This window comes from Acomys minous, assembly GCF_964271855.1.
Source record: "Acomys minous genome assembly, chromosome: 5".
Classification (NCBI taxonomy): domain Eukaryota; kingdom Metazoa; phylum Chordata; class Mammalia; order Rodentia; family Muridae; genus Acomys; species Acomys minous.
Window position 1 is genome coordinate 117,820,558 of NC_140494.1, and position 71,639 is coordinate 117,892,196.

General features: G+C 49.7%; 1 protein-coding gene across 2 annotated transcripts; it reads right to left on the reverse strand.

The window, feature by feature from the left end:
* Window positions 1-6,046: 6,046 nt before the first annotated feature.
* CD276 (CD276 molecule) lies at window positions 6,047-38,792 on the reverse strand. Of its 2 annotated transcripts, none has more exons than XM_084781602.1 (8): window positions 38,131-38,792; window positions 22,090-22,219; window positions 18,510-18,764; window positions 16,725-17,021; window positions 12,318-12,452; window positions 9,764-9,805; window positions 9,007-9,042; window positions 6,047-7,702 (listed from the first exon to the last, which is right to left on the reverse strand). In XM_084781602.1, exons 1-8 carry the CDS (start codon window positions 38,539-38,541, stop codon window positions 7,680-7,682), a joined length of 1,329 nt encoding a protein of 442 aa, XP_084637728.1. In that variant the 5' UTR covers window positions 38,542-38,792; the 3' UTR covers window positions 6,047-7,679. The 2 variants fall into 2 exon arrangements, with proteins under 2 accessions (XP_084637728.1, XP_084637727.1); XM_084781601.1 differs by having other exon boundaries at window positions 18,510-18,848.
* Between the last annotated feature and the right edge of the window lie 32,847 nt (window positions 38,793-71,639).

Below are 71,639 nucleotides of genomic sequence, written 5' to 3' on the forward strand. Positions count from 1 at the left end.
ATGCACACACACACACACACGCACACGCACACGCACACACACACGCACGCACACACACACACGAGTGCATTATTTCGTTAGCAGCAATTCCACTGCATTATCTTAGCAAATAAGGCTTTGCAAACATGTTGGCCTCTCCTCCTTACCCTCAACGGTAGGAGCCACACAGTACAAGGACTTTCATGGAGGGGCTATAGCAACATAGGGATCGGATGGAAAGAGGCTACACACCAGGACCTGGGAGCATGCTGACCTTGAACCATGGGCCTTGGCGGCAAGTCTGGAGCCTGAGGAGGCACTAGAGGCCAGAGGCCTGCAGGAGGTTGCAGGGGTGGGTGAGGACCAAGGGCGAAGCTAACTAAGTTCAGTCCCTCTGGCTAGTGTGGGTCTGTAGTTGGGACCCCAGGATACTCTGGGGTAGGAACATCTCTGAGACAAGGGACAAGAAGAGAGAGAAGGTTCATAGTCTGGTACAGGCTCACTGATTGACAGTTGCTTACAGGAGGGAGACAGATGGTTCCTCTCCACACTGAGCCCACAATGCTGGAGGGAAGAGGGAGCTAGAATCAGTCATGTGACTGCACATCTGGAGGCCTGCGGTGGCGGGGGGCGGGGAGGGGGGTTACGAGAGAGAAACACAGAGGGAGATGGTGCAAGTGGGAAGGAGACCCCTGTTTGGTATCAGAGAACTAAGGAGACTTGGCCGTCACACAACACCACATCCCTCTTCTCTCTGGGGCCTAGGTGATCTGACTGTTGTCAGGAATGTGAGGTTTCTGCTAACTCCCCTGGGTCCCACTTCCTCTGGTCTTCCTTATTTCAGTTTTCTGCACTTCTGGCTGCTGAAGAACCAAAAGCCCTTGGCCAGCTACAGAAGGGCCATTAGCCTTGGTGCCCCTTCTCAAAGCTCTCTGCTCAAGTCTCTCTCTCTCTCTCTCTCTCTCTCTCTCTCTCTCTCTCTCTCTCTCTCTCTCTGTCTCTCTGTCTGTCTCTCTCTCTGTCTCTCTCTGTCTCTCTCTGTCTCTCTCTCTCTCTCTGTCTCTCTCTCTCTCTCTCTCTCTCTCTCTCTCTCTCTCTCTCTCTCTCTCTCTCAATCTCAGAATTCTGTTTTGCATTAACTTGCAAACTCCGGTTTAGAGCCCCTGGAGAACACACATCAAATATTCAGCAATGACCTCAGCCAATTGCATCAGAACTTCTGGGGAGGGAGCCTGAACACCAGTATTATTAAAAACTCCCTAAGTGATTTTAATGTGCAGCCAGAGTCCACTGGGCTAAATGGAGCCTGGAGCCTTGTCACTGGGAGCATCGTGTGCAGGATCGAGGAGGTTGGTCCACTATGAATGGACACGGTATGATCTCAGCCAGGGCCTCAGTCTGGAAAGAACAGTAATGAAACATGCTCAGAGGAGAAGGGGGGCAAAAAAAATCACATTAGCTAAGAGAAGTTGGGAGGTGGGGGTGTTTTGCAGCATAGATGCTAGGAAAAGGTAGGAGGCAAAGGTCATAGATTTTCTATTTAAGGGTTGGGATCTGTCCACCCCATGAGACTCAGATTTTCCCCTGCCTCATTAGTAATCAAATGATGTCATCATAATAACCTGGAGCTGGTGGAGCCGAATGGCAGGTTATGAACGCCCTGGGATTCAGTGCAGGCAGAAGATTGCACTGCCCCAAGACATCAGGATCCAAGATGCCAATGAGTCTTCTCATCAATTATAGCCAAGAGTTCTGCACTCAGAGCTCAGCCGGGCCTGCTCAGACCACAGGTCTGCACTCTGCATCCACAGAGCCAGCGGGTGGATAGATGAATTTGTCCAGGATCAAGAGTACAGAAATCCACACAGCTTACAGGGAGATGCTGAACAGTCCAGAGGGATGAGAAAGTCCTGGCCACTGCTCAACTGGGGCTCTGTCCCTTAGAGTCCTTGAGAGCCCAGGCAGGGCATAGATTCTCAGCACTCTTCCTGCATTTTCTAGAATCTAATTTGCTAGTGACCCTCTTGCATGGGCCCAGCCAAAAAAAAAAAAAAAAAAAAAAAAAAGCAGCCCAAAACAGCTGGCAACTCCACCAGCATTTCAAATAAACTCAGGGATACAGCTTGATTGATAGAATTCAGCTTGTGTAGCGTGCATGGAGCACTGTTCTTTTTTCCCCCAAGACAGGGTTTCTTGTAGCCTTAGCTGGCCTGGACTGGCTTTGTAGACCAGGCTGACCTCGAACTCAAAGAGATACGCCTTCCTCTGCCTCCCCAAGTGCTGGGATTACAGGCATGTGCCATGTGCCACCACATCTGGCTGAGCCCTGGGTTCAATCCCCAGCACTGCACAAAGTGAGCATAGTGGTACACGCCATAATGCCAGCACCTGGGAGGTAGAGGCTAGATCAGAAGTGTGATGTAATTCTTGCTATATAGTGAACTTGAGGCCAGCCTGAAATGCAAATTGTTCTGCCCCCGTAACCCAAATATAATAAAATATGTCTAGAAATCCCACTTGTAGAACCTCATGGTGTGGAAACCTGTTATTAGCTGCATCCAAAGTTCAGGGACTGTCAAGACACTTCTAGACAGGCACTATGAGCTACCACCTCTCCTCTGAACAAGGAATGAAGGAAATTTTTGTTAGATGCGAGATATAAAACAGCATCACTGTAGTATTCAGCTACTCGGTTCAAGAAGCAGGACTAATCCACCCAGAAAGCAGCCAGATGGTTCCCCTGGGTGGGGCTGTTGCCTGGGGAAGGGACATAAGGGAACTTTGTGGGATTCCAACATTGTTCTAGATCTTGATCAAAGTAACAGTGACACTTGTGTAAAAAATTCATGAACCCACATACCGAAAAGCAGCAAAATCTAAATGCTAGCTGTGTCCAATATCAATGGAAAAGGTAGGTAAAGAGGAAGATGGCAGAGCCTTGGGAAACAAAGTCAGGAAATGTTGCCGAGAAACAGTCTCAGATGCACGCTGTCATTCCTATAACTACATCACCTGGAGAAACATCTGGAAGAGAAGCAAACCCTTCACCTGAATGGACAAGGACCATGAGAGATCAGCTCAGTTCTCCACCTCTGCGTTTGCATCTGTGCCTCCCAGCACTCCTCACATGAGGTACCCTAGCCTGGCTCCTGCTTCGCTACAGAGCCCTACGAGGAGTTCTGGCTTCTCAGGACAACATTGGCCTCATGGTACAGCTTAAATCTTGGCCTCACTGGCTTAGGAGATGGCTCATTGGGAAGGGCGCCCCACAAGAGTGAAGGGTGGAGTTCAAATCCCGAGAACCCTCATAAAGGGTGGCTTGCGTATAATCTCCCTGGAGCAAACTTCCTAGAAAGACTAGCTGAAATGGTGAGCTGAGGTTCTTCTCCAGTATGACCTTGCCTCAGTATATAAGGTCAAGAGTGATCAAGGTAGACAATAAATGTCAACCTTGGGTCTCCACGTGTGAGTGCTCAGAAGTGTATATACATGTATATACAAACACTATTTTAAAAAAACAAAAGAAAGAAAAGAAAAAGGACAGGCTTTGCAATTGGAGTGTTAGAAACTGCTCAACAGGATGGGTACAGGATGGTGGCACACACCTTTAATCCCAGCATTTGGGAGGTAGAGGCAGGTGGATCTCTGTGAGTTCAAGGCTAGTGTGGTCTACAAAGAGCATTCCAGGACAGCCAGGGACATTACACAGAAAAATCCTGTTTTGGAAAAAAAAATATTGCTCGGCTTGGAATCATCCAGGGTCTCTGCTCATGGGCTCACAGGTGTAGGCTCCCCATGCAGTACCCACATCCCGGAACTGAACAAGGCCAGGTGCTGCAGGTGTCCCACCCCGACTCTTCCTCCCACCCCTACCCCCAGCCATCATCCAACCCTACCTGCAGGCGGAACCATCTGTGACAAGCCATTAGGAGAGGCAGGGGGACTCAGGACCCTAACCATACCATCCCTTCTCTTCCTGTTCCCTCCCCATGAGTGACAGAGTGGCCAGGTCCACTAATTGGTCTTCATGGGCCAGGTTACAAATGGTGCTAGGGGCGAATTCCGGTCACACCTCCAACCAGGCAAATGAACCCTTGCTCTGTCCTCTCTTTAATATGAATGTGACACCTGCAGGCTACAGCTTGTCGCACTGTGAGAATTATTTCTCCATTAAAATGCAGGAATTGGAGCTTTGCCCAGGAAGGGCAGCTAAAAATACTGCTCTCCGAGGCACTTGTCATCAGGGGACTCGGTGGCCACTTTCCTCACCCGTCAGCTACCAGGCCTGTCCCGCACCTCCTGGGTCTCTTCTCCAGCACTGGATATTGTCATATCTGATCCTCACCTCAGCCTGACAGGAAAAAGACACCAGCTATCTCTCTTCTACAGATGGGAAAACAGGTGCAGGCTTGTGGCCCAGAGGGTCACTGCACGTTCTACAAAATCATCAAAACAGCAACAGTGTGGCACTGACTGCAGGCGGGAAAGCCTCGGCCTTCACAGGTGCCCGGCATCTTGCTGGATACTCACCAGGGACCTTTGAAGCCGTCCTCCAACCCTGGGCGGGGGACTGAGGTCCCAGGGAACAAGGTGCACTGAGGATCGGGGAGACAGAGCTTTTGGATTCCAAAATCCAGCCAGAGCATCAAGCAAGGCAAATCATTTTGTTTGTTAGTATTCTGAGTCACAGTCTCGTGTAGCCCAGGCTGGTCTCAAACTCATGAGTATGTAGGCCAGGTGACCTTGAACTCTGATCTTCCTGCCTCCAGCTCCTGAGTGCTAAGAATATAACCGTGCACTACCATGCCCTATTTACACAGTGCTATAGGTGAAAGCCAGGGAGGGCTTTGTGCACGTTAGGCAAAGCATTCTGCGAACTGAGCTACATTCCCAGCCCCAAACCATCCAGCTTCTAAGGAATGTCACACGCTTTTCATACAGGACTCTTGGCCACTCACTAATAAAGAACCCATCTTTAGTGTTCTGAGGTATGAGGTTCGTGGTCATGTGGGTTGTTGAGCCAGGGTAAAGCCCGGTAGCCTACCCACCTCCAGCATACCTCCACCCCCCCCCACACACACACACAAAGGCCCTCCCCACCTCCTCTAGCTCAACCTCTTTGTTCATGGCTTGTGAGTTCTGAGGCTATTCCCCAAGGAAAAGGGATGCAGAGCATCTTGTAGGCTCCCCCATGCCTGAGTCTGGTTCTCAGGAGATCTGTTTGTCTGCCACCCTCACTACCGGACTTCCTAAGTGGAAGGTCACCCGAAGTGATGCCCAAAGGTCAAATACCCTGCTCGGGGGTCAAAGAGCAGAGCCAACTCCTGGGCCTATTCCCCACTCCACTGGGTCAGCTAAGACTAGCAGGCACACTCTGGTACCTGCTTCCTCCTGCCTCTCTGCCTGTTTGGGATCTTTTGTCTGTCTGTCTGTTTTTCTCCTCAGCTAGACAGAAGCTCGAGAAGAGGGAGCATTTGAGAAAATGCCTTCATAAGATCAGGATATAGATGAACCTCAGGGCCATTTTATTTCTTAGTGGTTGATGTGGGAGGGGCCCAGGGTACTGTGGGCAGTGCCATCCCTGGGCCAGCAGTCCTGAGTTGTATAAGAAAGCAGGCTGAGCAAGCCACGAGGAGTGAACCTGTAAGCAGCACTCCCCCACTGTCTCTGTTCCAGTTGTGGCTCCAGGTTCCGGCACTGACCTCACTTCCTGAAGGGCTGTGCTAGGGGTAAACCCTGCCCTCCCCAGGTCACTTTGGTCATGGTGTTTTTATCACAGCAACGAGAAGCCTAACACGGTCCCATCATAAAGCAGGGATATTAACAGAGGCCCTAAACTAGGTTACACTCTGAGACAAAGAAATCAAGTCACATGCCCAACGATGGGAGGAAACCGCTAGCCAAGGAACCTGGTTCGGCTCAACCACTTTCCCAAGGAACCTGCACCCAGAGACCTAAGAGGCACAGAGCCATGGAGCCCTACCCCAGGCGGAAATGCCCAGGACAGTTTCCTTCTTTCTAGCACCAAGCCATTGTCATGGTTTCACAGACATCACAGGCGAGAAGCTATTGAAAGACAACATTTATTTCTCCCCAAATATACCCAGTTCACTGAGTCCCATGTTTATTTTATTTTAGTTTAGTTTTTTTTAGACGGTTTCTCGGTGTAGCCCCAGTTGTCCCAGAACTCACTCTGTAGACCAGGCTGGCCTCAAACTCACAGAGATCCACCTGCCTCTGCCTCCTGAGTGCTGGGATTAAAGGTGTGCGCCAGAGTCCTGTGTTTAAATTATCCTCATGCTCTCCAGAACTGGGTTGGGAGACGCGCCTTCAGGGGCTCATCAGAAGTTCTGTTCTGCCAGAAGCCAGGGCTGTCAGAGACAAGCCGGGTATATGCCCAGCTCCAGAATAGCACCGTGGTAAGGAACAGCTTCCCCAGGCTCCAGCTATTGAGAAGGTTCTAGCATGGCATAGGCTGCTGCCCCCATGCAGGTCTGCATGGCTGTGGCCACCTGTCTTCCAGTGTACATATGGAAAGACTCTGGAAAATACCCAGTTCTGCAGATATGACCCGGGGCTGTGCTTTCTCCAGGTTTCTGCCCCTATGCCGGGCCCTGGGTCAGGCTTAGTATAGGCTGAGGCTGAGGTACCCAGAAGCTGTGGGCATAGATGGGTACATTTCCCAGCTGGAGGTGAGGTCTAGAGGTAAGGGACTCTGTATTTCATGCAGGACCCTGGCATCCAGCACAGTGCTAACCCCTGTGGTTGCTCAAGAGATGTCAATTTACTACAAAGTAAAAGTAACAAAGATCCTAAACATGGGAAAGCATAGAGTTGAAGGCTGAACCCCTGAGGGGCAGGGAGAACCAGGGAGACCAGCGTCTGCTTCCTGCGGGGGGAGAATGGGCACAGCCCAGGGCAGCCAGAGGAGACCACACAAGGCAAGTCTGTACGCGTTCCAGCACGTACAGCTGCAGGTATGTGTGTACCTGTGTGTGCAGATGGGGAGAGTGCCCCCATCTCACTTAGTCAGAGAGGGAGACAGCCAAAGCCAGGGCCAGAGCGGGACAGGGGAGTCAGGACAAAGACTGGAGAGATGCTGAAGAGATGGGACCCCATACTAGTCAGAACAAAGGTCGGGGGAACAGTAACTAAGATATGTCAGGGCCACGGGAGAAACAAGCAAGAGGTAACTATGTAGCTGCCTTCAGAGAAGTAAGGCAGGGGTTCGTGCATTGGAGAATAATAGCAGTTTAGACGGTCTGCATGGCTTTGGAGGCGTGAGGAGGCGGTGTGTGTGTGTGTGTGTGTGTGTGTGTGTGTGTGTGTGTGTGTGTGTGTGGTTTGCACGTGTCCTTAAGAAATAAGGCCGAAGGAAGGTTCACGTGTGGGATCGCTTGAGAAACAAGGCCACTGGATGACTCTGGAGGAATGCTGAGGTGGAACGGTCTGTGTGTCACGTCCATAAGGAAGAAGGCCGCGGGACGGTTCATGTATCGTGTCATTGGAGAAATAAGGCTGCGGGATGACGGGAATTAAGTCCATCGGAGAAATAAGGCTGTGGGTGGCCTGCGTACCACATCCTTTGAAGCACGGGTAGATTTGCAGAGCAGGACCCCTTCCTTTGGGGCGGGGCTCACGTTGAGGCTCCACACAGCCACAGAGTGGGTCCCCAACCTGGAAAGGGCAGCATCTCCCAGTCAGGCTATTTCTTGTCCATCATCTGAAATTCATAGTAGGATGAAAGGAAAAGGGGGGTAGGAGGGATGCATTAGAGGCTAGGATATCTACTCCTGGGGTGTTACATCAGAAGTCACATATCCAGTTGGGAGTGTGCACCCTAATAATCATAGTGACCCTGGAGGCTAATATGTACACAGGACATGTAGAGCTAAGGAGTGTGACTCCTTACACGGCTACCCCAGAGGCCAGTGTGCACATAGGAGCCAGGTGGGAGAGTGAGTCTTCTCACCCTACACACTCCCTCCTGCTGGCCTACTTGGTCCATCTGACTCACCCTTCAAGGCCTGGCCCAATTCCGGCCTCTGGCAGGGTGCCCCTTCACACTCTTACGACCTGAAGAGTCACGCTGCAGGAAACCCTCTCCCTCTGACTTTGCCTCCCTATTGAAGAACATCCAAATCCGACACCCTTGGCCCTGCTCCACGTCCCAGCTTTGCACTAGCAGTTTAGAAGGCCTTGGACACGTGTGGCCCGGCTCTTCTCTTCTCCCTTGGGTTCTGTCTGTCCTCAGGGAAGGAGCTGTCATAGCTTGCCTCTGCGGTTATCTATCTTGGACACAGAGTAGGGGCCAGGATGCCTCCCTGGGGAGCAGGGAAGCCCAGTGCGTCACCTATAGAGAGCTACAACTCCCTTCGGACACCCAGCTGACATTTTTCATCAGTGTGGCTTCATTCTCCAGTGCTTACTGCTTGCCAACGACAGCGAGCAGACCTTTCGTCTCCTAATAAATGACTGCCAACTGCCGTACTGACCAGCCACCTCCTATGCACCAGAAACGTGAGTGCCCAAGATGAAAGCTACCTTCCTAGCCTCGGCCTGAGGAACAGGTCACATGACTAGGTTCTGCCCAATGGGATGTATCTAAAGTGGCAGGAGCTATTCTTGGCCAAGCCCTAGAAAGATGTTCTGTGCCCTCCTTCTCATCCCTTGCCTCTGGAGGGGGCATGGCAGCCACAGCCACTCCTTGGACCCAGGGATGGTGTGGCAGGGAACAGAATCCAGGCCCCAGGCTCCCTGCAGCTTTAAGACTATCAGACAGGAGAGGTAGAAATGCCTGGCGCGGGTGAGCCTGGGTAGGATATCTGGGTCCCATTGGAGCAGCTGGAACCCAGGCTCCTCGACCATCTCACCTGGAGGTGAGCGGACGCTGACACAGGTCAGCAACAGAAGGGTGATAGTGACCTCCCACCCCCCCCCCCACCCCCAGCTTTCTATACAGACACACAAAGACACACACATTCCATTTCAGGCAATACATACATACATACATACATACATCTTTACCTTCTTTGTTTTCAGAGTGTTTCAGAGGCCGCAGAGCTGGAAAAAAAAAGGGTTTGATAAGAGAAGACCCCTAGGGAGGCAGGCAGAGGGAGAAGGAAGGGTGGGGATGCAGAAAGGATGAGTGGGGATGGGCAGTGCCAGGGGAGATGTCCCAGAGCTGTCCCAAGCCTCATTTCACAAGTCCCACCTCCGCCCCCTCTGAATAAGTCCCATGTGTCTCCTTCTCTGAATCTCAGGTTTCTATTACTATAGAACGGGGACAAGGACCTGTCCCTAAACAAGCTGGCAATGCGGCAGCACACACAGCCCAGGCCACAAATGAGGACCGAGAGGGAGGGGGCTGGCATGGTTGCAGAGGTCCCCAGAGGCCCAGGATCATGTGGCCTGGAGGCTGACTGACTCTCCAGGGCACCCTCCCTCCCTCCGTCCCTCCCTCCTTCCACCGACATCTGCCTCTGAGAGTGAGAAATGAGGCCTGATCCCAGCCCCATCTCCATGCCGGCCACACAGGCACCAACAGGTGGAGAGTTAATTGGCATGATTTATAGCAGTCCCCAGGCTTCAGTCTCCTGCTCTTCCTTCTGTGGGGGTGGGGAGGGAGCTGTCGTCAACTGGAACAGTCCAACAGGGCTCCTGGGAAACCTGCCTTTCTCAGCCTGGTCACTCTTGGTCCTGCCGTTGTGGGGCACCAGGACCTCAGCACGTACCCTAAGAACCAATCTCAGCAACTGCTTTCTGTCTCCTGGACCACACTCACCTGTCTTGGCTCCTTCTCCATCCCCATCCTGGTCCTCAGCGCCTAGAAGAGGAACAACAGACTTCCTCAGTGCTTCCAGTCCTGCCCTTCCACTTCCTCAGTGCTTCCAGTCCTGCCCTTCCGCCCTTGCTGGCTGAACAGATTCCACTTCTGGTCTGAATGCTGGATTCAAGGCTGGAGCCTGAGACCAGAGCGGAGCCGAACCTAGCATATATTGGGAGGGCTGCAGCAGGAAGCCCAACTCTTACCTGGCCAGGGCCCACTCACCCCGCTTTCCACCCAGCCTGTAACTCCACACACCCACTCACTCAGAACCCAGTCAATATCACCACATCTGGACCGTGTGTGTGTGTGTGTGTGTGTGTGTGTGTGTGTGTGTGTGTGTGTGTGTGTGTGTGTTGTGGGTATGTGCATGTGTGTGTGCATGCAGATGAAAGTCAGATGATGACATCAAGTGTCTTCCTTAATTGACTCTCCACTTTATTGGAGACAGGGCTCCTCACCGAACATGGAGCTCACCGATTCAGCTAGAGTGGCTGGCCAGTGAACTTCAGGGATCTTTCTGTCTCCCTAACCCCCAGTGTGACAGAAACAAGCTGTCACACCAGGCTTTCCATGGGTGCTGGGGATCTAAACTCAAGTCCTCATCTTTGCACAGCAGCCGCTTGACCGACAGTCATCTCCCCAGTCCCTCTGTACGCCCACTTCAGTCTGTCCATCCATTCTCTACCAGCCCACTTAACCATCTATGACAAATCATCACTTACCCACAATCCCCAAACTCTCCTCACTTCTTCCTCATACCTAGCCACCTTCCAGCCTCCATTGCCTGTCTGCTCTCGTACCTCAGTTTACCCATGTGACACCCACCAAGGTGGACTCACCCATCTACCATCACCAATACCAACCAATCCCCACATCCACCAGATGACGTCATTGGGAGGCTCTGCACACTCCCCATGCCAAGGAAGGCACACAGTCTTTCCAGTGACACACAAACGAAATGTTCTGCTTGAGACCAGAGCGGAGCTGAACCTAGCATATAATGGGAGGGCTACAGTAGGAAGCCCAACATTTATCTGGCCAGGCTCACTTATCCAGACACACTCATGAGACTTACACGTTCAGTTTCACACTTGTGTCCACAGACACTCATTCCTTGTAGCCTTATACAAGGCTTCATGACACCTTCATGACACATCGCGCTCTTGTTAACACCCATTTGCCATGCTCACACGCCGACAGGCAGGTCCACACATAGGATGTTAGTTAGCCTTGAGGTCTAAGGCTGGGCCCCTCGGTGTATACCTGCTCCTCCCGTTCACTCTGTCACAGACACAGCAGCTGCCATGTTTGAATGTCTCTTCCCTCTCAGATGCACACTGAAATTAACTGCCACCAAACAGTGTCAAAAGGTGGGACTTCTAGGCTGGAAAGATGGCTCAGTAGTTAAAGAGCACTGTCTGCTCTTGCAGAGAACAAGGCAGTAGGAAGCCTCAGTATCCACAAGGCAACTAATAATCATCTGTAACTCCAGTTCCAGACACACATGCAGGCAAAACATCCATTCACAGAACTTTAATTTGAAACTAAAAATTTAAATTTAAATGTTAAATTTTAAAATAATTTTTTCTTTCTTTCTTCTTTTTTGTTTTTTTGTTTTTTTGTTTTGTTTTGTTTTTTGTTTTTGTTGTTTTGTTTTCTGAGACAGGGTTTCTCTGTGTAGTCCTAGCTGACCTGGACTCTCTTTAGAGACCAGGTTGGCCTCAAACTCACAGCGATCCACCTTCCTCTGCCTCCCAAGTGCTGGGATTAAAGGTGTGCGCCACTACGCCCAGCTTAATTTTTTTTTTTTCCTAAAGAGGTGACACTTCTAAGGGGTGGTTAGGCTCTGAGAGCTCCACCCTTGCAGAAGGGACTGACACTGTGGCCTTCTGCCCTTTGACTTTCCACCATCTAAAGATGAGCAAGGCCTCCTCAGATGCTGGTGCCCGGATGTGTCACCTTATTTGTTCTGTGCATGTGTCTGAGTGTGCGGTATTCGTGCGAGTGTGCATGCCTGTTTACATGTGTGTGGGTGCACTTGTATGTAGAGCCCGAGGCTGATGTCATCAGTCCTCCTTGGACACTCTCCATGTTATTCATTAAGGCAGGGTCTCTCGATTGAGCCCGGGGCTCACTGATGCGCCTAGTCTAACCGATCAGTTTGCTCTGGGGAAGCTCTGTTTCCTCCTTCTATGAGTTGAAATCGCAGAGAAGCCTGCCAAGCCCACAAGGCATCTCTGTGGATGCTGGAGCCCCGAACTCCAGCCTTCATTCTTCTGTGGCCAGTGTTTTCTCTGCCAGCCCTGCTGCTTAGGTACGGTTCTCCCAGTTTGAAAAGCACAAGCTTCTTTACATGACCCTGCCTCAGGTAGTCTCCTACAACTGCACTGAGTAAACTAAAACAGTGGCATGCCCCAGGACGTATGTACATCACACACATTCATGCACACGTGCACGTGCGCACACGCGCGCGCACACACACACACACACACAAGTCACTGTCACTCACCCGCATTCTCCTCCTCACAGCTCTGCTTGATCTTTCTCCAGCACACGAAGGCCAGGGCCACCAGCAGAACCACAAGACAGACCGAGAGCCCCACAGTCACCCACAGGGCCTCCGGGGGGAAGGTCATGGGCTGCCCTAGAACAGAAATAAAGAAGAATGAGACCGTTTTGTTCCAAGGTGTGAACAGGGACTCCCGGTCTCACTGCGCCCCGCCGAGATGAATGAAGCTCGCTCAGGACCCCATGGCCAAAGCTCCGTTCATCCCATCAAACCTTCCATTGTGGCTATGGTGACAGAGACGGGGCGTCAGAAGGGAGTGGGAGGAGCTAAGAAGCCAAGGGTGACTAACAACCGTGGGTAGGGCCTCATGGCCTCGGATAATCTTTCTGCCTTCTAAGAGTGGCTCAAGATCACTAAGCCGACTCAGCTTCTAGCCTCCCAGCTCTTCTGTCTAATGTCACCACAGGAAGTCCCATTTCAGTCAGTCTCTACAGAGGCCCTGTCTCCTTCCAGGCTCTACACTGTCACTGTCATTTTCCCTTCCTAGCAGGGGCTCCCAAATTCCCCCACCTATCTTAGGAGTCACCTCTCCAGAGGCCTCCCTGATGGTTGCACTCCTAACTGGTTTACATCATCCTGAAAGTCAGACATCAGCTAGCTACAGCCTGTGAGCCAGATTGTGGCCTGTTTTTTTTACAATCCATGAGCTAGTACTAGCTCTTATTTCTGTAAAGGGCCACAAAAAGAAAGGAAAAAAAAGAAAAGAAGGAAAGAACATAAAGAAAAGCTACAGTACTCTGGAGATGTAACTCAGTAGGCAGACGGACTGTCGAGAGCACATGAAGTTCTGGGTTCGATTCCCGGCACCGGATGAACTAGGCATAGTTTCCCACACCGCCTGTGATCCCAGAACTAAGGGGGCTGAGGTGGAAGGATAGAAAACTCAAGGCCATCTTCATTACATAATGAGTTCAAGGTCAACTGAGACCAAGAGCTGCCAGCAGAGAGACGGCATGCGGTCCACAACGTAGCTACTCTCTGTCTCTTCACAGAAAGTGTGCCTTAGTTCTAAACACAGACAAGGGCCTGGAGTGAGCGTCTAAGTCTCTCAGGGCTTCATGCAGATCTGGGGGAGCCTCACGGAGGGAACGGTCACGTGCAACCCCGAGGCTCCACCTGTTAGATACCTCAAGTCAAAGAGCGAGGGGAGGTTGAGGAGCTCAAGGTGGGCTTGAAGCCAGCAGCTGTTCTGAGCACACCCCCCACATGGCCCCAGCACAGACACCACCCTCAGCCTAGTGCCATACTGGGTCCAGGGCAGAGCCTTGGAGAAGGTAAAGGAACACACACACACACACACACACACACACACACACACGTGTTTGATTCCTTCCACTCTCTAGAGACAACATGCCGCCAGGGCGGCGGCAGCCTCTATGGAATACATAGGTAGCAGGCCCAGCACCCTGCATGCTGCAGAGGCCCAGGCTCAGGGAACTGGGATAATTTCTTGCAGTAGCTATGCTTTCCACGGGCACAGGGTGGAGGTGGGGCACACTGCCGCTCTGGACCCTGGAATCAGAAGAAGCCAGCATAGGAGCAGAAGGCCACCGCTGAGGTAGTGGCTAGAAGGTCAGTCTGGGGCACATGGAAGAGGCCTCTAGAAATTTCTAAGATGGGGCTCGTGCAGCAGCAGACAGGGCAGAGCAGCAGAAACATTCAAGGGACTCCACCCCGCCCTGAGGAACTACAGGCAGCTAATGCTTGCTAGGAGAGGGAGAGACATTTTCTTCAGGGATATGGTCACTTGACAAAGTGCCCAGGCTCCTGTAATCGGCCCCTCACTTGCGCTCCTATAAGCAGTACTAATGAAAGCCACCGTGTCACAAAAAAATAGAGACATTAAATGGGATGGGAACACCAAGATGGCTCCACTGGTGAAAGACTCTACAGCCTGAGTTCCAGCCCCAGAGCCCATGGTGGAAGGAGAACCAACTCCTGAAAGATGTCCTCTCGCCTGTATACACACACACACACACACACACACACACACACACACACACACACGGTTTTAAAATAATGAAAATAGGAGGGGACTATTCGGGCAGAGGAATGGGGACTAGCAGAAATGATATGGGGACATGAAAATGGTATTAGGGCTAAATATGATCAAAATGCATTATATACATATATAAAATATCACAATGAATCTATTTGATGTAAATTAATATAAGCTAATTAAAAAAACTCAAAAAGAAATACTCAAAAGGAAAGACTCCCTGTGTTCGCCCCGATGCTGTGCCTGAAACACGGTCAGACTTCCTTCATTCTCCCGGCAAAGGACACAGTCGGCTGGGGCTCAGCCTTCTAGCTCCAGCTTTTCCTCTAGAAAGCTCTCTCCACAGAGGCCTGGCACAGCACACACAACATCACTAACCCCCATCAGGTGGAGGGGGACCAGAGGACTGAGCATCGAAATCCCAGAACGCTGTACAAGGCAGATCTGCCCGAAGCAAACTGCAGGCCAAGGGCTCCAAGGTAAGCCAGCTCTCCTCTAATGAAACAGGAGGCCAGCCTGCGGGGAGGAGGGAAAAGTGGGCTAAGAGGCCAAGGCTGGATTCAGATCCTGGTTCATCTGCTTGCTGCAGCATGCGGCAAAAAGGGTTCCCGGTGTCCTCAGATAGAGTTTAGAGAAGCTGGGAACCGTCTAAGCTATAGCTGTGGCAAGCCATTGCCTTTGTCACTTGTCAAGTTTCAAAGTGGTGCCTGGCCCCGAAAACATCCGGAGCCCCTGCACTAGCCTGCAGTCTTGGGAGAGCCGCTTTTCACTGGGGCCTCGGTCTCTTCTCTGAACTATGCTTGACAAGACTGGCCCAAACGAAATCCCTTTCAGTCAGTGCTGGCTCCTGAGGCATAAAGAATGTTCTCTGACGTGCGGCCAACGTTCTTTGTACATACAAGCCCTTGCTTCACAGCATCAGTACTACAGATGTCCCGGCCCATCTGGTACAGGATGGCCGTCAGCCCTCTGTCCTCCCTGCCAACCTCCACACCTCTGTCCATCTCAACCCACATCCCTTGGTCGTATTTGTAAAAAGACTGCCTTTCCTTTTTTTTTATTGTGTGTGTTTGCACATGTATGTGAGAGTACCCACAGGGGCCAGCAAAGGGCATCAGATCCCTTGGAGACGGAATCGTAGGTGTTTGCAAGCCACCTCGTACGGCTGCTGGAGTGTGAACTCTGGCCTTCATGACGGAGCAGCAGTTCTTAATCACTGAGCCATCTCTCCAGCGCCAGTGAACCATAGCTTTCCCATGGGGCTCTCTGCGAGATCACAGTGGTACCTCAGAACACGCGAGAGCCGAGGAAGTGGCTCCCTTAGAGGAGGCATGGACCAGCTCTCCACAGAGAAGGTACGTGCAGTCTTGGGGAGGTCTGGGCGATGCCTTGAAGACAGGCAAACGTGAATGGTTGAACACTGTCCTGATTAGTCCATCATGAAGGAAGACCACATAAGGCCCAGTGGGAGAGGTGGACTACAGGGAAGTGTAAGAGTTACACAGAGACTGGCAACCACCGGAAGTAGAAAGCGGAGAGGGTTGGGGGATGTCAGGCTGAAGTTGTGGAAAGAGAAAAGACAAGGCCCAGCATCAGACAACTTGCTGTCCTGATCTCAGAGACGGAGGAGGCCCCTGGGAAAGTGCGCACACACCGCAGAGCTAGGCACTGGGAAACTAAACCTAGCACACGGGCCTCCCAAAGGACTGAACAGAGACATGTCAAGGCTATACACAGAGGGTGGCTTTCTGCCTCGGCATAAACATGAGCCTGCACCCTCTTTACACCCTGAAGTACTGAAGGTGCCTACTCGGTCTAGTGCTGACCTGGAAACAGAGATTAGGCGACTACTCATGTAAGAGCTGCAATCTAGTATTTGGCCACATGGGGGCAGTAGAGGCAATCCTGACCAATGCAACTGCGGTGCTCTAGTCTGCGTGGAGAAGCACTGCCCTTCACCCATGTAAGTGGGATCTACCCGAGAGCCTCCCAGGGCTTCACAGTTGGACTAGGCAATTCCTTCACACCAAAGAGGTCCCCACTGGAAAGCACACCCCCATTCACCAAGTCTCTTAGCAAGCCTTGTGTCTGCCCCAGAATTCTACCCACCCCTCTAAGATTCCAGGAAGGTACTTTGTGGTCCCTGTAAGAGCCATAAAGTACCATGGAAAGCAAATATTACAAATGATTTGTCAACTCAAGAAAAAAAAAAGTCCCTTAAAGACTTCCCACCGGGGAGGCTCTGGAGTGCATGAAATCTATATGAAAATGAGTGTTTTTATACTCATATTCCAGTTTAGGCGGTACCTGCTCCCTTATGCCTTCCTCAGCTGACCGTCTCCCCTTACCTGTGATGGTGACTGAGCCGTGAGCATCCTGCTGCAATACTGGGTTGCGTACCAGGCAGCTATAGGTGCCATTAGCACCCAGCACCACCCTCAGCACGCTGTGAACATCAAACAAGCCCCGTTCGTTGGCCATCTGGGATGTTGTCACATTGTCAGTCAAGGGCAATCCCTGTCCATCCTTCCAGAAGACCTCAGCTTCGGGATAGCCCTGGTAGCTGGAGCACGTGATGGTCAACCTGTCCCCTGGACGCAGGTCCTTGTTGGGCTCCAGAGTCATGCTGGGCTTCGAGTAGGGGGCTGAAGGGTGGCAGAGGGCAGAGATCAGTGACAGCCAGCACAGCAGATACAGTGGAGGAAAGGATACATGAGACTGAGAGTTGGGAGTCAGCTATAGGCCTTTCTTTGATGGTAGTGGGATGGGCAGTGGGACACTGGATGGGCTGCATGCAGTCTGGGCCAAGAGGGGAAAATGTTCCCGCCTGTAACTCAACTGCCACCTGCAGGCTGGCAGCAGCACTGCAAAAGCCCCGGATGCTCACAAAGCCAGTGACGCACAGAAGGCACTGCCCTGCGCCAGGCGGGCAGGGTAGAGTGCTGTGCTCCTAGGATGGCCCTGCCCTGGTCCCAGCTCTCAAGGAAGCCACACACCGGCTATTTGGTGTCTGTCAATTGCCAGACGAAGTTAAACTGTGTCAGGCTAAAGCCAAGTTTGGGAGAGGAGCAGCATAGGGTGGTGTCACTGTCCACTAGGGCCACCACCCGGGGTCTTCAGAGACCTGGATCTCCATGCTTCCTGGGTCAGGATCATAGAGACAAAGCATTAGAGAAGGACAGAGCGTCTGTAGCTGCTCCACAGGCTCTTCTCCCATCAAAACACAGGCCTTGTTCCTTCTCTTTCTCTCTAGACACACTGAGTCTCACATCTGATTTTCACAGTGGGCTGGTCTTGTCTGACGAGAGCCATCCCTAAGGTCAAGGCTTAGGCAATAGGATGGTCCAGAGCTCCTGCAAGAACAAAGCCCTTCCTCAGCAGAGCTCCTCTCCGACTCCCTTCCTGACTTTCCTGCTGACTCAGATGCATCTCCATCTTTCCAGAAAATGTCTATAGCCTTGGGGGTCTGGGGAGTCAGAGATTCCACACTACCTGGAGTCCCCTGTCCCATCACTGTCTTATCACTATTAAGCATCTCACTTGTCTGGGAGACTAACGATAGAGAGCTAATGCCCTTTAACTTCAAGCGCAATTGATAGAATAGTAACCTTCCCTGTACAGTGCCATTTAAGAGTCAAAAAATAAAAAATAAAAAATAAAAAAACCCGTGGGGCTTCTGTGGGATGTGATGGTGATTGAGCCACGCACATCCTACTGTAACACCAGCTTGAGTGCCAGGCATCTGTAGGTGCCTTTAGCACCCTGGACCACCCTAAGCGTGCTGTGCACACCAAGCAAGCCCCGCTCCTTGGCCATATAAGATGTGGTCACATGGCCAGTCAAGGGTGAGCCTTGCCAGAACCTTGAAGCCACAGGGTAGCCCTGGAAGCTGGAGCACATGATGTCACCTTGTCCCCAGGTGGTCGTTGGGCTCCAGGGTCATGCCAGGCTTTGAGTAGAAGGCTGGAGGGTGGCAGAGGACAGGGGTCACCAACACCATCAGTGAAGGAGAGAGTGGAAGAGAGGATACATGCGGCTGTTAGTGCAGGAGTCGCCTTTTTCTGTGGCGCAGCAATGCGTGAGTAGCTGCAGGCAGGAGGGGAGGAGCGGAGGGTGACCCTCTCCATACTCACCGGCCACCTGCAGGCTAACCGCAGCGCTGCCAAAGTCCCGGATGCTCACAAAGCAGGTGTAGCTGCCTTCGTCAGTTACTCGGACGCGCTGCAGCCTCAAGGATGCGTTGCCCTGCACCAACAATTCGGGGAAGAGTGCTGTGCGGTTGGCATAGGCACTGCCTTGGTCCCGGCCCTCAGTGAAGCTGTGAACCAGCTGTTTGGTGTCTGTCAGCTGCCAGATGAGGTTGAGCTGTGCCAGACTGAAGCCAGGCTCTAGGGAAAAGGAGCAGCGTAGGGTGGCATCGGTGTCCACCAGGGCCACCACAGGGTCTTCAGAGACCTGGACCTCCACAGCTCCTGGGGGTGAGTCGGAGGGGGCAGGGCAGTTAGGACAGGTGGGGTTTTTCAGGGTCTCTCTCCCTCCCCAGTTACCTCTAGGCTCTGCACCCTTCCTTTTGGATCTGGGGCTCAAAGTAAGTTCCTATCTATCTGTGCTGCTCATTGAGAGTAGCTTTGTGCCAACATGAATTAGGAATGCGGCAAGGGCAAGGAGATGCCCTAGAGCTCATTAGCATCACAATGGAAGACAGAGGCAGTTTGTGATGAACAGGGCTGCTCATGAGCTTGTGATTAGACTGTGGGAGAGAAAAATAGGCCGTGGATGTGGCTCTGTGTTAGAGCACTGGCCCAGCTTTGGGTCCGCTCTGGTCCAAAAAAAAAAATGAGAAAGAGAAGGGGAGAAGGAAGGAAGAGGAAGAAGAGGAAGAGGAAGAGGAGGAGGAGGAAGGGGGAATTGCTATAAAAAGAAAAGGAAGGAAGGAAGGGAGAGAGAGAGAAAAAGAAAGCAAACAAAGCGAAGAGGCAGCTTTCAAGCCTGGCAGGTCGTCTTCACCTTCCAGGTCATTTGCATCTTCCCACAAATACACACTATTTGTATAGTTAGGAAGGGGCGCCCACAAAAAGTGTTCATAGTGATTTCCTTTGAGTGAGGGAACCTCATGGGTGCTTTTTCTTTCCTTCTCTTCCTAAATAATCATTAACTCCTATACAAGAAAGAATGCCCATGCCTATAAATAAGGTGTGAGGCATGAGCCCCATGAAGCGGAAAGCCCCATAAATGGGTGTGCCTGGGAGAGGGCCCAGCAGGGTAGAAAGGTTCTGAGGCAGGGGCCAGTGAAAGCACACGGGAAGGTAACCCAGTGGGAAACTCCCCTGGAGGTGAGCCAGACAGGACTGTAAGAGATGCTGGAAGAAACCCGGGCTTCCCACCTTCGTGGGGATGTCATTAAGGAGAGCACTAATTATTAGACGTAATCTGGGTAGCAAGGCATGAAGTTCACCCTGGCTCCTCTATAAAGGGAGACTGTATTGCACAGGAGTAAGAGGGCGAGTAGTCCGAAGTCCTTGTAAGACGTGATGGTGACACAGCAGAAGAAAGGGCATTGAGGCCGTTAGCACAGGACTCAGGTTTTAATCCCAGCACTCAGAAGACAAGAGGCAGAAGGATCTCTGCAGAAATTTGAAGCCAGCTTGGACAACATAGAAAGCCCTAGGCCAGCCAGGGCTACATAGTGAGACCCTGTCCATAGGAGGAGGAGGAGGAGGAGGAGGAGGAGAAGAAGAAGAAGAAGAAGAAGAAGAAGAAGAAGAAGAAGAGAAGGAGGAGGAGGAGGAAGAGGAGGAGGAGGAAGAGGGAAGGAGAAAGTGAAGAGTAGCTGTAGAGATTGAAAGAAGCAGCCAGATCTGAGATGCACTCAGGAGAATTATCAGTTTGCTGATTGATGAGCGGTGAGAAGGAAGGAATGTATGGTGGTTTGAATCAGTAAGCTCCTCATAGTTGGTGAAACTATTTGGGAAGGATTAGGAGGTGTGGCCTTGTTGGAGGAGATGTGCCACTGGGGTGGGCTTTGAGGTTTCAAAAGCCCATGTCCCCCCTAACACACACACACACACACACACACACACACACACACACACACATCCATCTCTGCTTGTGGATCAGATATATAAGCTCTCAGCTGCTTTTCCAGTGCCACGCCTACCTACCTGCTTTCACATTCCCCACCGTGATGGTCAGGAACTCACCCTCTGACACTGCAAGCACCCTCCTCCAATAAAATGCTTTCTTTTTTATAAGTTATAAGAAAGGAGGGCCTGGAACAGGGTCCTCGGCTGCCATCTGTGCCCTCTATCCCATGAACTTCCTGGCAGCCTCCCTGCCACCTCTGCCTGCACGTCATCTTTCCATCAAAATCTCTGAACAGTCAGGAAGGGTTTGGGGAGTCTGCTGTGCTTGGTCACAGTGATTAAGTGAGAGAGCTACTAGGCGCCAGCACAGACAGGAGGCACACTCAAAGTAGGTAAATCAGTCTCTAAATGAAGCTAACTGAATATAGCACCCACAGGTGGCTTACAAAACTGTTTTGTGGTTTTACTGTGAATTCTATACAGATTCTTTCTAAGTATGTGATGTCTAAAGGCTGAAGCTGGTTCTGGATGTCTTTCAATAATCCCATGAAAACTCGGACCAGTTCTCATCCTTGCCAACTACACTGGGGACATCTAGGATATGGAACTTAGTCACCCAAAGTCCTTTCTTTCTAAAGACGTTAGAACCAGGTCCGTGTGGTGGCACAGATCTTTAATCCCACTACTCAGGAGGCAGAGACAGTTGGATCTCTGTGAGTTTGAGGCCAGCCTGTCTACATAGTGAGTTCCAGGACAGCCAGAGGTGCATAGTGAGAGAGCCTGTCTCAAGCAAACAGAGAGAGAGAGAGAGAGAGAGAGAGAGAGAGAGAGAGAGAGAGAGAGAGAGAGAGAGAGAGACAGAGACACAGAGAGAGAGAGACAGACAGACAGACAGACAGACAGACAAACAGAGACAGAGAGACAGACAGACAGAGACAGACGAGAGACAGAGAGATAGACAGATGAGAGACAGAGAAAAGTCAGAAGCCCATGGGTAGAGAGGGTGTTGCCTGTGGTGACCACTAGATGGCACCAGACACTCAGCTTTGCTTTCTCCATGGGGTGGCTGACTGTCCAAACAGGAAGTTTATTTAGCAGCGCTAAGTGGAAAGGACCTTCATTTATCCATCATGAGGATTGAGCACTGACTACATAGCAAGCATCCATCTTGTCTCTGAGGATAGACAGCCCCCTCCCATCTTCAACAGGCAATAAACAAAGGAACCCTATGTCAAGTGGAGGAAACTGCTGGAGCATAGGGAAGGAGGAGGCGAGCTATGCTGTTTTCTACAAAGTAGCCAAGGAAGCAAGCTGAGGAGCTGTCATTTGGACAAACGCTTGCAACAAAATAAAAAGTTGAATCCTGCCCGTGCCTGAGGACAGGAAGTTCTGCCAGGGTCCTGAGGAGGGTTCACACAGTATGCTCAGGAACCTGTATCATCATCCTACACATTTGCCAAAGTCCCATTTTACAGATGGAAAAAGTAGAGGCTATTGTGAAGGAGGTTGGTTGCCTGTGGAGCCCAGAGATGGAGACCAATATGACTCTTCAAGACAGAGGCAGCCTGGCAGGAGCCCAAGAAGGAGTAGGCAGCCCCACACACCATCATGACCACGTTGTTTCCCTCACCTGTGAGGCAAAGCAGTCCCAGCGCCATGTGCAAACACACACCCACACCGGGGCTACCCCATCGGCAGTGCAGCATCTTCCTGTGAGGCAGCTGACAGCTGGACTCTCCGTGGCGGATGGCTGCTCCTGCCTGTGGAAGAGGAAGAGGGGCCTTTGTCTCCAAAGTTCCTCCTAAGTCCTCAGGACAGAAAGAGGCAGGGCAGCCAGACAGGCAAGGCTGATGAGCTTGGGGTCCAGGCTGTGCCCAGGTCATGTTGGCTGATGGGAGAGTAAAAGGGCAGGCTGTAGGCAGACTCAGGGTTCGGCTTGAAAAGTATACTCTACCCGCTGGACATAGTGGCGCATGCCTTTAATCTCAGCACTCAGGAGGCAGAGGCAGGCAGATCGCTGTAAGTTCCAGGCCAGCCTGGTCTACAAAGGGAGTCCAGGACAGCCAAGGTTACACAGAGAAACATGTCTCAAAAAAAAAAAGAAAAAAGAAAAGAAAAAGAAAGAAAAATGAAAAGAAAAGTATACTCCACCCTAAAGGTAGCCGAGAGCCATGGAGAGTTTTGGGATAAAGAAATAGCATTGTTGGCCGGGCGTGGTGGCACATGCCTTTAATCCCAGCACTCGGGAGGCAGAGGCAGGCGGATCGCTGTGAGTTCGAGGCCAGCCTGGACTACAAAGCAAGTCTAGGACAGCCAAGACTACACAGAGAAACCCTGTCTCAAAAAAAAAAAAAAAAAAAAAAGAAAGAAACAGCATTGTCAGGAATTGGACTCAGGACCTTTGGAAGAGCAGCTGGTGCTCTTAACCTCTGAGCCATTCCCAGCAACCACACTGATGGCTCACAACAATCTATAATGAGATCTGGTGCTCTCTTCTGATGTGCAGGTGTGCATGCAGGCAGAACATTGTATACATAATAAATAAATAAATCTTAAAAAAAAAAAGAAAAGAAAAGAAAGAAAGAGCATTGTCAGGGCTAATTTGATCGCATCTGCAGAATAAACAAGAGAAGCCAGCCAAGTGACAAAACAAGTGTAGGTAAGAGTGACAGCATTTGAGAGTGTAGGAAATGAAGAAGGAAACATTTAGGGCAGTTAGTTCTGAGCCATGGTCACTGGGGCAGGAAATGTGGAACATGTGGTCTAAGGCATGTAAGGTTATGGGCTTGTGTGAAGAAACCCCAGGGCATGGTTCTAGAAGCAGCCGAATATAAGAATGTGGAGTTTGGGAGAGACATTTGCTAGTTTAATACATGTGTACCAAGCCACCAAGACCCAGCAGAGAGAAATAAAAGACCCCAGAAGAAGCAGAGTTGGTGTCAGCATCAGACCTGAACAAGGGTTGGATCTGCTGCAACACATGGGCCAGAGGGGTCCCAGACTTCCCTGGGTTCAGCTTGCAGTATGGCTTCACCCAGGCGCCTGACCCAGGCAGACTGCATACACTACTTGTGTCCCTTGCTATTGCCTGCTCAAGCCATGTGATGACCCCATGTCCATCTGTCCTACCTAACAATGATTAGCAAGGACGTGGACATTTCATATCCTCACGACCACCCCCAGAGACAGATTGTATGTCTTGGTCACATTTAGCAGGAGAAACAAACAAACAAACAAACAAACACATAAACAAACCCAAACACAAGAGTCTTAATGGCACGTCATTTTCACTGAGCAGAGCTGAAAAGAGCCCAACCGGACAGCAATCCCTTTCGACCCTTGATGGAGCAAAATCCTACCTACAGCCAACCACTTTATCTAGTGTCAGGTACCCAGGGGCAGCCCTTTCCCCCTTTCCCCCACCCCCTATGCCAGGCAGCTGTACAGAGGGAGTCCCTCAGCCAAACCCTGCATCCTGGCCAGCCACCCATTTCCCTGGCTGTGGGAAGCCATGGTTCACTGTGGGGAAGCCCTGGGCAGCCACTTCCTTTCCAGATGCTTCCGGTCCCAAGTCTGGTGGCCTCAAAGTCTCGCTGTCTGGGTGCTGAGTCAGCAGCTCCAATTCATAAAGGCATCCTTGGGGGACACCACTTCCTGCCCGACAAGGGCATCGTCGGCCTGCAGGAAAACCTAGCAGGCAGCTGCCTGTACTACTGGCTGTGTGCCACAGGAAGCTAAAGCCCACAGAGCTGCCAGCTTCTAAATCTTCTGTCCTCTTTCCCCCCCCTAGACAGAAGCAACGCCTGGGAGCTGGGAGACGGCTCAGTTGGTAGAGGGCTTGTCTAGCAAGTATGGAGCTCCGGGTTCAACCTCCAGCCCCTTTCTAAGCCAGGGATGGTGGTACATGCCCATAATCTGAGCACTCCCGGGTGGAGGCAGGAAGATCAGGAGGTTCAGGGTCATCCTTAGCTACATAGTGAGGGCAAGGCCAGCCTGGGCTACAAGAGACCCTGTCTCTTGTGCAGGTGCCCAGAGTCTAGAAGATGATGTCAGATCCCCTGAAAGGGTGCTACAGACAGCTGTGAGCCACAATATGGGTGCTGGAAACCAAACTCGAGGTTACCGATAAGAGCAAAGCATGCTCTTAACCACAGAACCACCTCTCCATCCCCACCTCATAGCCTACCGCACACCTCCTGACCTCCAACCAAAAGGACAAAGGTGAGAGAGCCGCAGAGCTCTGAAAAAACATCAGCTAAGTTCCTGAATCCAGATGTGCCTGGTGCCAGATGCAAACCCAGAGGGGCCAATCTTTTTCCAGCTAAGTTTCTGTCATGCGCAACTGAAGAAGTCTTTGCATATGGTAGATCCATCTGTGTGCTGGACAATTCCTTTAACAATTCACAGAATACCTGTAGGGGAGGCCTCGGGGACAGAGGTGACTAATCCGTGTGCATGTTCTCAAGTAGCAGACCCCAGTACAGAAGGTGGATATATAACTCCAATTCCTCTGACCATTCTAAACGTCGATGGGCCCAACTAGGTAACGCCCGCCAAGCTAACCTTGAGTTCCGTATCAGGCTCCGGGTTATGTATAGGTAAAGTCATCCCCTCCTCCTAGCAACATCTCTATAATATAACCATCACAGACATATCTTCCCTTTCTGATTTTATCCTTCCCAGTAATAACACCTGGTGGGCCTGTAACGATGGCCTCACTCCCTGCATATACTCCCCCCCCCCCATTTAAAAGCCAGTAAGACCACCTTTTGCATCCTTATTCAATTAGTCCTCCACTTAATATATTACACTGAAGAACAATTTTCCCACTACTGGGATCCTGTTACTGATCAAGCCCCGCTTAAAATCAAACATGAGCCTATAACTGCAATTACCCTGGCTGTCCTCCTTGGGTTGGGAGCTACGGGTACTGGGGTGGGCATAACCTCTCTTGTTCTTTCCAACAAATATTATTCAGATCTCCACCTGTCAATTAATGAAAACTTGGAACAAATGCAAACTGCCATATCCCACCTTGAAAAAATCCTTGTCCTCCCTCGCCAAGGTCATTCTACAAAATAGGAGCGGTCTAGACTTGCTGCATCTTCAGCAAAGGGGACTCTGTGCTGACCTCAAAGAAGAGTGCTGCTTTTATATGGACCACTCTGGGATGGTCAAAAATAGCATCGCCAAAGTTAGAGAAGGTTTTAAAAAAGAAAAAAGACAATGAGAACAGGAACAGAGTTGGTTCCATAACTGGTTCCCCACCTCCCCTTGGCTTACTACCTTGTTGCCGTCCATTCTGGGCCCCCTGATAGGATTTCTCCTCCTTAGCTCTTTTGGCTCTTGAGCTTTTAGATGCCTCACTGCCCTTGTAAAACAACAGCTAGATGCTCAAGCAATACAGGCGTATTATCATAGACTTGACTTGGCAGACCAAGGCCATGATGAGCTTGAACACTAATGTACTTCCATTCCCCCTTCCTTGGCACAGTGAGAATGGCATATACTCAGACATTGCCTGCCATAAAGCATGGGCACCTGCAAGGGGTGTGGAACAAGGTACCACAGGGGGAGGACCCAATCATCCAACTCTGAGTCCCCTGAGAAGTAAACCTGATTGCATAGAGGTTGATGTCGAAAACTGTCTTGTTCATTGTATGTTGGGGATGCCCAGAGACAGCAGATCAGGACCTCCCTCTCCTCCTCAAAAAGACATCTTGACAGGCCAATCTGGCCCTAGGAGGATCAGGTCAATGCTTCCCCCCTCTGGTTAATGCCCACTCCCTCCAGGGACCAACACTCACCTATAAATAATAGATCCATCTATCTCCTCTTTTAACAAAGAAAGGGAGAAGGTTGACCTTCATAGGCTCATAGTTTCAGTACTTGGTCTCCAGTTGGTGGCTGTTCAAGAAGGATTAGCAGGTGTGGCTCTGTTGGAGGAGAGGAGTCACTAGGGGCAGGCTTGAAGTTTCAAAAGATTGGGGCCATTCCCAGTGTGCTCTCTGCCTCCTGCTTGCAGCTCGAGATGCGAGCTCTCAGCCAAATCTTCACTCTGCCATCACGGACTTTAAACCCCTGGAACTGTAAGCCCAATTAAACTCTTTCTTTTATAGGTCGCCTTGGTCATGGTGTTTTATCATCATCATCATCATCATCATCATCATAATAATAATAAAAACAATGACAACACCCACCTTTCTTTTAAAAACAAAACACAGGCCTGGAAAGGTGGTTCAGTGGTTAAGCACACCTGCCACTCTTGTAGAAGACCCAGGCTCTGTTCCTGGCACCCACATGGCGGGTCACAATCATCTATAACTCCTGTTCGAGGAGATCTGTCCCCCTTCTTCTGGCTTCCTCTGATACCAGGAACACACATGGTGCACATACATACATGCAGGCAAAACATTCATACACAGAAAATAAATGAATCCTTTTTAAAATTTTGTAATTATTTGCATCCATTTATTGTGTGCATTTAAGTGCACGGCATAGCACATGTACAGAGATGAAAGGACAAGTTGTATGAGTCAGTTCTCTTCTTTCACCACGTGGGTCCTGGGGATTGAACTCAGGTCATCAGGCTGAGAAACAGGCACCTTGCCTGCTCAACTTCCTCTGAGCTCACTGTTTCTAGAAGAAAAACTGTGCCAAATCTAATGGCCCTCCTTCAATATTTTAATCCTTATGGTGTACTATCATGCAAGTCACATTGAAATGCACACAGCCATGTTACCACAGAAGCCACCAATTGCTCCCTTAAATCTGTTCTCTCCTTCTGCAGCGTTATTAGTCAGGCATGGGGCTACTCTGATAAAAACGACAGCTCCCAGACTCCCCTTCGGCTGGGTGTGGCCACATGATCATTTTCTGGCTAATAAGATTTCAGAGGAACTAAAATGTACAGTTTCTGGGTCATGTCCTTAACGATGGAGGGCACAGTCTTTTTCCCCCTCCTCCTTCCAACACATGGAACAGAGATGTAGGAAGCCTTGTAGGACCAAAATGCCAGGACAACACTCTAAGCATTGCAAAGCAGCAAGTCAGAGGATCCCTGGGGCTGGGGCTTCAGCCCTGTATATAGCCAGATGGTCACATGGGTGAGAAATAAGCATCTGTTCCAGCATAAGTCACTGTTATTTTGGTCTTTCTTACAGCATCCGAATGAACTAATTTAGGGAGCCATCCCTCTCTGCTCGTCTCTTCCTTCTCTCTCCACCCTAGGAAAATTGCTAGTGCTCAGAGCCACAGAAGAAACCATCTAAAATAGGTTTCTCAAAATCTGAGCTACAGACAGTCTCAACAATCCCCAGTGGATGACAGAGGCCAGCTAAGAGATGTTGCAAGGATGGAAGAGACCCAGGGATTGAATACAAGGAGACAAGAGTGACGCTTAGAGCAAATGGGTGAATGTGGGGCCACAGAATAGGATGTGGAGATGAGGGAATGAAGAAAAAATTATACTGAAATTAAGCCAGGTTCATCCAGGCACAGTGAGAGAAAGGGGAAGTCTTTCACACAAAGGTGGCCACAGAAACCAAAGAGCTGGGATCCCTGGGGGACACCAACAGAAAATGAGAAGATGCCCCGAGGCAAATTCTGGAGCAACTGCAGAACTCAGATAGCTAAGTGTCAGAGCAGGACACCTTCCGCTGGCCTCACTTACCAGCCTGTCTACTCTCTGAGAATGAGAAGCAGCTCTCCCCGCCCCAGGCAATCTGCTGGCTTTGAGGCAGATCATTAGTGGAAAATGCTTCCTTACCCTGTGCTAAAATCTGTCTCCCAGGACAGCCTATATTGGTCCTCATGAAATCCCTACAATTACACAAAAAGCATTTTCCCTTTCTCATGGCCCTGCAAGTATTTGCCCTACCTTGACAAGGTCATCAGTGGGCGACTGTGTCACGCAGTTCACCAAAACAATAGATCATCAAATCCGTGGCTCCAAACCGTAAGTCCTTGAACTCAGTGCCACCTTCCCATGCCTAGGTTCCCTGTTTAGCCCTGACAGTTCACTGGGCCCATCCAAGTCCACCCCTCCAACTTCGTGATCGACTAGACCACCTCACCCAGTGCTGAGATGTAGGGTACGCCTGTACCTGGCTTTTACTTGGGTTCTGGAGACTCAAACTCAGGTCCTCACATTTGTAAAGCAAGCACTTAACTTACTGCGCCACCTCCTCAGGCCCTAAAATGCCACATTTTCATAATAAATACAGGGGAAAGGCTTGGGGAACAGATGAATAATCAAAGTATAATATGGCCAGTCTTTTGGTACAGGTGCCTATTGGTAATGGTGAGGATGGTGGATTAGCAATTCCTTGACAACTTTCAGGAAGGTTCAGGAAGGACAGCTCAGAGAGGGGGACATGCCTGTGTCTGGGAGAGGAGGTGGCGGAGAAGATGATGGAGGAGTGAAGGAGTGAACGTCACAGCATATTCTGGGAAGACGGCACTCTGGGAGAGAGATGCTGTGGGAAGATGAGGCAGGGGTCACTTAAGGATTCCACGTAGCTTCTGTGCAGTAGGGAGCTGGGGTGCTGGGGCCCACACCCCCACCTCCTCTCCCCGTGTTCTACCCCAGACGGTTTTTGAAATATCCCTGACAGCTTTTTGGAGATAGTGACTCTAAGTTGGCTCAGCATAGGGACAGCCAATCCCAGAGGCCAGATGCAATTAAAACAGACCACCACTTCCTCACCCGGTTTGTTCAGTTCCTCCTGGACATCTGTGCTTTCCCTCCTTGGCAATGGAGCAAAACATGTGCATCCACGCATGCGCGCACACATACACACACACACACACACACACACACACACACACACACACACACACAGACCTCTAAGGGGCTAGCTAGTCTCCGCATGGATGCTTATTTTTCTCCACAATCCTTAATGAATTCCTCTTTTACTCTCAATGGCGTCTTCTGATGCCAGGGATCAGCCTCCTTGTAAGAAATCCACCCATAGGATGCAGGGAGGCTGTGGCTCAACCTCAGGCCTGGGCTTGTGACCAGATCTGACTCAGGGAAGAACCCTTACCCACCCCCAGCTCAGGGATGGGAAGTGGGCCAAGCCATAACCAATGAGAGTCTTTCCCTCAGCTTTTCAGCAGGAACTCTCAGTAAAGCCTTTTTTTTTTTTAAACTGAGGTTCCTGGGAGGATATGGTCTGGGCTATTAGTAACGAATTTGTCAGCTGTCAGCAATCTAAAGGAACTGATCCAGGGGCCAGGAAGATGGCTTAGTGGATAAAGTGAGTGACAGACAAGCGTGAGGCTCTGAGTTTAGAGCCCCTAGCACCTACGCCAGTGGTTCTCAACCTGTGGGCCTCGATTCCATGGGGCTACAGATCAGATATTTTACATTACAATTCCTTTTTTTGTTTTTGTTTTTTTGTTTGTTTTTCAAGACAAGGTTTCACTGTGTAGCCTTGGCTATCTTGGACTCTGCCTGCCTCTGCCTCCCGAGTGCTGGGGTTAAAGGTGTGTGCCACCATGCCCGACTACATTATGATTCCTAACGGTAGCAGAATTACAGCTATGAAGTAGCAATGAAAGAAATTTATGGCTGCGGGGGTCACAACAGGAGGACCTGTATTAGGAAGGGTGAGAACCGTTGAACTACATAAAAGCAGGGCATGATGGGATGCCTACGATCCCAGTGCTAGGAAAGGGCTAACAGGTGGATCCCCGGGGCTCCCTGGCCAGCCAGGCTTACCAAATCAGTGGACTCCAAGGTCAGTAAGAGCTGTCTCAAAAAGGAAGGTGGACCAACCAAGGAAGCCCCCCCTTAGACTTCTGGCTTCCACTTACACACACACACACACACACACACACACACACACACACACACACACCCATACATACACACTTGTACCTATATGGACACACTCAAGTATGTAGACACACACTCAAAACATGCACTGCATCCAGTCACCCACTTCCTCGGGGAACCCACGCCTGCTCATCCATTTGGAATAAGAGCTCAGCTCCCAGGGAGCCCTGTCTGACCTGGCTCTGCCCGCCTCCCCACATTCACTTCCTCTCACTTGGCCCTCATTGCAGGGAGCGGCTGCCAGCTTCTACAGCACAAGAGCCTCTTTCCTAGCTTACAAGGGGTAGATAGATAGATAGATAAATAGATAGATAGATAGATAGATAGATAGATAGATAGATAGATAGATGATAGCCACTATAGTCCCTTACTCTGAGAGAACATGGGTAATAATACCTCTTTACCCTGAAGGTACACTTGACAGCAAAGCCAGAACAAAGTCTGCCACTTGAAAGAGGTCCTTGCTATTCACTGCACCTTGCCTGATGCCTCAGAACCTCCCTGAGTAGCAACCATGTGTACATGTGTGCTTCCATTAACTCTCACATCCTTAATCCTAGCAAAGGCTTGAGCTCAGCGCTCCCTGCTCCCTGGTGGATGAATGGATGGATGGATGAGCGCACCTGTGCTTGGGTAGAGACACGGACAGATGCTTACAAAGGAAGGATCTAGAAGCCTGATGGTGAACCCACCCCAGGAACGTGGGAATGAGGGACACAAGTCCACTTTTGACTTCTACTTGATACATTCTGGTGTGTGTGTGTGTGTGTGTGTGTGTGTGTGTGTGTGTGTGTGTTGGTTTTGTTTTTGTTTTTGTTTTTTTTGAGCAACGAATGCACAATTCTTTTGCAATAAACAAACAAAAAAGAGAAAACGGCAATACCAAAGATGCATGGCCTTTATATTCCTGGCTCCACTGCTTATGTGCTGGGCCCTTATTCTTACTCCCTAAGAAGGACCCAGGCTGAGAGTATATTTTAGCATACATACTGACCCCTCCTGAGATTATAATGGCATGCTGGGCTGGCCACATCTCTAAAGGGCTGGTGGAAGTAGCCTTCGTGTCTAAGAAGGTGGCTTTGGAGTTGGAGGTTCAAATCCACACTCTGCTGTTCCCAAAGTCATATGGCTTAGGGATAGATGCTGGTCCTCAGTTTGCTCACTCATGCGATGGGACCAGCAAGCCCTGTCCTCCCAGGGGCTGCCCGAGAAAGACAATATGAATTGACCTAACAAACACTAGGCGCTCTACAGCAGCTGAGGGACCTGGGCAAGGGAAGAGAGGTCTCTGGAATCCATTCCTTGGGACGGTGTCTCCAATATAGCTTTCTTTGCTTGACAGTCTGAGTTGGTTCAGGCCTTTTGTGTCTGCGGCTACCCACTTACCCAGCCCTGTGATTCCACCCAACAGAGCAGCCCGACTTCCTCTCAAAAGGACTGTGTGAGTCAGGACTCTGGTAAGGCATCAGAACCGCCTGCAGAGACTGCAGAGTGGCCCAAGGTCTTCCCAGCATCCTCAGGCTGTCCCATCCCCACCCCCACCACCCCCCATGCCTGCAGGAAACACACAGAAGAGGAAGACAGAACCCAGGAGAGGGTGACTGGCCTCCCATACAGAGGTCAAGGCTCCAAGCGCAAAGGAGGCAAACCACAGGCCTTGGTGGCCCGTGAGGCATGCATGGCGAGGCATGTGCTACGAGGTGTCCCTCTGTTCTCACTCCCTTCTGCTCAGGGAGAGGCCCTCCAGTGAATGGGTATCTTCTAGGTGCTAGCCACTAGCAGACACTTAAAGCAGCAGGATGCCATCTTGAACTCAGAGTCACCTGCAGAGGTGGGCCAGGCAGAATAAACAGAAAGGAAAGGCCAGGAGCATAAGAGCCTAAATCAGAGGGCACATCCCAGGCTAGATGCTGGCAGACCATGAAATGTACACCTGAATTCTCTTAACATCTGTTGAGCTCTGCCAGGTGTCCATTTAAACACGCCTGGACATACCAGGCCAGCCAGAAGTCATGCCCGTCTCCAGCAAGGTCCACTTGCTGAGTCAAAGGCATTCTATTCACTGTTTCTCTGCCTCGAAACCCTTACTGTTTCTGTCCTGAAAGAGGCTCTGCCTAGCAGAAAATCTGCCCCCCCCCCCCGCCCGCACCTCCCATCTCTCTCTGTAAGGAACATGTCCCATTGGCTCTATGAGGGACAGGTCTCAGCAGTGTAACAGGCTCTGCCAGTCCTCAGAGCTGAAATACACCTGGTCTTGGGCCCATGGCCAGGTTCCTGTAAGAATGTGAGCCCAGAAGAGACAGTGCTGCCCTAAGGGCCCACAGCCACCCATCACCAGCCAAAGGTAACATTAATGAGTTCCACAACCGGCTCATGAATGCCTCCCAGGCCTGGAATTTGCCAGGCTGTTTTAACTGCCCAGGGCACAGCCTAGGCTAAGGAGCAGCGCTGGCTTAAAGTCCTGACAGAAGCTCTGCTAGAAGCCAGGCATGGTGGCGCACGCCTTTAATCCCAGCACTCGGGAGACAGAGGCAGGTGGATTTCTGTGAGTTCAAGGCCAGCCTGGTCTACAAAGGGAGCCCAGGATAGCCAAGGCTACACAGAGAAACCCTGTCTCAGAAAACAAAAACAAAAACAGCTCTGCTAGAGCCAACTGTGGTGGCGCATGCTTTTAATCCTAGCACTCAGGAGTCGAAGACAGGTGGACCTCTGTGAGTTCAAGGTTAGCCTGGTCTACAAAGAGAGTCTAGAACAGCCAGGGTTGTTACACAGAGAAACCTTGTCTCGACAAACCTAAAAAAGAAAGAAAGAAACTCTGCTAGAGTCACAACCAAATGCCAACAACTATGCCTACCTACTTGAGACTCATCTATAAAACCGGAGTGAGGACTCCTAACCTACGAAGCTGCTATGAGAAAGACAACAAAAATCAACTGAAATGTCTGATACCAAACCAAAACTTGGTAAATTTCATTGTGGTGTGTGTGAGTGGTGCGTATTCATGTGTGATGTGGGCACACTGGTGTCCTGGCATATGTGTGAAGATCAGAGGACAACCTTGGGTGTCAGTCCTCGCCTTCTTCTGGTAATTACTCTGTCTTCACCTCCCACCTCAGCACAGCAACTCTAGAATTGCAAACACACTCAGCTTTTAGCGGGAGGGGGGGTGGGGGGTGGGGGTGGGGGGGTGAATGCAAACTCAGGTCCTCCAGCTCCTGGGGCAAGCACTACCCACTGCGCCATCTCCTCTGCCTGTTTTATTGTTTTTGGAGGCAGGGTCTCCTATAGGCAGGACTGGCCTCGAATTCATTATGTAGGGGAGGCTGGTCTTGAACTCCCTCCACTTCCCAAGTATTAGAATCCTAGGTCTGCATCACCTGGCCAGCCTCACAGAGGTGACTACTGTCATTACTGTCATTACTGTCATTACAGCCGCAGGCACGGACTAGGCCTCCTGAGTCTTTCAACATGCACGTCCCCACCTCTTCCCAGCCTAGACCTCCTCTGCAGGGCTGTCTAGGTGTCCCTGCAACTGTTAGGCCTTCCGGGTGCTCTCCTTTCCATCTGGACCCCACCACCCCCACCACTGGACTCCAAAGCAGCAAACACACAGCTCAGCTTCATCTCTAAGTCGGCCTCATTCTATGATCCTTTCCCTGTGCTCATCTCAGAAACTGGTTCACAGCGCCCTGCATCAAGAGTTCCAGTCCCTGCTGCCCCACTGCTGTCACCCCCCAGGTCAGGGGGCCTCTTCACAAGCAAACAGTCCAGTGTTTGCCCGGGGAAGATGCATGCCCAAGGTTATGAAGGTTTTGAGGTATCTTTCCCAGGACCATAGAGAAACTGAGGAGCAGGCGGCTGCCAACTAGAGAACTAGTCAGAATTGGAGAGCACAGGAGCCTCTCCTCTCTGGGAGTGGAGAGTACCACATGACAAAGACTAGGCCTCCGGCAGCACAAGGATGTTCTATCAGGGACCACAAGTCTCTGTGGTCAGGCCTGTCCTCTCCCTGGCACACCAGATGAGTTCTCTCTGTCCAAGGGCACTGTTGGCACATTTGCCAGGGTCCAAACTGAGAGGTCAAACCTAACCCTGCCTCTGGAGTGGCAGAAAGAGCCAGTTCTGAAGGCAGAGATAGAATGCCCTCACCATTTGCCCTTTCTGTGCCTCTGGGTATGTGACCTACCTAGCATTTACATCCAGCATAACTCCACCCCACATCCTGATAAATCCAGTACTCCTACCCCGAACACTGCAGGAATGGCTGGCTGACCTACAGGTGATGGCAAAGGCTGTAATAACAGTATATGTGGCTCTCTCCCAATGTGTGGTCCACGTGGAGCCCCTCCCCCTAGCCAAGGCCCTCCCCTTTGCTGGTAGAAAAGGACAGCAATGAGAAGTCCCCACCCACTCAAAGGATGAGCTTCTGGGCAGTGACATCATCGTCCTTGCCTCTCTTCCTTCTTTCCCAGCCCTATGACTCAGACCCACAGCTCAACAGCCCCCATGTGCTCATAATCTCAGAGGATTTGGGGTGTTTTTTTTTCTGTACACAGCCCAACCGAGAAGCATCCGGCTATAGGTCAGACACTCAGCGCTTTCTAGGAGTCTCTGAGAGGATGCAGGAGGCCAACTCACAGCTCTGGGATCCCACTGCATCCTAAACTGGATTTCTCACCTTGGTGTCCAACCCAAATCCCACCAAAAAGAGTGAAGGCTTCCTCCTGGAGGTCAGCATTGGAGGAGGGTGGCTCCTGTAGAGAGCTTCACGAGTGGCCTCTCCAGAATAAGAACGCTGGCTCCCCAGAGGACTGTTCTGAAAGGCCACCACTTCTATAACCGTCCTGAAGACGGACATTAAAGCATCCAGCCCAGCTGCCAGGCACCCAGCTGCCAGGCATCCAGCTGCCAGGCATCTGAGCATCTTGGGTATTCAACCGCCCTGTCCCCATCAGGTGCCCGGAGAGAGCTTAAGGGGGACAGGGATAGGAAAGCAAACTGGGACAAAAATCCCAACTCTCCTCTCAAAATAGGCTTCTTCCCTCACAGGATGTGGGGTCTGCCCTCTTGTTGCACAAGCCTGGAGTGCATGAGCAGCACTTTGCAAGCAGGAAGAAGCCACCATGGATGCCAGACAGCACAGAACTCTGTAGACCAGTCATAGGACCAATAAAGTCACCACTGGGACTACTCTGTTCTTGGCCCAACGTTCTCTCTCTCTCTCTCTCTCTCTCTCTCTCTCTCTCTCTCTCTCTCTCCTGTTACCTTGCCTCATGACACTTTGGTAGCAAAACTGATGTTCACAGGCTAACCTAAAGCCATGATGTAATAAAAGCTTTCTTTTTTCCTCTTGACAGACAGAGTCTCTTGTATCCCAGGAGAGCTTTGGATTACACACCCTAGGGCGACTTCTAAACCTCCTGCTTCTACCCACAAGCACTGACATTACAGGCATGAGCCACTACAGCCAGTGTATATGCACTGCTGGTTGCTGGGGCTCTGACTCAGACTTCACACATGCCAGGCAAGCACTCTACTAACTGAGCCATATGCTAGCCACATGACGAAAATTTCAGTGACATCAGGACACACTGGATCAGCTACCTGTGGTGTATTTGTAACAGCGTGGGGAAGGGACACAATTAGCCAAGAGTTGGTGCTGACACTCGAGAACTCTAGCTACCAGGAAAATACACACATCCAAAATATTCCCACTGGGCGTGGCGGCGCACATGCCTTTAATCCCAGCACTTGGGAGGCAGAGGCAGGCGGATCACTGTGAGTTCAAGGCCAGCCTGGTCTACAAAGCGAGTCCAAGACAGCCAAGACAACACAGAGAAACCCTGACTCGAGAAAAACAAAACAAAACAAAAAATCAGGCTGGAGAGATGGCTCAGTGGTTAAGAGCACCACCTGCTCTTCCAGGGGTCCCGAGTTCAATTCCCAGCAACCACATGGTGGCTCACAACCATCTGTAATGTGATCTGATGCCCTCTTCTGCAGATGAGGCACTCATATACAAGAAAGAAAGAAAGAAAGAAAGAAAGAAAGAAAGAAAGAAAAGAAAAACAAACAAAAAAACCCAACAAAATATTCCCATACCCCAGCAATGTGGAAATATAGGCCACCAGCCACATAAGCTCCCCAGCCGTCCGCACTTGCTTGCCACTCAATCAGCCCAGCCCATAAGGCAGGTTTAGGTTTCAACTTCAAGTACAGACTTCAGATTCATCACCTATTTGCAGGTCCCCAAACTACTCAAAATGCTCTTGCTCAACAGCAGGAGTCCTGGAGATTTCTGAGAGGTCAGAGGAATGAGAAAAGAGGCTCAATTAAATAACTAACTCTCACATAGTTCAAAGAGCTCCGTTAGTTTCCCAAACTGTAAGCAGCTGCTACACACACTTAAAAGAAAAGGACTTGAGCCTGGCATGGTGGTGCATACCTTTATCCCAGCATTTGGGAGACAGAGGCAGGTGAATTCTATTCAGTGAGACCCTATCTCAAATCAATAAATAAACAACAAACAAACAAATAAGGATTCAGGTTTTAATTTAATCAATACTCATTTATAGGGGCTGCAGAGATGGCTCAGTGGTTAAGAGCACTGGCTGCTCTTCCAGGGTTCCTGAGTTCAATTCCCAGCAACCACATGGTGGCTCACAACCATCTGTAATGGAATCTGATTCCCTCTTCTGGTGTATACAAAAACAGAGCATTCATATACATAAAACAAATAAATAAATCTTTTAAAAAATACTCATTTATAGATCATCCACAAGCAATTTGAAGAGAAATCGTTTTTTCACAATTAAGTAGTTGTCTTCCCAACACACACACACACACACAAACCCAAACACACACATACGAACTTCTGATTTAATATTTGCTTAATATTTGGCTTCCATGTTCAGTTTTCAGGTCTGAGTCATCCATCATGCATTACTCATTAGGGCAGGTTTGGCTTACAAATAAAACCCCCTTTCTGCCAGTTCACTGCCTTCAGCTCCCAAATCTGCAATTGGTAGGCTGGGTCGTAGTGAGGAAGGGCCCCCGGGGAACTGGATTCAGTCTTCTATCCACTGTGTCCCACCCTGGGCCTCCAGCTTCTCCCCACCTTCCTTCGAGTCTCCTCTCCATCCACCTCCACTGAGCTAAGACAGCTCAAACTGCCCCATCTCTGTTTCCTCTTCAATCTTCAATTTGGTGTGTGCGTTGGGGGGCGGGGGAGGGGGGAAGGAGGTCGTCTTTAAAGCTGTTCCCAGATCCTGTTCTCTCGTGCTTTTCTGCAGCTTGTAGAAATCCCCCAGTCGTCCATTACTTCACCCTACACAGCCAAAAACAGGGGACCACCTAACCTCTTGCTCCCCTCCCCCGCAGCTTCCCCTCTCAAAGCTGGCATTCATAGTGTTTTCCTCCTCAAAGTCGGGAGAATATTTCCCTCCCAATCTTGGCTAGCAACTTCCTAAAGCTTCAAGAACCATCAACCCGTGACCTACCTGCCTGCATGCCCACTCCACACCCAAGGCCTGAACAATCAGTCGCCCACCCTGATTCCGGCCCCACAAGTCCCAGACACCCGGTGTCTTCAGCTCCCACAGATCCCAACGGGTCTCCACTCCCAAGGAAAGAGCGGACAATCAGGGGTGCTCCCAGCTCTTCCTGGCCCTAGAGCCCTAGCGGTGTCCGAGATCAGGGTGCTAGTGCCCGGTGAGAAAGGGCCGCGGGTTCCAGCTCCACGCGCCCGGCTCCTGAGCGCGTGCGGTCCGGGCGCGGCTGCACACAAAGGCGGCCCCAGCCCCCGCCGCCCTGCGCCACGCAAGTACTCACCGCGCCGCGCCGACTCCCGGGACTCAGGGACGCGGCGGGGCGCAGCCCAATCGCTGTCACCGTAGGTGCCGCCGCCGCGAGGCCCGGCCAGACTGGGGCGGGAGGTGGGAGTGCGAGGGGCGGGACGGCCGGAGGAAGCTGCGGCCCGGAAAGGCCGTCCGGGTGCGCCCCAAAGGCCGGATTGGAACCGCGGCGGAGATCCGAGGACGAAGCCTGAGCCCGCCTGCTGGGCAGGGCCCCGAGCCTGGACCCGCCCCCGACCCGGACCCTAGTTCGACCCCGGAGCTGGAAGACCGGGTACGTCCCAGAGGACTGGGTGTTGGCTACTCGCTGCCCATCCCCCACACGGATCCTCACACTTCCAAGATCCGAAGTTTCTTTTTCGGTGAGAGAGGACAGGTGACTGCCCATTGACCACTCCCACCCTCCGAGCTGCTGGCTCCAAGCCCTGCAGCAATATCCAGCTGTCCCATCCCGGTCCTGAATTTCTCCCCTCGACACTAGGCCGGCCCCGAGGCTCAGAAAGGGTTAACTCGACAGCGAAGAATTCCGAGCTGCTGAGAGCTCTCTATAAATACAGTGTCGTGGGCGCCTGAGCCAACCGCAGGGCAATTTCCACTGAGATGGTTTTCCTCTTTTTCTTACACCCACAGCAACCGGACTAACCCTGCCTCCCGCCCCGTGCCATCTGTTTGGTCAGCCCAGGTTCCGAATGGAAGAAGAGTAAGGCTGGCTGCCCCCAACCGCGACCCCTTTCTTTGCCACCTATCTATTCCCACCCCCTTGGACTATGTCCTTAAAAGATCTAGCTCCCGCCTGCGACAAGAGGACGGCAGAGGGATGTTTAAGCCTGTCTGGAATTTGCCAACATCACTACACCTGTGCTTGTATCTGTTCACCATCACAGACAGTAAACAACCGCAGCGTACAAGGGCCTTCTGTGGGCTCAAGTCTAGGCAGAACGCTTTCCACGCTGGCCTCCATAGATCTTCGCAAGGGTCCCACCGGGAAGATATTACTTCTATTTTGCAGATGAAAAAAAAAAAAAACAACTGAGACTCAAGGGATGAAGGGACTGCAACTTTGTACCGCTGTCAGACTTAGCACTAAGTGACAGCAGCTATCAGAGAGGGCTTAGGAAATATGCACGAATCCATGTGGGTCTCTGCTTCTGTCAGCTACTATTTTAAGCTCTTCACAATTTATCTCTTTTAATCCTCAAAATTCAGTGACATGAACGCTGTTATTCTCATTTTTTGCAGAAAAGACGATTCAGATGCAGAGAGCTTGTATAGTAACTCACCTGAGGACATCCACCCAGTAAGGTTACAGTTATTTTACATTCTTGAATGTGTGTGCTGAGGTCAAACATAGCTATGTCTATGCTTCTGAATATAAATTTGGCATTTAAAAAAAAGTGTGTGCATGTTACTGCCCATGTGCCCAACTCCCATGTGGAGGTCAGAGGATAACTTTGGGTATGAGTCCCTGACACTTCCATCTTGCTTAAAACAGCATGTCTTGTCTTTTCTTCTTTTCCATTTCCATTTCTTTTTCTTTCTTTCTTTTCTTCTTCTTCTTCTTCTTCTTCTTCTTCTTCTTCTTCTTCTTCTTCTTCTTCTCCTTTCTGCTATGTGCACTAGGCTAGCTGGTCCATGAGCTTCCCAACTCAGCCATGCTAGGTGGTGAAGGAACATTTTATATAGGGGAGACTTTTCTTACCCTTGCTCAAGAGCACAATCCAAGAGGGAAGAAGATAATTAGCACTGGTTCTCAGTTCAAGGAGCTCTGATACCCCCAGGAAAGGGAAACAGCTTGAACAAGGCATAGACAGTGTGTCTAAAGGACCATTCAGCTGAGATTCAGTCCTTTAGCTACAGACATAGAAAGCTAGGGTGACCATTGTAGCACACAAGAGCCTCTTAGTTTAGAAGATGTTGGTCTGGTATTTCTGGGAAGTTGACAGTGGGGACGTTTTTTCAGCAGAGTCCCATCTGAAGCAGAGGTGTTGGGGACGGAGGGTGTTCCCCACATGTTCTGTGTGGACAAGGGTCTTCCCACCCCTCTTCTCTGTTTCCTGGACCAGAATTGTGGTAGTTTAAATGAGACCTGCCCCTACTGCTCACGTGTTTGGATGCTTGGTCCCCGATTAGTGAAATTGTTTGGGAAGGGATTAGGCAATGTGGTTGGCTGGTTGGTCTTTTTGAGACAAGGTCTCCAATAGCCCAAGCTGGCCTCAAACTTGCTATGTAGCCAAAGATGGCTGTTAATTTCTGGTCCTCCTGAATGCTAGGATTACAGGCATGTGCCACCATGCCCAGTTTTATACAGAGCTAGAGATCAAACCTAGGGCTTTGTGCATGCTGGAAAAGCACATACATCCCAACCCCAAAACAGCTCATCTTTAGAAAGCAGCTCAGAGACATTGGATGCCTCACTTGAGAACAATACTCAAAATCTGTTCATTTTATCTGCTTGGATAAGAAAGAAAAATCAGGCCTTGGCAATGCCAGAAAACAAAGCACAGTTTGGAGATTTTTCTAGAGAATCACTGACACTTAGCCAATACCTTGGCCCTGGCCTCCAAGCTCAGCCTGGAGTTGTTTACATTTTCAGGCTCCACGTCCTTGGAGTTTTGGCAAGGGCCACCGTCCCATGCTGCCCACTCATTTAGGGTTCACAGGCCTGCCATCCAACATCCAACCCAGACTGAGGCAACTGCATTTCCCCAAATGACCAGGACGAATGCAGGGCTGGAAACAGTAAGTGGTGGCCACTGCAGGTTCCTTCTTTCTGGCTTCCCGTTCCTGGGAGTTGAGTCTTGGAACAGGCAGGCTTCGTGCATCTACATCCAAATGTTTCCAGCTGAAAGCAGCTGGAAGGCAGAATAGCAGAAGCAACCTCAGGAACGAACTGATCGCCCAAAGAGAATCCTCTGAGACGCTGCACTCCTCCTCAGCAGGTACACTCACAACAACAAACTCTAACCCAGCTATACAGCTACCTGCCTTCGTCTGACCCACTATCTCTTGTTCTTCCTCCATCACCCTCTTCCACATCTGTCCCCCTTCCATCCTTGATGAAACCATTTGGTCCTCTCTTTCTTCCCCACAAGAGCTTTCCGGAGCCCAGGTGGACAACATTCTGCATACCAGGAATCTAATTTAGACTTTTTTTTGGGGGGGGGGAGGGTTCGGCCACTGAAGGTTTATGGCATCCTCCAAATCAGAGGCCAAAGACAGTGTTTAAAAAGCAAAAGAAGAGGGGTTGGGAGATGGCTCATCTGGCTCAGTTTGCTGTGCAAACACTAAGATTTGGGCTCAATCCCCAGCACCTACATAAAATTCAGGGACAACATTGTGCACCTGAAATCTCAGTGATGAGGAGGTGGAAACAGAAGGATCCCTGGGGCATGGTGAACATCCAATCTAGCCTAATCACCGAACTCCAGATTAAACAGGAGGCCCAGTCTCAAAATACAAAGTTGGAAGCCAGACAAGGTGGAACACTCCTTTAAACCCAGCACTGGAAAAGCACGGGCAAGCAGATCTCTGTGAGATCAAGACCACCCGGGTCTACATAGTAAATTCCCAACCAGCTAAGGCTATATAGTGAGACCCTATCTCAGAATAACAATAGAAAGTTACTGATATTGATCCTTGGCCTCCACAGGCATGTGCACAGCCACATGTACAAGCATACGTATGCAAACATGTACACACACAAATACAACCAGAACAAATGAAGTCCATACTCTTGTGCAGGGGTGAAGCTTCCTTCTTCCTATTGTCAGTTTCTAGTAGCTTCCATGTGTGAATACTGAGTTTCTCACTTGTGCTGTCCTGAGAGTGAGCGCCTTCCTTGATTTTGCATTCTTCGGGGGTGGGGGAGAGGCACGGGGTCCCACTTCACAGTAGTCCTGACCTTTCTCTTAGGTTTGCTCCATGACAGGGTCCAAAAAGACAGCACAATCCAGGACAAGACTAAGAAAAAGTGGCCTGGAGAACAGAGCTCTAGCATATGATGCCTACAGTGGCGACACTCTTACTGAAGTCAGTGGATAAATCACAAGAAATCTGGAAATCCTGACCTCCAGCCAGGTGCTGAAGCTAATATTACAGAGTCACAAGGTCCCTTTCTGTCAGTCGCTTCCTGATAGGTTTGGGATACTGTGCTGGGGCATCTTTAGGCATCTTACCACAGCCTTAACCTCAAAGGAAGGTACCAGGCTGTCCCAACAGGGACACTATTCCTAGTCCTCCTGGAACACTCCTAACCTTGCCAGTCCTCACACACTCTCCCCCACTACCCTGCCACCACAAGTGGGGCTCTGTGCCCATTGGCCACCGTTACCCGGAAGTCACCGCAATAGATGTGGAGCCTTATTGCTTCACAGCTCCTTCCACTTTTGTGGTTAGCAGCTGATAATGAAGACAATCTTATGCTTATTTTCTTAAAGCAGAACTTTCAGCACATTAATGGACTTGGCACGTCTTCCTCTTCCCTCATCCCGTGAGGTCATCACAAGCATTCCTTCTAAAGAAAGTCTCACAGTCAGTCTCTCCGAAGAAGCACAGCACTCCTTAGGTGAGCAAGGTGCCTCTACCCTCCTAGGGGGAACTTTAACTGGGGCGGACCTTTCTCCACAGTTAAAAATCTCTAAACATCCCCCAATTAGGGAAAGGGATAAAGCTTAGCTGGAGGATGGCTCGCATGAAGGCCTGAGTTCAATCCCGAGTACTGGTTAAACATGAGTGCTAGCACACCTGTAACTTTAGCACTCGGCAGGAGGATAAAAGTTCAGGTCATCCTCAGCTACAAAGCAAATTCAAGGCCAACCCCTTTCATTTAAAAAAAAAAAAAATCCCAGCCGGCCGTGGTGGCGCACGCCTTTAATCTCAGCACTCAGGAGGCAGAGGCAGGCTGATTGCTGTGAGTTCGAGGCCAGCTTGGTCTACAAAACCAGTCCAGAAGACTCTGTCTCGAAAAACAAAAAAACAAAAACAAACAAACAAACAAAAAGTCCCTAGTCAGTCCTTTGAAACCCTCTTGGAGTCTGTATTGCTATCACAATGTGGCTTCCCCTCTCCTACCACACCATAAATAGCACGGTCCACTTCCTCTCCCCAAAGTGAGGAGGTCTATCATTGATAGACTCACTAGGAGGATAAATCCACTCCCCTCCCAGTCATCAGGGAACAGGTGCTGTCTTAGCTGCTTTTCCATTGCTGTGACAAAACACCAGAACTAATGTAACTTGTAAAAGAAAGCATTGCATTGGACTTACAGTTTCAGAGGGTTGAGTCCATGATGGCGGAGTAAAGGCATGCTGCAGGAACAGCCCAGAGCTCACATCTTGATCTCTAAGCCAAAGGGAGCAGTCGGGGATGGGGGGAGCACCTCAAAGCCCAATCCCAGCGACACCTCCTCCAACAGGGCCATACCTCCTAATCCTTGCCAAACAGTTTCACCAATTTCATACTCAACACTGAAAGATAACGAGCCTATGGGAGCTGCTCTCATGCAAGCCACCGCAGCTGCCAACTTCACCCCTGCTCTGTTCAGATATGTATTGCCCAGGGTTCTCTGTTCTGTGCTATTCGTGTGACTTACCTTTCAGCATTTGGGGGAGGGGGGAAGGGCAGGGTCAGTGTATAAATAGTTCAAGCTGGTCTTGAACTCACTAAGTACTCTGAGCTGGCCTCAAACTCACAGCGATCTTACTGCCTCTGACTCTTGAGCACTGGGCTTACAGGCATGCACCAATATACCTTTGGGCATCTTAATAATCTCCTGAGGGGACTGGGGCTGGCAGGATGGTTTGGCGGGTAAAGGTGCTTGACTTCAAGACTGACAACCTGAGTCTGATCTCCCGCTGGATCCACATGGTGTGAGGAAAGAACTGACCCTGAAAAGTGTGCTCAGATCCAAACACACACACACACACACACACACACACACACACACACACACACACACACTAATAAATACATAAATATTAAGAGAATGAAAACAATTCCCTGAAGGCAGGAACTCTGGCTCATCTCTTCCATGCCCCACACTCCTCCTCCACTGCTGATGCTGCAGCTGCCCTACCCCTATCTGATGGAAATGGCGTGGAAGGGTGGGTAGTTCAACCAGCTGCACCTCCTGTGAGGCTCACCTCCCAGGCCTGCTTTGGAGGAGCTATATGGCCAGGAGAAAGAAGTGACTTGACTGCACTGGGCCCCTGTGTCCTTTTCTTTTGTGCATCTTCCCCAGACTTGCCTGCAGCCTGGTGAGCCACTGACTGTTCCTCTCCAAGAGCACCAGAAGGGTCATTTCCTCGGCCCCGTAGCAGAGTACCCAAGGGGCAGGGTAGTGCAGTGGGCAGGCAGCCTTTAAGGCTAGGAAGATGCTAAGAGTTTGCTTCCAACTTTGCCCCCACGTTCTTGCCAAGGTTGACCAGGGTGCTTGCTCTAGTCAGTTCTCTTGTGGTGACAGGTGGAAATGCAGCTGAAGAGGTTTGCTTTGTTGCTGTTGTTGTTGTCGTTTGTTTGTTTTTCTCCCTTGCTTTTCCATTCACCTCAATGGTGGTTCCTTCTAGTTCCCATGCTGAACTTTTTCTCTCCATAGCCCCTTAATGTTGGAGAAAACCTAGGACTGAGCACTCAGATTTCTTTCCTTGTGGGGTTTTGCCCGTCTGACAGCTTTGACTGAAACCCACGCTATGGGACTCCTCTAAGGAAAATCTCCAGCTAAGACCAAGCCCTTGAGATTTGCACAGCCAAAGGCTTACTAACAGCCACACTTAACTTTTGTCTCCCAGAACTTTCACAACCCCAACCACAAAACAAAATGAGCCATTTACATAGAGTCTTCCCTGCTGGGTGATGGCAACCCCAATTCTTCCCGCAGCTCAGTCCACTCTGTGCTTACCACTGCTTTTTCTCTTTCTTGGCAACTCCACACCTGCCACTCTCCTGTAGGACTCTTAATAGAGAAAGGGGGTGATGATTGGATATAGGTCATGACCCAGGGCTGGGGAGAACCACTCCTTACGTGGGCTAGAGGGAAGGATAGAAGATGGGTGATCGAATGTGAACAGGGAAATTGATGGATACAACTGGTAGTTTCTTTCTTTTTTTTTTTTTTCTCCCCTACTACATACATGGCAAGATAATCATCTATTGAGAGGAAAGAAAACATAGGTTGAGATTGGGAAAACATGAAGATTTTGGGTATTGGTTCTAAGAAGCAGAAGAAATTGATCTCCCGTTACACATAGCAAGTTTGTTTTGTTTTTTTGAGACAGGATCTTACAGTGTAGCCAAGGCTGGCCTCAAATTTACCATTCCCCCCACCCAAGTCTTCCAAGTAGCTAGGTTGATAGGCATATGTGCCACTGTCCCATCTCATGGCATGGGTGGTTAATTTTTTTTTTTCTAGACAGGGTTTCTCTGCGTAGCCTTGGCTGTCCTGGACTTCCTTTTGTAGACCAAGCTGGCCTCAAACTCACAGAGATCTGCCTGCCTCTGCCTCCCAAGTGCTTGGATTAAAGACGTGCGCCACCGTGGCCAGCAAAAAAAAATGTTTTATATGTATGGGTATTTTTCGTCACACATTGTGCCTAAGATGGCCTGATTGCTTGCCTAGCATTCAAGGTATGTAATGCCTTGGACTCGGTATTAAAGGAGATGATGGGAGTGGGGGACACTTTGTAATATATGAAGACAAAAAAAAAATACTAGTAATGATAACGAAAAAGGAACACTGTAGGCTGAAACTTGATGAGTGCAAGCGGAAGATTAATAGAATTCAGTGCAGCTGAAGTCTGCAAAAGCAAAAACCAATTAACGGAGATGGCATTGATGAAGATGCATTCACATGCTAAACGGATACAGGAGAAACTTGTTACATACCCTTTTCTTTGTTCTTAGACTTATTTGTTTTATATGTCTGAATGTGTTGGCCTGTGTGTGTGCCTGTGCCTGGTACCCATGGAGGTAAGAAAACGTCATTAGATTCTCTGGAACTGGGCTTATAGATGGTTGTAAGCTGCCATGTGGGTGCTAGGAAGCTTAGCTGGGTCCTCTGCTCAGCCATTCCCCCAGCCCAGATTTCCCTCCCCTCCCCCTCCCCCTCCCCCGCCCCAAAGAACTTCAAATATCAGTAAAGGCCAGAACCAGGACTAGAACCCTGAGTCATTAATCAGAGATCCACTCTGAAGAGCGGGCCAGCCATTCTCTCTCCTGCCCCTCTGTCTGGTAGCCAGTTGCAAAGTGTGACCAACAATCACAGGATCCAGATGTGATTGGCAGTCTCTACTCAGAGTGGAGAATCTGCCTGACCGGCAGTCTCCATCAGCTCCTGAGATCAAAGAAGTTGATCAGGCCCGAGACAATTCCAGGATTTCAAAATGTAAGTAGAGGAAGGGGGGAGGGAGGGTAGGAGAGAGGGGGCGGGGAATATGGATGACTGGACATTAACTATGAGCCTGGTCTGACACTCATGAAACATAACGGGCAAGGACCAGTAAGGAGCTGGTGTGGTCATGCCTGTCATTTAGTACCTGGCGAAGCCGAGACAAGTAGATTGACCCAAGTTTGAGACCAGCCTGAATTGCACTGTGAGTTCCAAGGTGTCCTAGGCTACAGTGTAAGGTCCTGTCTCAGAACAACAAAACAAACGAACAAACAAAGAGCAGCAGATAGTCTAAGGTAACCAACAGTCTAAGTGAGAAGAGCCAGGGTGGACAAGTAGGGTGCTCAACCTGGAAAGACCCAGAGATGATGCAGTAAACACAAGAACGTTAAAAGTCATTTATTTAAAGCTGAGGTTGAAGGTGTAGTTGGCAGACACTTGCTTATCTTGCATGAAGCCCTAGCTTCAGTTTCTAGCAGCAAATAAACCAGATGCAATGTCATATGCCTGCAATGCCAGCATTCGGTAGGTAGTCACAGGAGCATGAGAAGTTAAAGGTCATCCTCAGGTACATATCAAATATGAGGTCAATATAATAAACATGAGACTCTGACCTTTAAAAAAAAAAAGTATTTTTAAGAGAGAGTCAGAGGAGCTTGATGTTATAAAAAGGTTAGTCATAGGAAAACAGAGGAAATATTGACATTTATAAAATAAATGGGATATTCCTATAATACCAGAACTTGGGAGGCAGAAAGAGTAGCAGCCAGTCCACACAGCAAGCTACAGACTAGCCAGGACTACATGGTAAGTCTCTTTCAACTCCTTCACCCGCTACAAGTAATTAGTAAAATTTAAGGTTAAAATATGAGAGGTCAGTAGTATAATAAGAAACAGGGCTTGCTGGGGCATATCTATAATCCCACCCAGAGTTTGAGAGGTGGAGGCTGTAGATTAGGAATTCCAGGCCAAAACCAACAGACTACAAACAAGCAAGGCAACTGGGCATGGGTTGTAGACCAATTAAGTGTCTGATGGTAAAACCAAGACGTTTGTCAGACAAAGGTCCTGAGTGGCTGGGGAGATGGTTCAGCTGGCAAAGAGCTTCTTGCCCAAGCACGAGGCCCTCTCGCCAGCCCACGCCCTCTTGTTTGTCTGCTTTACATATAAACAATGGAGTTTTATTCAACAACAATGAAGAACAAAAATTATGCCATTTTGGGGAGATGGGTGAAACTGGAGATCATCATATTAAATGAAACAACCCAGCCTCAGATACTCAGATATCACATGTTCTCACTGATTTGTGGAAATTAGATTACATATGTGTACGTACGCTTTTTTACACACATGGATAGGTAAAACTTTTCAAGGCTGATAATGTGTTAGCTCTCACAATGTCATACCATAAAAATGAAAAACAAATCAAACTCAAAATACCCTCTAATTTTATCATATTGTTTTATGAACTATGAGGTATATTTTTTGCTAATGGATATATATGCATACATACATATATAAATAAAGCATATATATATATATATATATATATATATATATATATATACACATTTAATGTAAAGGTTGACATGCACCCTTTTTGAGATTTTATTTTTATGTGCATGAGTGTTTTGCCTGCATGCATGTCTGTGCATCCAAAGCCTGAGGGGGCCAGAAGAGAGTGATGTACGTGCCTAATCCTACCACTTATGAGATAGAAACAGAAACCACTCAGAGTTTGAGATTATCTTTGACTATGTAGCCAGTTTGAGGCTAGACTGCTCTAAATAGTGAGTACCAGCCTAGCTGAGGCTACAAATTAAGATCCTATGTCAAGGGGCTGGGGAGATGGCTCAGCAGTTACTAGCGCTGGCTGCTGTTATGGAGGACTGGGATTCAATTCCCAACACCAAATATAATGGCTCACAACTGTCTGTAACTCCAGTTCCAGAGGTTTCAATGCCCTCTTCTTGCCTCTGTGGGCTCCAAGCACACACATGGAACCCAGATACACATGTAAGCAAAGCATGACTACACATAAAATTACATTTCAAAAAGAAAAATAATCCATCTCAAAAACAGAGGTCAAGGGAGAGAAAGGGAGGAAGGAAAAATAAGAGGAAAAACTCCAAAGAACTGTGTGTTCTTTGTCCCACCCTCCTCCCATTACTCCTCAAATCCATAAAGTATTATGGGCAAATATTTTCATGACTTCAAAAAAGACAGATAATCCCTATACTAATGACTTCCAAACTCAACTACACACCTGATTTATCTGGATCCACATTTACTTATCTATTTACTGATTGATTCACTGTTTAATTTTTGGTGCTAGGGCTTAAACTCAGAGCTTGTGCATGCTAAGGCATATATTCTACCACCTTTTTCCTAGAAAATGTTTTAATTACATATCTATTTCTTGGCTTCTCAAACTCAGTGAACTAAAAATCTCCAAAAGTTGGCCTGGGGAATCTTTCCCACAGGAGCTTTTATTTTCATTTCAGAAGTTAAATTTAGTGATTACTTTCAAAAATCAAACAATGTGAGCTGAGTGGGGGTGGCACATGCTTTTAATCCCAGCACTAAGGAGGCAGAATCAAGTAGATCTTTGAGTTCTGAGTTCAAGGATAGCCTGGTGTTCAGGGCAAGTTCCAGAACAGCTAGGGCTATGCAAAGAAACCCTGCTTCAGAAAACCAAAGAGGGGTGGGAAAGGGAAGAAAAAAATAACAATATGGATATATATACAAAGTAAATCCATTTTCTCTCTAATCTCCCTGCTTCTAAGACATACTTTGTCAATGTTTGTGTAAATGTGTCAGTTTATTTTTATTTTTTAAAAAGATTTATTTATTTATTATTATGTATACAGTGCTCTGCCTGCATGTATACCTGCAGGTCTGAAGAAGGCATCATATCACATTATAGATGGTTATGAGCCACCATGTCGTTGCTGGGAATTGAACTCAGGACCTGTGGAAGAGCAGTCAGTGCTCTTAACCTCTGAGCCATCTCTCCAGCCCAAATGTGTCAGTTTATACCTATCCTTCCATATTTGTCCTGTGATTGTACAAAGATGAGTGGAATCTATACTTGAAAGATTATTCCCAGATGGCTGTAATGCAATCCTTTCTTGGTCTACTGCTCTGATAACTTTAAACTATCCCAAAGCCCAAGAAGACATGGAATAAAAGCTAATTCTTCTGTAAGGCTACTATAGCCCTGATCTCAGAACCAACAGAAGACCACCATAAAGAAAAAAATAAAGCCCACAGAACAGTCTAATTTTAAAAGACATATAAAAATTACAAACAAAATATTAACAAATGATGTTGGAGAGATGGCTCAGTGCTTAAGAGTTCCTGCTGCTCTTGCAGAGAAACCGTATTCAGTTCTGAGAACATATGTAGGGTGGGTCACAACTGCCAGTAATTCCAGCTACAGAGGATCCTTCAGCCTCTTCTGGTCACTGCAGGAACCTGTGCTCAGCTGTGTAGTGAGAATGTGTTTTAAATATAAAAATGTTATGTGAATATGTTCTTTGTTTTACTCTTAGTTGTGGGATATGAAGCTGCTTCGGATTGTCCCAGCAGCTAACTATGATTTGTCTCATGCTCTAGCAGGGGCATGATTTTGTGAGCTGTATATAGTTTACATCTACAGAAGAGTCTAGGGTATATAAATGCCAGAGCCTCAAGAGGGGCAGCTGCTGCTGCTGCTTCTGCCCCTGCTGCATCTGCTGTTATTGCTGGTTGCTGATTGTTCCTGCTGCTGTTGTTGTTGCTGGATTGCTGTTGGCTGGTTGGAGACATCCTGATGACAAAGATCAAACACCCCACAAGGAACTTGATGCCCTTCACCAGTGGAAGTAGTCTAACTATATCAACAATCCCTTTCCTCTCTAACTTCTTTTCTCTCCTACATAGTGTTGGAGAGTTGGAAGGTATAGGGATGGCGTAGGGAGGTAGGAAAAAGAACCCAATAAAGCAGCCAAAGGTCTGGTTACACAGGTACACACACACACACACACACACACACACACACACACACACACACACGTACTTGAGAAATAAAAATAAAAATAATTCTATAGCCAGGAATAGTAGTGCTAGTAGTGCATGCCTTTAATCCCAATACTTGGGAGGCGGAGGCAGGTAGATATCCATGACTTCAAGGCCAGCCCAGTGTCCATACTGGGCTCCAGGATAGCCAAAGCTACACAGTGAGACCCTGTCTCAAAAAATAAAATAAAATAATAGAAAGAAATCTCTTTAAAAAATGGGAACAAGGGACTGGAGAGATGGCTCAGAGGTTAAGAGCATTGTCTGCTCTTTCAAAGGTCCTGAGTTCAATTCCCAGAAACCACATGGTGGATCACAACCATCTATAATGAGATCTAGTGCCCTCTTCTGGTGTGCAGGTGTACATGCACGCAAAACACTGTATGCTTAATAAATGAATAAAAATTTTTAAAAGAAATAAGAACAATTAGGAAAAGGAGGGGGTGGGAGGGAGGGAAAAAGAAAAAAAATCGGAACAATGGTAAAGAAGGCACACGTGCTTGTCTCTTCTTTCTTCTGAAACTGCATTAGCATGATAATAAAGTGAATGAACTTAGCACCACAAAGAGAAGACAAATGAAAGTAGCACAGAAGCTGAGGAGGAAGCTGGTACTTCCCGCAAAGCCCACAAGTTTGCAGGGGAAGAGAGAGGAGGTACAAAGAGAGAAGAGAGGAAGTGAACATCTTTCTGTAAACACCTTCCTGAGGTGTCCCCAGTGGCTGCTGGCCCTTGCTACCTCTTCTTACACAGAGCTCAAGCAGCTGGCATTAAGAAAGAAAATCAAGGTCTCTAGGTGGGTGTCCTGGCTTGTTTCTGTTGCTGTGATACAGTATCCAGTCAAAAAGCAATTTATGTGAAAAGGGGTTGGTTTGTTTCTTTTACAGTCCCCCGCTAGTAGCCTATCTTGGTAAAGAAGTCAAGGCAGAGGGCTAGTCATATAATATCCAAGAGCAGAAAGAGAATAAATGTATGCACACCCATTTGCTCGCCGCCTTCTTTCTTTTTTCTTTTTTCTTTTTCTCTGTGTAGCCTTGGCTGTTCCTGGACTCGCTTTGTAGACCAGGCTGGTCTCGAACTCACAGCGATCCGCCTGCCTCTGCCTCCCGAGTGCTGGGATTAAAGGCGTGCACCACCACACCCGGGCCATTTGCTCACCTTCCTCCTGTGCTCGGCTAGAATTCTCCACTTGTACACACTCCAGTACCCCTTGCCTAGCTGGGTGCTGCTCATGCCAGGCTGGGTCTTCCCACATCAGTTAGCTTCTCCTCCTGCCCCACAGACAGGCTAACCCAACATAGAAAACAAACACTGCCCATCACAATGGATAACTATACTTCAGAAAGAAGCCTCTTCCTTCCTGAGGCATCCCCCGTGGGAAGTGTAGGAGGAATGCGGTCTTTTCTTTCAAAGGGTTAGATGAAGCAAAGTTCCATTTCAAACAATTGGAGCAGGCTGGAGAGACAGCTCAAGGGTTAACACTTGTTGCTCTTGCCAGGGGTCTGGTTCAGTCCTCAGCGCCGGCATGGCAGCGCACAGCTATCTGCAACTCCAGTCGTAGAGGACCAGATGGCCTCTTCTAGCCTTCATGGGCACCAGGCACGCACACGGTGCAGACATATACACATAAAATAAAAATAAATAAAACTTCAATAATCTGTGAAGAAGCTGCTTTGCAGAAGTTCAGGTCTCTCCAGGGTCAGTTCTTCTTGGAATCAAAACGCATTTGCTCCTTTTTTTTCTCCCTAGAAACTTCACTGTGCTGCATTAGTCAATCACATATGAATGCAACAATAAGACGAGCTCTGACTACTCGGTGAGGCACAGGGCAGTTCTCACTGGGAATAAAAGCCCAGAGGGGCCTCTAAGGTATTTTCTTGCTTGATGGAATGCGGCTGCAACCTTTCTTACACTATCATCGTTCACCTCCACTCTCTAAAATACAGCAAACTGAAGAGGTGCCTCAGTGGTGAAGAGCACTGGCTGCTCTTCCAGAGATTCTGAGTTCAATTCCCTGAACCCACATGGTTGCTCACAACCATCTATAATGTGATCTGATGCCTTCTTCTGGTATACATGAAGACAGTGTACGCATATACATAATAAATAAATAAATATCTTTTAAAAAAAAACAGCAAACCTTGTCCACAGAACCTCTAGGCAGCCTTTTCTTTATGGTGACATAAGATAAAAAAAAAAGAAATAAAAGAAAAGAAAAATAGACCTAGACTCATAGAACATATAGGGAATGCATACCATTAACTCAGGCAAATCAATATGGTTTCTCTTTAATAAATATAAAACAGTAAAAGTAGGCTCTTACACAGACAAACAAAAGAATGACATCATGTTGAAATATTTTTTAAAATTTCTAAACCAGGCATGGTGGTGCACCCCGGTAATCCCCGCATTCAGGGAGGCAGAGGCAGGTGGATCTCTGAGTTTGAGGCCAGCCTGGTCCCTGGATAGCCAGGGAAATACAGAGAAACCCTGTCTTGAAAAACCAACCAACTGCCAGGTGGTGGTGGCACACACGTTTAATCCCAGCACTCGGGAGGCAGAGGCAGGTGAATTACTGTGAGTTCGAGGCCAGCCTGGTCTACAAAGCGAGTCTAGGACAGCCAAGGCTACACAGAGAAACTCTGTCTCAAAAAAACAAAAACAAAAAAACAAAAAACAACCAACCAATCAAACAAACAAACAAAAAGAAATAAAGAATATGGAAAACAAGCTGCACAGGCGTGGCAGCGCACACCTTTAATCCCAGCACTCGGGAGGCAGAGGCGGGCGGATCTCTGTGAGTTCGAGGCCAGCCTGGTCTACAAAGTGAGTCCAGGACAACCAGGGTGACACAGAAAACCTTTAAACATTCTATTTCTAGAAAGATTTTTAAAGTGATAACACATCCACAAAATGGGACAAATTGTTCTGATAAAAGAACGCTAAAGGAGTAAGAAATTGCTCTTCGAATTTTAAGTGTAATTGCTGAAGTTAGAAATGTCAAAGAAGAATTGGCAGATAAAGGAAATCTTTTAGAATAAATAAGAAATATGTTAGAGGGATGGGAATTGTGAGATAAAAGATAAAATAGAGAATAGATTCAGAAAATCAAACATTTCAGAAAGAGAACAAAGAACACGGAATGCTAGGATCCGTCTTGAGTGTTAGACATTAATTTTCAGATTAAAAGATCCCAGCAGTATTGAGCAGAATAAACAAAAAGATCTGAAGGATAGTCAGGGTAATTTCACTGTTTTTTGTTTTGTTTTGTTTTTGTTTTTACTTCCCGTGCCTAAGTCATATGTGCCCCAATATGTGTGTGTGTGTGTGTGTGTGTGTGTGTGTGTGTGTGTGTGTGTGTAGGACAGAGGACAGCTTGCAGGATTTGGTCCTCTCCTCTCGCCTTGTGAGTTCTAGGGAAGGAACCTAGGTCTTCAGATGGAGCAACTTGCTTTTAGCCCCTCAGCCATCTCACCAGACACTCAAGCAAATTTAAACTTAAAGCAGCTGGCTTCCAGGAAAGACAGAAGCTGCCTCCATGTGGCCCAGTACAGGAGACTTAGAATCATAATATATAAAACAAAGTTTATTCCAAAGAGAGAAAGTGAGGAACAGCTTTAGGAATAGCCAAGGTGGTGGGATACCTGGAAAATATGGAAAAATCAGCAGGTGATGCACCAAAAACGATGTAAACCGAGTCACTTTCAACCCCAGCTGCACACCTCCACAGGGAGGGTAGGAAACAGAGCCTCCTCTGAAAAGTGAAGCCGTCTAGCCTCAGGGAAAAGGGACAGGAAGTTGTAATCACAGGCCAAGCCCACAGCTCTCACCAACCTTAGATCCAGCTTCTGTTCCAACAGGTGGATCGGAACCCTATTTAGTCTCGTTACTGAACATGTCCTGGAGGGTAGCGATCAGGGCCATCTTGCTGGGGAACCTGTTATTTAAAACTGAGCTAGGGGCTGGAGAGATGGCTTAGAGGTTAAGAGAATTGGCTGCTCTTCCAGAGGCCCTGAGTTCAATTCCCAGCGACCACATGGTGGTGGCTCACAACCATCTATAATGTGATCTGATGCCCTCTTCTGGCGTGCAAGAGTACATGCAGGCAAAAACACTATACATAATATATAAATCAATCTTCAAAAACAAACAAACAAAAACCCCACAACTGAGCCAACCTGGTGTCCTGAGAAACGGAAACATGTGCAAACTAGGGAGCTTGAACTTGACCTGCTGCAGGGTCAGGGTGAGAGACAGTTCTGGAGAGTAGTTGTAAGGGGAGGGAAGGCCAGGCAGGTGGTCACAAGGGGCTCGGATCAGTCAGGGAAGTGCATAGGAAATAGTGGCTACTGCAGCCTGAAGGGTATCTCATCACTGACCAGGACTTGGAGTTTGAAGGTGCTGAGCCTCAAATCAGCAGGTGGATCAGTCTCTGGGGACTTCATCTGCTGTTCCCCGCTGTAGAATCTGGAAACGCAGAAGCTGCAACGGACTGCTTGAGATCCACAGCTGCCTTAATCCAGCAGAGTGATGGATATTCAGGGGGGGTTGAAAGCATTAGAGAGAGATCCACTGCTCCAGGGACTGCAGTGTGGCCATTGCATTCCCCACTCTCAACACGCTCAGGAGATACCCTTAGCTAGAATGCTAGCTACCCTAGTCGGTATGAGCATGACCAGCCTCTCCATGGCAAATAACCAATATTAAAAGCATTGAGGGAAGAAAAAACCCAACTCATCTACAAGGCTGACACATTAGAGTAACATCATTGCTCTTATCAGCAACCAAAGAACTGAGAAAGCTCAGAACAGTGTGTTTATAACCATGAAAGTGATCAGTACCAACCGAGATTGTTACACCCAGCAAATCTATCTTTAAAATTGATGGAGAAATAAGGACATTTCAAGACAAATACAAACTAAGGCTCATGTGCCCATCTGTCTGTCTCCGCCCCCCCCATGCCCCCTCCCCTCGGTTTCTTTGAGACAGGGTTTCTCTGTGTAGCTCTGGCTGTCCTAGAACTCACTCTGTAGACCAGGCTGACCTAGAACTCACAGCGATCTGCCTGCCTCTGCCTCCTAAGTCTAGGTTAAAGGCCTGCTCCACCGCCCCTCAGCATCTTGTACCCATCCCTAACAGAAAAGGTATTTAAACAAAAAAGTGGACACCAACTTATTCTTGCAGGGAAGGCTTGTGATCCCACACAAGGCCTGAGGTTTGACTCTCAGCACCACACTCCAGGCATGGTGCCTCAAACCTGCAATCCCAGCAACCCCAGCAGTATCAATGCCACTGAGAAACTTGTGGGTTGCCAGGCCCCATCTCAGGCCAAGTAAACAGAAACTCAGGAAGTGGGGCCCAGAAATACATCTTTGAACAGTTTTCTATGTAATGCTACTGAAATGTCGAGCAACAGGGGCTGCAGCTGCTGCTCAGTGATAGAGCATTTTCCTAGCATGTGTAAAGCCCTGAGTTTGATCCTTAGCACTGTGTAATGTATTGAAATAATAATGCAAGTTCATTTGAACATCTATTTTCAAATTTGGCTATGGATTGAAGTCTATTAGAGTCCTAAAAAAATAAAAAAGACTTATTTATGTGTATGGATGCTTTACTTGCATGTGTGTGCCTGGTACCCATGGAGGTCAAAAGAGGCCACTGGGTCCTCTAGAGCTGGAAGTACAGATGGCTTTGAGGTACCATGTGAATGCTGGGAACAGAACCCAAGTCTTCTGCAAGAGTAGCCAGTGCTCTTAACCACTGAGCCATCTCTCCAGCCACAATTTGAGAGACTTAACAATACACTTCTCTCCAAGGTTCTTATTTAAGGGCTGGAGAGATGGCTCAGAGGTTAAGAGCACTGACTGCTCATCCAGAGGTCCTGAGTTCAAGTCCCAACAACCATGTGGTGGCTCATAACCATCTATAATGTGATCTAATGCCCTTTTCTGTCATGCAGGCAAGCACTGTATACATAATAAATAAATAAATCTTGAAAAATGTTTTTTAAAAAAGGTTCTGATTTAATTGATAAGGTCTAGGGGTTAAAATTTTTTAAAGACATAGACACTATTTTATTTATTTGTTTGCTTGTGTTTGTGTGTATGGTATGTTTACATGTATGTACATTTTCATGTGTGCATGTGCAAAAGCCAGAGGGAGATTTGGAGTGTCTTGTTCTGTTACTCAGTCTTATTCCCCTAAGACAGAGTCTTTCACTGAAACTAGAGCTAGGTTGGCTCCCATCTCTGCCCCCAACAGGTCTAGGGTTCCAGGCACACATGCATCCAATGTCTGGCTTCTTGTGTGGATGCTGGGGATTTGAACTCAGATCCTCGTGTTTGTGCAGCAAGCATTCTCACCCACTGAGCTGCAGGCCCCTGTCCCAGGACTGAAATTGTTTAATAGTTCTCTGGTTGTTCTAAGGTGCAGCAAAGCTTGAAACGCAGAACATCTGCACTACAGAGCATTAGGGACTGTTATTCGTGTACGTAAACTGGGCCCTGCCCCAGACAATGGAATTGAAATCTCCTGAGCCTGAGATCTGAATGTTGGCGCGCCTATCTCTTTTAGTGCTGGCATTTAATTCATACTCCCCAGTTGATTCTAATGCGCAGCCACAGAGGCCCATTTCATTAATGTAATGTTCACGGCTTCTCTTTACTCACTTCTCTCCCTGTGGGCTCTAGAGTGAGGTTTCTGGGGAGCCATTGTGGGAAGGAATTGAGCAAGTTTGAGACCTGGCACCCACAGAGGACAGGCAAGCATTTGTTTTTTGCTCCTCCCTTGGGCCCTACATTTCCAAGTAGTAATGGGAAACAGTGTTTTTTCACTCACTGCTGGTGCCTGTGTCTGGACATACATGCTGCACTCAGGAGCAACTTGTTCCCAAACTCGTGTGGCTAGTAGACTCCTGGATGTTCCCCAATGTCACCTTTATAAGGGGGATACCCTCATCTCTATAGGCATACTCATGCCTTTTGTTCAGTTATTTACAAATCTGAGCAGGGGTTAACCCCTGAGATCCAACGCCAACTATGGAGAACCAAACTCGGTTGTTAGGTTGCTCTGCCTTATCCCTATGTTAGTCATCAAAGTAGATTGGTACCCAGAGTCTCCGCTAAAGTAATGAGTAGTTACCCATGCTACTGCCAAGTGAGCAAGCCCTATGGTAACCTTAGCAGATACTGCCAAGTGAGCAGACCCTGAGTGGAGAGCTTGCCCAGGGATTGCTTTACTCAGAAGAGATTCATGCTGTCTTCCTCTAGACCAGTGGTTTGCAACCTGTGGGCTGCCTAAGACATTGGAAAAGAGATGTTTACATTACGAGTCATAACAGTAGCAAAATTACAGTTATGAAATAGCAACAGAATAAATCTACAGTTGGGGTTACCACAACATGAGGAGCTGTATTGAAGGATTGCAGCATTGGGAAGGTGAACCATTGTTCTAGATGATGTCTCTGTCATCTTCAGTATAATCCCTTTGGCTTCAAAAAGACTTTGATTCAAATTCTGCCTTGGTTGCTTGTCAGGTGGGAGCTGAGAAGTTATTCTCCTTTCTAAGCTCTGGTTGTCTTACAAAAATGGCCACTGTGATAACCACACGGGATAATGTGGGATTTTTTTTCTTTTTTAAAAGATTTATTATTAATTATTATGTATACAGTACTTTGCATGCATGTACACCTGTAGGCCAGAAGAGGGCATCAGATCACATTATAGATGGCTGTGAGCCACTATGTGGTCACTAGGAATTGAACTCAGGACCTCTGAAGGAGCAGTCAGTGCTCTTAACCTCTGACCCATCTCACAAGCCTCATGGAAATGGTTTCTAAGTTGTGGAAAGGTGCAAGAGATAAGAGGTTGCTAGGGTAAACTTTGTGTTCTAGATGGAGAGATTAGAAACTGGAATATGTAAAGCTGACCTATATCATTCGTAGCTTGGTACTAGTTTTCTACAGAAGAAGGAGGAAACGCTGAGGGCTGGTGACCTGCCAATCACTAACTTTTTTTTTTTTCGAGATAGGGTCTCTCTGTGTAGCCTTGACTGTCCTGGACTCATTTTGTAGACCAGACTGGCTTGGAACTCACAGCAATCTGCCTGCCTCTGCCTTCCAAGTGCTGGGATTAAAGGCGCGTGCCACCACCGCCTGGCCCCAGTCACTAATTTCTTACTCGGAGGCAAGACCATACCTCCCTCCCCTCTGTGCTTCATTCCCTGTCCTGTAGAGACAGCAGCCCTTATATTATGGCCCCAGGAGTGGAGGAAACATGTCTCTTTATGGTTTTTTTTTTCGAGATAGGGTCTCTCTGTGTAACCTTGGCTGTTCTGGACTCGCTTTATAGACCAGGCTGGCTTCGAACTCACAGCGATCCTCCTGTCTCTGCCTCCCAAGTGCTGGGATTAAAGGAGTGGAACTCTGGATCCTAAACCTCCTGTACAGTGTGTCCTCTGTATGTTCTAGGCTGATGCCTTCTCTCACCCGAGACAGGAAGATGGTGACTACAAAGAAGACAGGCCAATCAACTCCAGGCTGCAACTTACTATGAAATTGTTACGTGAATAAATTGCAGATCCCAGCTGTGAAGAGATAAAAGGGACAATGAGTATGTACATTAGTGAGGCTTAGCTCAGCTAGAGTGGCTAGAAAAGGCCTCTCTGGCTATCAGATTGTCTCATTTTCATTTTTAAAACTGGACACACACCCACACCCACACCCACACCCCCACACCCCCCCCACACCCCCACACCACACCCACACACCCACCCACACCACACCCACCCACCCACACACACACACATACACACACCCCCACACACACACCACACACACACACACACACACACACACACACACACACGTCTCCAAGGTAGTTTGTTAGGGTAGGCACACTACGTGTATGGAAGCTCTAGTTTCGGCACATCTCCAACATCACTTGGTGTTGCCAGGTTTTAAACCAACGACGTGAATATACATTATGCCTAACCTCATCTGGGTGCTAATTTTCATAATAGAAGGAATGATGTGAGGCATGTACCTAAAGCATGAGAAGTAGATCAGGTGCTGAAGATGGAGTGGTGTGTCTTCCATGTGAAACAACAACAACAACAAAAATACACCAGCAGTAACCAAAGGAAACCTCAGGGCTGGAGAGGGCGTCAGTGCTTTAGAGCAGTGCTGCCCTTCTACAGGGCCCAGCATGAAAGCCAGGGCCCACGAGGCGGCAGCTCTGAGGCAGCTGTCACTCCAGTCCCAGGAAATCCGAGGCTCTTTCCTGGCCTCTGTGGATACTGAGTGCACATGGTGCACAGACATAAATTATGCAAATGGAGCCCATATACACAAAATAGCAAGGTAAATGTCCTCTGGACTGCACAAAAGTCAAGGGATAACCAGGGTTGGTGCTGCATGAATGTAACCCAGCACTTGGGAGGCTGAGACAGGAGGACAGAAAGTTTGAGAGGGGCCATATGGTGAATTCCAGGCCAACCTGGCCTACAGAGCAAGACAGAATCTTAGAGCTGGGCTCGTGGCACACGCCTTTAATCCCAGCACTCAGGAAGCAGAGGCAGGTGGATCTTTGAGTTCAAGGTCAACCTGGTCCACAGAATGAGTTCCACAACAGCCAAGGCTACACAGAGAAACCTTGTCTCGAAAAACAAAACAAAACAAACCCCAAAACAAACAAACAAGACTGAATCTTAAACAACCAAAACCAAAACAAAGCAAATCAAGCCAAACAAATAAACAATAACAACAACAACAAACAACTGACAATTGTAACCCAATGAAACAACCAATCAAACTAAAACCCAAGAATTTTCTGTTTATCCTGGGAAACAGGGACGAAGGCTCATAGTGACCAAAATATAATCTCTTGTCCTCTCAGCAAGCATATACTCAGAACTGATTATATTTGACTTGGAATGGGGTAGAAAATAAAGCATTCCTTGTATGTGATCATTGTAGATGCAAATTCAGGCTACTGCATACAGAGTAGGCTTGGTGGAGGAGGGTGATTGCCCTTTGCAGGTATGAGATTGTGCATAGAAACTGAAGTCATTCAGGGTCTGGAAAACAGCTCCTCCACTCAGGATACAGGGTTCCTCAGTTTGGTTCTCAGCACCACATGTTGGTTAGCAATGGTCTATAACCCCAGTTCCCGAGGACCTGATATCCTCTCCTGGCCTCCATGGCAGTGCATGCACGTGGTGCACATACATGCATGATGCAGCAATAAAAATAAATGTTAAAAAATCTTTTTCATTAAAAAAAAAAAAAGTGAGGGCTGGGGTGATGGCTCATCGGTTAAGAGCACTGACTATGCTTCCAGAGGCCCTGAGTTCAATTCCCAGCAACCACATGGCGGCTCACAACCACCATCTGTAATGTGATCTGGTGCCCTCTTCTGGCCTGCAGATGTACATGCAGGCAGAACACTGTATATGCAATAATAAATAAGTCTTAAAAAAAAAAAAAAGGAAGGTGAAACCACACTCAGGTGAGGCATGCCACCTCATTCCAGACATTAGGTTAGTTCTCAGTCAGGCTATGGTTGTCTCAGGAAACTCCTGGAGATTGAGGAGGAGGCTGTAGTGATGAACCATGGGTTCCAAACTTGACCAAGAGAGAAAAGCAGCGTGGAACAAAGAGCATTTGCTAGGACTGGTGTGCCAGCAGTCTCAACGAGGCTGAGGAATTAGAGCAAGTGCATGACTAGCACCTGGAAATGAAAGGGACTTTTTATTTTTTATTTCTTGGTTTCTGAGACAAGGTTTCTCTGTGTAGCCCTGGCTGTTCTGGGCTCACTTCGTAGACCAGGCTGGCCTCAAACCCACAGAGATCCTCCTGAGTGCTGGGATTAAAGGCACGTGCTGCCACCGTCCGGCCCGAAAGTAAGAGACTTTCACAGTCCCCTTTGAGAGTAGATTATTAAAGTCTTCAAGTCCAACCTTGGTTGGTTCCAGTGAGAAGGTTGCTGGAAATGAAAGGAAAAAGAACTGAGACACCAAGGCACTAAATAGATTGTCAGCGTGGTTGCTGAATTCATACACGGAATTCAAAGTCAGTGCAAGGAGCTGGAAAGGCAAGGTAAAGAGTATATTGATTGGGAAGGTCAGATGACAGCAATCAAGCTGAGTGGGGCAATATATATGAATCGAAAGAGCTTTCAGGTGCAGAGTTCTTTGCAGTATGAAGAGAGAAAAACCATGAGGAAGCTCAAGGTCATCTCTAGGACCCCTACAATTGTATTACTTTGACCAACCTTACAACAGCCAAGTGAACCCTGAACCAGTTCTCATCAAACCTTTTCGTTTGGAATTACAGGCCTTACCACGAGGGGGCGCTATCAACACTGCAAAGAAACCCTCCAAGGGATTCCCAGGAGGCCAGGAAAGTGTGTCAGTCTGAGTTCTGAGGACCCCTAGGGCTCTTCTGATTTATTACAAGGCCCTTAACAATTCTCGGGCACATCTGCAACTGTAATTTTCTTGCTGTGCATAAATAATAATTGGTTTTGTTTTAAGACAGGATTTCACTCTCTATAGCCTAGGCTGATGACCTGAATCTCACTATGTAGTCTAGCCTGACCTTGAACTTGCAGTGATCCTCCTGCCTCAGCGTTGGTGTGAGCTACTACGTCTGGTAAGCCGTAAACAACAACAAAACACCTATATTTCTAAATCCCTTTAACGAAGTTACTGCATCTATAGGAGATTTTAGTTGTGTGTTTTAGCAGCAGGAGGAAACCAACAGTACAGCCACTGTCATGTGGGACCTGCCGTCACTTTCTCCTGGGTAGAAGGGTTCCTCATAACTGAGTGTTTTGAGAGTTGAATGGTAACAGCACAGTTAAAAAGGTTGTTCCTGACTCACTTTTTTTTTTTTTGTAATCATGATAATTGTACCATTGGGGAGGGCATTGTAGGCTGGAGTCTGAGTTGTGTTTAACGCTGCCCACATACTTGAGGTTGCAATGACCACTGTCCCTATCGCACAGATAACGTCAGGAGCAATGATTAGGTTGGTTGGGCAAAGATGCATCGATACTAGTGATATGGTTGGTGTGGATTTGGGTTTCACCATCCCTTATCTAAAGCTAACCAACCAACGACGGGTGGAGAGGCAGCTCGGCGGCTAAGAACACTTACCTGCTCTTGCAGAGGACCCAGGATCAGCTCCCACTTACCTGCTCTTGCAGAGCACCCAGGATCAGTTCCCACTTACCTGCTCTTGCAGAGCACCCAGGATCAGCTCCCACTTACCTGCTCTTGCAGAGGACCCAGGATCAGCTCCCACTTACATGCTCTTGCAGAGGACCCAGGATCAGCTCCCACTTACCTGCTCTTGCAGAGGACCCAGGATCAGCTCCCACTTACCTGCTCTTGCAGAGCACCCAGGATCAGCTCCCACTTACCTGCTCTTGCAGAGGACCCAGGATCAGCTCCCACTTACATGCTCTTGCAGAGCACCCAGGATCAGCTCCCACTTACCTGCTCTTGCAGAGGACCCAGGATCAGCTCCCACTTACATGCTCTTGCAGAGCACCCAGGATCAGCTCCCACTTACATGCTCTTGCAGAGGACCCAGGATCAGTTCCCACTTACATGCTCTTGCAGAGGACCCAGGATCAGCTCCCACTTACCTGCTCTTGCAGAGGACCCAGGATCAGCTCCCACTTACCTGCTCTTGCAGAGGACCCAGGATCAGCTCCCACTTACCTGCTCTTGCAGAGCACCCAGGATCAGCTCCCACTTACCTGCTCTTGCAGAGCACCCAGGATCAGCTCCCACTTACCTGCTCTTGCAGAGCACCCAGGATCAGCTCCCACTTACCTGCTCTTGCAGAGCACCCAGGATCAGCTCCCACTTACCTGCTCTTGCAGAGCACCCAGGATCAGCTCCCACTTACCTGCTCTTGCAGAGCACCCAGGATCAGCTCCCACTTACCTGCTCTTGCAGAGCACCCAGGATCAGTTCCCACTTACCTGCTCTTGCAGAGCACCCAGGATCAGTTCCCACTTACCTGCTCTTGCAGAGGACCCAGGATCAGCTCCCACTTACATGCTCTTGCAGAGGACCCAGGATCAGTTCCCACTTACCTGCTCTTGCAGAGGACCCAGGATCAGCTCCCACTTACCTGCTCTTGCAGAGGACCCAGGATCAGCTCCCACTTACCTGCTCTTGCAGAGGACCCAGGATCAGCTCCCACTTACCTGCTCTTGCAGAGGACCCAGGATCAGCTCCCACTTACCTGCTCTTGCAGAGGACCCAGGATCAGTTCCCACTTACCTGCTCTTGCAGAGCACCCAGGATCAGTTCCCACTTACCTGCTCTTGCAGAGCACCCAGGATCAGCTCCCACTTACATGCTCTTGCAGAGGACCCAGGATCAGTTCCCACTTACCTGCTCTTGCAGAGGACCCAGGATCAGCTCCCACTTACCTGCTCTTGCAGAGGACCCAGGATCAGCTCCCACTTACCTGCTCTTGCAGAGGACCCAGGATCAGTTCCCACTTACCTGCTCTTGCAGAGCACCCAGGATCAGCTCCCACTTACCTGCTCTTGCAGAGGACCCAGGATCAGCTCCCACTTACCTGCTCTTGCAGAGCACCCAGGATCAGCTCCCACTTACCTGCTCTTGCAGAGGACCCAGGATCAGCTCCCACTTACCTGCTCTTGCAGAGCACCCAGGATCAGCTCCCACTTACCTGCTCTTGCAGAGCACCCAGGATCAGCTCCCACTTACCTGCTCTTGCAGAGCACCCAGGATCAGCTCCCACTTACCTGCTCTTGCAGAGCACCCAGGATCAGCTCCCACTTACCTGCTCTTGCAGAGGACCCAGGATCAGCTCCCACTTACCTGCTCTTGCAGAGGACCCAGGATCAGTTCCCACTTACATGCTCTTGCAGAGGACCCAGGATCAGCTCCCACTTACCTGCTCTTGCAGAGCACCCAGGATCAGTTCCCACTTACATGCTCTTGCAGAGGACCCAGGATCAGCTCCCACTTACCTGCTCTTGCAGAGGACCCAGGATCAGTTCCCACTTACATGCTCTTGCAGAGGACCCAGGATCAGCTCCCACTTACCTGCTCTTGCAGAGCACCCAGGATCAGTTCCCACTTACATGCTCTTGCAGAGCACCCAGGATCAGCTCCCACTTACCTGCTCTTGCAGAGGACCCAGGATCAGCTCCCACTTACCTGCTCTTGCAGAGCACCCAGGATCAGTTCCCACTTACCTGCTCTTGCAGAGGACCCAGGATCAGCTCCCACTTACCTGCTCTTGCAGAGCACCCAGGATCAGCTCCCACTTACCTGCTCTTGCAGAGGACCCAGGATCAGCTCCCACTTACCTGCTCTTGCAGAGCACCCAGGATCAGCTCCCACTTACCTGCTCTTGCAGAGGACCCAGGATCAGCTCCCACTTACCTGCTCTTGCAGAGGACCCAGGATCAGCTCCCACTTACCTGCTCTTGCAGAGCACCCAGGATCAGCTCCCACTTACCTGCTCTTGCAGAGGACCCAGGATCAGCTCCCACTTACCTGCTCTTGCAGAGCACCCAGGATCAGCTCCCACTTACCTGCTCTTGCAGAGGACCCAGGATCAGCTCCCACTTACATGCTCTTGCAGAGCACCCAGGATCAGCTCCCACTTACCTGCTCTTGCAGAGGACCCAGGATCAGCTCCCACTTACCTGCTCTTGCAGAGGACCCAGGATCAGCTCCCACTTACCTGCTCTTGCAGAGGACCCAGGATCAGCTCCCACTTACCTGCTCTTGCAGAGCACCCAGGATCAGCTCCCACTTACCTGCTCTTGCAGAGGACCCAGGATCAGCTCCCACTTACCTGCTCTTGCAGAGGACCCAGGATCAGCTCCCACTTACCTGCTCTTGCAGAGCACCCAGGATCAGCTCCCACTTACCTGCTCTTGCAGAGCACCCAGGATCAGTTCCCACTTACATGCTCTTGCAGAGGACCCAGGATCAGCTCCCACTTACATGCTCTTGCAGAGCACCCAGGATCAGCTCCCACTTACCTGCTCTTGCAGAGGACCCAGGATCAGCTCCCACTTACCTGCTCTTGCAGAGCACCCAGGATCAGCTCCCACTTACCTGCTCTTGCAGAGGACCCAGGATCAGCTCCCACTTACCTGCTCTTGCAGAGCACCCAGGATCAGCTCCCACTTACCTGCTCTTGCAGAGCACCCAGGATCAGTTCCCACTTACATGCTCTTGCAGAGGACCCAGGATCAGCTCCCACTTACATGCTCTTGCAGAGCACCCAGGATCAGCTCCCACTTACCTGCTCTTGCAGAGGACCCAGGATCAGCTCCCACTTACCTGCTCTTGCAGAGCACCCAGGATCAGTTCCCACTTACCTGCTCTTGCAGAGCACCCAGGATCAGCTCCCACTTACATGCTCTTGCAGAGGACCCAGGATCAGCTCCCACTTACATGCTCTTGCAGAGCACCCAGGATCAGCTCCCACTTACCTGCTCTTGCAGAGGACCCAGGATCAGCTCCCACTTACCTGCTCTTGCAGAGCACCCAGGATCAGCTCCCACTTACCTGCTCTTGCAGAGCACCCAGGATCAGCTCCCACTTACCTGCTCTTGCAGAGCACCCAGGATCAGCTCCCACTTACCTGCTCTTGCAGAGGACCCAGGATCAGCTCCCACTTACATGCTCTTGCAGAGCACCCAGGATCAGCTCCCACTTACCTGCTCTTGCAGAGGACCCAGGATCAGCTCCCACTTACCTGCTCTTGCAGAGGACCCAGGATCAGCTCCCACTTACCTGCTCTTGCAGAGCACCCAGGATCAGCTCCCACTTACCTGCTCTTGCAGAGGACCCAGGATCAGCTCCCACTTACCTGCTCTTGCAGAGCACCCAGGATCAGCTCCCACTTACCTGCTCTTGCAGAGGACCCAGGATCAGCTCCCACTTACCTGCTCTTGCAGAGCACCCAGGATCAGTTCCCACTTACCTGCTCTTGCAGAGCACCCAGGATCAGCTCCCACTTACCTGCTCTTGCAGAGGACCCAGGATCAGTTCCCACTTACCTGCTCTTGCAGAGCACCCAGGATCAGCTCCCACTTACCTGCTCTTGCAGAGCACCCAGGATCAGCTCCCACTTACCTGCTCTTGCAGAGCACCCAGGATCAGCTCCCACTTACCTGCTCTTGCAGAGCACCCAGGATCAGCTCCCACTTACCTGCTCTTGCAGAGCACCCAGGATCAGCTCCCACTTACCTGCTCTTGCAGAGCACCCAGGATCAGCTCCCACTTACCTGCTCTTGCAGAGCACCCAGGATCAGCTCCCACTTACCTGCTCTTGCAGAGGACCCAGGATCAGCTCCCACTTACATGCTCTTGCAGAGGACCCAGGATCAGCTCCCACTTACCTGCTCTTGCAGAGCACCCAGGATCAGCTCCCACTTACCTGCTCTTGCAGAGCACCCAGGATCAGCTCCCACTTACCTGCTCTTGCAGAGCACCCAGGATCAGTTCCCACTTACCTGCTCTTGCAGAGGACCCAGGATCAGCTCCCACTTACCTGCTCTTGCAGAGGACCCAGGATCAGCTCCCACTTACCTGCTCTTGCAGAGCACCCAGGATCAGCTCCCACTTACCTGCTCTTGCAGAGGACCCAGGATCAGCTCCCACTTACCTGCTCTTGCAGAGGACCCAGGATCAGCTCCCACTTACCTGCTCTTGCAGAGCACCCAGGATCAGCTCCCACTTACCTGCTCTTGCAGAGGACCCAGGATCAGCTCCCACTTACCTGCTCTTGCAGAGGACCCAGGATCAGCTCCCACTTACCTGCTCTTGCAGAGCACCCAGGATCAGTTCCCACTTACCTGCTCTTGCAGAGCACCCAGGATCAGTTCCCACTTACCTGCTCTTGCAGAGCACCCAGGATCAGCTCCCACTTACATGCTCTTGCAGAGGACCCAGGATCAGCTCCCACTTACCTGCTCTTGCAGAGGACCCAGGATCAGCTCCCACTTACCTGCTCTTGCAGAGGACCCAGGATCAGCTCCCACTTACCTGCTCTTGCAGAGGACCCAGGATCAGCTCCCACTTACCTGCTCTTGCAGAGCACCCAGGATCAGTTCCCACTTACCTGCTCTTGCAGAGCACCCAGGATCAGCTCCCACTTACCTGCTCTTGCAGAGGACCCAGGATCAGCTCCCACTTACATGCTCTTGCAGAGGACCCAGGATCAGCTCCCACTTACCTGCTCTTGCAGAGGACCCAGGATCAGCTCCCACTTACCTGCTCTTGCAGAGCACCCAGGATCAGCTCCCACTTACATGCTCTTGCAGAGGACCCAGGATCAGTTCCCACTTACCTGCTCTTGCAGAGCACCCAGGATCAGCTCCCACTTACCTGCTCTTGCAGAGGACCCAGGATCAGCTCCCACTTACCTGCTCTTGCAGAGGACCCAGGATCAGTTCCCACTTACCTGCTCTTGCAGAGCACCCAGGATCAGTTCCCACTTACCTGCTCTTGCAGAGGACCCAGGATCAGCTCCCACTTACCTGCTCTTGCAGAGGACCCAGGATCAGTTCCCACTTACCTGCTCTTGCAGAGCACCCAGGATCAGCTCCCACTTACCTGCTCTTGCAGAGGACCCAGGATCAGTTCCCACTTACCTGCTCTTGCAGAGCACCCAGGATCAGTTCCCACTTACCTGCTCTTGCAGAGCACCCAGGATCAGCTCCCACTTACCTGCTCTTGCAGAGGACCCAGGATCAGTTCCCACTTACCTGCTCTTGCAGAGCACCCAGGATCAGCTCCCACTTACCTGCTCTTGCAGAGGACCCAGGATCAGTTCCCACTTACATGCTCTTGCAGAGCACCCAGGATCAGTTCCCACTTACCTGCTCTTGCAGAGCACCCAGGATCAGCTCCCACTTACCTGCTCTTGCAGAGCACCCAGGATCAGTTCCCACTTACCTGCTCTTGCAGAGCACCCAGGATCAGTTCCCACTTACATGCTCTTGCAGAGCACCCAGGATCAGTTCCCACTTACCTGCTCTTGCAGAGGACCCAGGATCAGTTCCCACTTACCTGCTCTTGCAGAGGACCCAGGATCAGCTCCCACTTACATGCTCTTGCAGAGCACCCAGGATCAGCTCCCACTTACCTGCTCTTGCAGAGCACCCAGGATCAGCTCCCACTTACATGCTCTTGCAGAGCACCCAGGATCAGCTCCCACTTACCTGCTCTTGCAGAGCACCCAGGATCAGCTCCCACTTACATGCTCTTGCAGAGCACCCAGGATCAGCTCCCACTTACCTGCTCTTGCAGAGCACCCAGGATCAGCTCCCACTTACCTGCTCTTGCAGAGCACCCAGGATCAGCTCCCACTTACATGCTCTTGCAGACCACCCAGGATCAGCTCCCACTTACCTGCTCTTGCAGAGCACCCAGGATCAGCTCCCACTTACCTGCTCTTGCAGAGCACCCAGGATCAGCTCCCACTTACCTGCTCTTGCAGAGGACCCAGGATCAGTTCCCACTTACCTGCTCTTGCAGAGGACCCAGGATCAGTTCCCACTTACCTGCTCTTGCAGAGGACCCAGGATCAGTTCCCACTTACATGCTCTTGCAGAGCACCCAGGATCAGCTCCCACTTACATGCTCTTGCAGAGGACCCAGGATCAGTTCCCACTTACCTGCTCTTGCAGAGCACCCAGGATCAGCTCCCACTTACCTGCTCTTGCAGAGCACCCAGGATCAGTTCCCACTTACCTGCTCTTGCAGAGGACCCAGGATCAGCTCCCACTTACCTGCTCTTGCAGAGGACCCAGGATCAGTTCCCACTTACATGCTCTTGCAGAGCACCCAGGATCAGCTCCCACTTACCTGCTCTTGCAGAGCACCCAGGATCAGCTCCCACTTACCTGCTCTTGCAGAGGACCCAGGATCAGTTCCCACTTACATGCTCTTGCAGAGCACCCAGGATCAGCTCCCACTTACCTGCTCTTGCAGAGGACCCAGGATCAGCTCCCACTTACCTGCTCTTGCAGAGGACCCAGGATCAGTTCCCACTTACATGCTCTTGCAGAGCACCCAGGATCAGCTCCCACTTACCTGCTCTTGCAGAGGACCCAGGATCAGCTCCCACTTACCTGCTCTTGCAGAGGACCCAGGATCAGTTCCCACTTACATGCTCTTGCAGAGGACCCAGGATCAGTTCCCACTTACATGCTCTTGCAGAGCACCCAGGATCAGCTCCCACTTACCTGCTCTTGCAGAGGACCCAGGATCAGCTCCCACTTACATGCTCTTGCAGAGGACCCAGGATCAGCTCCCACTTACCTGCTCTTGCAGAGGACCCAGGATCAGCTCCCACTTACCTGCTCTTGCAGAGCACCCAGGATCAGCTCCCACTTACATGCTCTTGCAGAGGACCCAGGATCAGTTCCCACTTACCTGCTCTTGCAGAGGACCCAGGATCAGCTCCCACTTACCTGCTCTTGCAGAGGACCCAGGATCAGTTCCCACTTACATGCTCTTGCAGAGGACCCAGGATCAGCTCCCACTTACATGCTCTTGCAGAGGACCCAGGATCAGTTCCCACTTACCTGCTCTTGCAGAGGACCCAGGATCAGCTCCCACTTACCTGCTCTTGCAGAGGACCCAGGATCAGCTCCCACTTACCTGCTCTTGCAGAGGACCCAGGATCAGCTCCCACTTACCTGCTCTTGCAGAGCACCCAGGATCAGCTCCCACTTACATGCTCTTGCAGAGGACCCAGGATCAGTTCCCACTTACCTGCTCTTGCAGAGCACCCAGGATCAGCTCCCACTTACCTGCTCTTGCAGAGGACCCAGGATCAGCTCCCACTTACCTGCTCTTGCAGAGCACCCAGGATCAGCTCCCACTTACCTGCTCTTGCAGAGCACCCAGGATCAGCTCCCACTTACCTGCTCTTGCAGAGGACCCAGGATCAGCTCCCACTTACCTGCTCTTGCAGAGCACCCAGGATCAGCTCCCACTTACCTGCTCTTGCAGAGGACCCAGGATCAGCTCCCACTTACATGCTCTTGCAGAGGACCCAGGATCAGTTCCCACTTACCTGCTCTTGCAGAGCACCCAGGATCAGCTCCCACTTACCTGCTCTTGCAGAGGACCCAGGATCAGCTCCCACTTACCTGCTCTTGCAGAGCACCCAGGATCAGCTCCCACTTACCTGCTCTTGCAGAGGACCCAGGATCAGCTCCCACTTACCTGCTCTTGCAGAGCACCCAGGATCAGCTCCCACTTACCTGCTCTTGCAGAGCACCCAGGATCAGCTCCCACTTACCTGCTCTTGCAGAGCACCCAGGATCAGCTCCCACTTACCTGCTCTTGCAGAGCACCCAGGATCAGCTCCCACTTACCTGCTCTTGCAGAGCACCCAGGATCAGCTCCCACTTACCTGCTCTTGCAGAGCACCCAGGATCAGCTCCCACTTACCTGCTCTTGCAGAGGACCCAGGATCAGCTCCCACTTACCTGCTCTTGCAGAGGACCCAGGATCAGCTCCCACTTACCTGCTCTTGCAGAGCACCCAGGATCAGCTCCCACTTACCTGCTCTTGCAGAGGACCCAGGATCAGCTCCCACTTACCTGCTCTTGCAGAGCACCCAGGATCAGCTCCCACTTACCTGCTCTTGCAGAGCACCCAGGATCAGCTCCCACTTACCTGCTCTTGCAGAGGACCCAGGATCAGCTCCCACTTACCTGCTCTTGCAGAGGACCCAGGATCAGCTCCCACTTACCTGCTCTTGCAGAGCACCCAGGATCAGCTCCCACTTACCTGCTCTTGCAGAGGACCCAGGATCAGTTCCCACTTACCTGCTCTTGCAGAGGACCCAGGATCAGTTCCCACTTACCTGCTCTTGCAGAGCACCCAGGATCAGCTCCCACTTACATGCTCTTGCAGAGGACCCAGGATCAGTTCCCACTTACCTGCTCTTGCAGAGCACCCAGGATCAGCTCCCACTTACATGCTCTTGCAGAGGACCCAGGATCAGTTCCCACTTACC

Coding starts and splice junctions, on each gene's coding strand:
- CD276 (XM_084781601.1), bottom strand. CDS start 38,541: ATGGGCAGTCACCTGTCCTCTCTCACCGAAAAAGAAACTTCGGATCTT. Junction 18,849..22,089: donor GGGACTGCTTTGCCTCACAG/GTGAGGGAAACA, acceptor ACTCACCCCCAG/GAGCTGTGGAGGTCCAGGTC. Junction 7,703..9,006: donor ACACTCTGAAAACAAAGAAG/GTAAAGATGTAT, acceptor TATGAATTTCAG/ATGATGGACAAGAAATAGCC.